Here is a 72089-nt window from a genome sequence, read left to right on the forward strand (position 1 = left end):
GGAAAAAAAGGAGAAAAGAGATTATTAATGTTCTCTGCCAATGTACAAAGTCTGGAGATTTGGGTATGTTAGGGAGAAATGTCCAGAAAAGTCAGAAAAAAAAACAAAGAAACACAAAGTGTGAGTTACTAGCTTGCCCAGTATACAAGATCAATAGGATAGACTATTTTCCATACAGCAAATCTTCCTGTATCTCTTGCAGTTGACTGCAAGATGCCAACTAGCGTCACGGGGAAGGAATTTACAAATTGAAGGCAAACTTGTAGACCCGATATCCAATTAACGAAGAGGAAAGTCTGTTTCATGCAAGGGATGTCCTGTACAAATTTAAGTGTAGATTTCTGTCTGCCAGTAGCTGAAGAGGCCAACCACTAATTAACAATGATCATTATGGACCTTCGGATTTTTTGTTTGGTGACCAAGTTCAGATACAGTTTTGCTCAAGTGAAAAAGGATATTGCCTACAATGAAAATAGCATCTTCTCTGAACACCAGACCATGAGGAATATACGTAGGCATTTTTGTTAAATTTTGCAAGTACAAAAGTATCTTGAATCCTAATTAAAATAAAGCTCTTAAAATAAGAAACATCATCATATTACTATGAAATAAAATTTTAATATTATTTACTCTAGCAAAAATATTATTTACAATATTTATGGCAATTTATAAGCGAATTACATATTCAAAACATGCCTGGGAACTATTTAACATCTTCTTCCTGGAGCTTTCTATAAATAATTTTGTGTAGTACTTTCTGGGAAAAAAAAAAAAAAAATCTGAAAAGACAGTTATTTACTCAGTGTTTTAATGAAGAGGTAAACTGAAATGAAGACTTATGGGAGCAAAAGAGATACATATAATGTTACTTCTACATATATAATATTTTCATTATAAATTTTGTCATTCAATTTAGAAGAGTCACCAAAGAACAAACATTAATACTTCTGGTCTCTATTTTTGGTCACTCTTTCCTTAAAAGCACATTGAGAGCCCTAAAGAGGACAATTATTATTACTATGTGAAGACTGAAGTTCCTGAAGTCCACACTGGAGAAGCTTGTTCTGTTGTCCTTCTACAGGGCCACCAGATCTGCCACTTCTCCTGGCTTATACTTCTGAATTTACCTCTGAATAGGGACAGTGGGGAGGGAGATATACCTAGGCATAGGCATCTTCTTGTAACAGCCCCATGATTGCAACACACAGTGAGACCCAGGAGGTGAGAAATATTCTCAGGTCTTCAGGACAGGTGTTGACACAGCTGTTAATTGGACTGGGTGTTGAGAGACAGGTGAGGATATGTTATTGGAAATAAGGCAAGAATGCAAAGGAACTCTTTCTGAAAGTGACTCACTCAGTAATTCAGTCAAGACAGTAGTCTAACGGAGTACTTTATTTCATTATTAATCTTACTATATGCTTTTTATTATTATTATTTGTTTAATGCTGAAAAAAATATTAGTACATAGTAACGGGTAGTTAAAATAATTCTTACAGATCCCACTTTCTTTACTCTGATAAAATATTCAAAAAGTACTTCATTTGAAATAAAAAATGCAAAATGTTTGTGATTGTAGACACACACACCAGAAGTGTTCTGGTAACAGTCCTGGTAGGAAACCATTAGTACAACAGATAGTGAATACTTTGGCATTTAGAATCTTCAACACTCTGCTGAATTGCTGCTTGTATCGTTGATTGTGCCTCTGAAAATGTTGAAGTTTTCCAAGCCTGGCCATGCTGTCACCCATATAGAGACCACTGTTCTGTCTTCCTAGTTCCTTCAAAGTCTTCCACTTGTTTTGGTTGGTTTGTTTTGGTTGGTTGGTTGGTTTGTTTGTTTGTTTGTTTGTTTTTGTTTTGTTTTGTTTTGTTTTGGGTTGTTTCTGGGTTTGTTGTTGTTGTGGAGTTTTGTTGCTTTTGTTTTTGTTTTTTTTTTGGGAATGGCTCTTGTCAAAATAAACTCTGAATATCTTGTCAGATTTTTTTTTTAAAGTTTTCATTTTACATTAAATTTTTCATAGAAATCATTGTTTACCTAGCTGTCTCAGCAGAATGCTGAGGAGAAAAACCTACAGGGACACAAAACTAGAAGCTGAAATGATGAACGTGTTTGAACTATAGCTTTCTGGTGTTTGCATTGTCTTGAAGTTTGTAGCTCCTGCTACATTTTTATGGCTCTATTTACAACATAAGATTCAATGATTGCCTTGATTCTATTTCAGATTATCATGTGCCCAAAGTTAATAATGCAGTATTTAGGATTAGAAAGCATGATAAGAAAGTAATATATATATATATATGTGTATATATATATATATATTCTGGCAGGCCAAAATTCCATCACAATGGCCCTGAACAGTAACACTGGTCACTAGCTAGCTGTCATAGCTTCCAAACCACAATTATGTCATTCTGAACAGAAGATCTCTAGCATCAGAGACTGGCAAGGAAATATTATTTGCAACTTGGTGGCTTATGCAGCAGGAAGTTACATGGATGGGTTCAGGCCTCAGTAGGAAACAGCTGTCTGCACAGGTGTGGCTATAGCAAGCCAGCTATTTAGCAGTGTCTGAGGCACCACAGGCCTCACACACACAGCAAGTGTGAACTATTATCAGGAATATGTAGACAAAGCTCAAGTTACTGTAAGCGTTCTGTAAGTGGATGGCAAGCACTAACTTTAACATTTGAGGTGATGCTCCAACTCTGTCTTTGGGTTTTGTTAACTCATGCACAAGACTGACTTGAAAGATGAGAGAAAAACAGTGGATATTGCCCACCTGGACTTCTGTAAGGTTTTTTGAAACTGGTTTGTGTAAGATCCTCATAGAGAAGATGGTGAATATGGGCTGGATGAGCAGACAGGTAGATTGAAAATAGCTTTTAGTGGTGTCCAGGGACAAGAGGCAATGGGCACAAACTGCAACACAGGAGGCCCTATCTGAACATCAGGAAACACTGCTTTATTGTGCTGTGATGGAGAACTGGCACAGGTTACCTAGAGAGGTTGTGGAGATCTTCTTCCTTGGAGATCTTCAAAACCTATTTGGACGTGGTCCTAGGCAACCTGCTTGGCATGGCCTTTCTTGGGCAGGGTGGGTTTTGATTCTGTGAAATTTCTACTGGCTTCAAAATCTTGGTTAAAAGGCATAATGTAACAGTTTGTATCTATCTGTTCTCAAAGAAAACCTTATTTTTATCTTTCACAGTTTTAATAATGAGTCTTGGTACAACAACACTGTTTCAGTAGAGAGATAGAATTCTTGTCTGACACTAAATGCAGTCTCACTTCAATGGCTTTCTTCTATGCTTATGTCTATTCCATGACGGAATTACACACGAGCATAGCAAGGTACATTTGAATCATTTCTGTAACGAGCAACCAAATAAACTATGTCATACAGGCTGAATTTATAGGTGAAAAATACACAGAGCCTGTCCTGTTTCATATTCTTTTTCAAGGCTTAATCAAAAAAAAAAAAAAAAAAAAAAAAATCATTGACTTCAAAATAGTTCTTACTGAAAGACAGCAGTAAGACTACTTCTAAAAGTAACCTGGAAAAAGAAATCTTCTAACTACTAACATATGTTCTAAAGAAATGACTCACCACATCATAACCGTCCATCCTCCTTATTTCATTTAAATGAATGCATGCTTCTACATACTAATGCAGTTGTAGTCTAGAAATATGAATCATTTTTTAAAGGAGCAATAAATTTAGTGTGTATAAGTGAGAAACAATCTATTATTACATAGGCTATTTATTATTATGTTAGTTATTAGCATATTATGTTAAATTTCCTTCCTGTTTTCCTCTCCATCTTTCTTTATTACAGACGAAATTAATTACTCCCAATGAGTTAAAATTACTTAGCTATGTGAGTCAGAGTAATGACAGAATTTGAAATAAACCAAAAGATAACTCATTAGTAGATACAATGAATTATGAATCAAATTGTGCCCTCCCAAGAAAAACAGCAACAAAATAATGAAGAGACAGACCCTTCAATGAGACATCATACTGAAAAAATATTGAAAATATTATATTGCTAATCCTATTTCCTTGCTGCTTTGTTCCAGTTACAGCATATGGTAATGACAACTGACATTAACACAAGAGTGAAGGTCACGCAGTGCAACCAAACACATGTAGTCTATTATTACATAGTATCTCTCTCCATGAACTTGGAAATATGTATCAACATACACAGGGTTTATTCAGTCTACCTGGGTCTAGTTAAGCAAAGGAAAAATATAGAAGATGTTCAGGTTATAATTAAAAATAATAAAGATTGCCTTTAAATGGAAAAAGAACTTAATCTGCTGTAAAGGGTGATGGAGGAGGTGTACAGTCCTGGCTCAGTCTTTAGTATTCTTTGTGACCTTGTAGAAAGTTACTTCATCTCACCTAATGTCAGACATCTATAATACAGACATCTACAGCTAAGCTAGTTATCTGGACTCCCTTTACAGTTGTCTGAGAGAAATAGGCACAATTTATTTGATCTATTTTAGACACTTATTTTAGGGTAAAATTAATTGTGCTCTAGAAATGACCCTTTTCTTTCCATTGACTGTATCAGATATATGTGTGCCTATAAAACAGTTACCTAAACATGAACTGATAAATCCCACTTTTCCATCTCTATTTCTTCTTAACCTTTTTTCATGGTTACCTATCCAGCTCCAGGATATCTGAAGCCTCTTCCAAGCTGTCATGGGGTCTTAAATTAGTCAAGAGAGTACTATAATTGCATCTCTAAACAACCAAGGCCCTCTTTCACTTTTTAAATACCAGCATTGTTAACATGTTTAGAAATGTTTTCTCACTCACCCCACACTTACAGTTGGGGTAATTTTGTATTCTCTGGCCCATGAACCAGTAAGAAGTCTTGTGTCTTCGATTATTTTGTGAAGGAGGAGACTGACTTGATATCACGTGTTGTTTGTCCATACAAACTCCTTACAGCTTTCATGGCTATATCACCAGTACTACCAGAATTAACCTGAACAGTTGTACAACTCCTACAAAAATATTTGAATTCATCAGAACCCTACTCATATTTTATTTGTATATTTATTTATTCTTTTTAATCACAGGATCACCCTATGTTATTTTTACTTTATATATAATTTCTTTCTTATTAGGAAAATATAACCAGGAAAAAACTAGTCTTGCTCTTGCTCTTTAAAACTATTTAAACAACAATAGCATACACTTAAGTCAAGCATGTGGCTTCATAGAGTAAGACACCACTCAGAAGGTGAGAGAAATGTTAATGAGCAAATAACTTGGGGGGGGGGGGGGGGGGGGGGGAAAGAAACACTCCTGATTTTCTATTTGACTGTCAATGCTTTCTTTTATTACCTATCACCTCCTCTCACAAGGTGGCATTCAATAGGATAGATTAGAATAGAACAGAACAGAACATTTCCAATAGAACAGACCTTCAGAGATCACCCAGTCCAACTGCCTGACCACTTCAGGGCTGACCAGAAGTCAAAGCACGGTACTGAGGGTACTGTCCAAACACCTCTTGAACAGGCTCGGGGCACCCAGCACCTCTCTAGGAAGCCTGTTGCAGTGTCTGGCCACCCTCAGGGTAAAGAAAGGCTTCCTGATGCCCAGCCAGGCCCTCCCCAACGCAGCTCTGTGCCATTCCCGTGTGCCCTGCCAGCAGCTCCCAGGCAGCAGGGGCCGGCACCTGCCTCTGCGCTTCCCTCCTCAGGGAGCTGCCGGGAGCAGCGAGGCCGCCTCTGGGCCTCCTCTTCTCCAGGCTGGGAAAGTGTCCTCAGCCTCTCCTCACAGCACAGTCGTCCGGCCTTTGGGCCATGCTTGCTACCCTCCTCTGCATGCTTCCAGGGACCTGAACACCCTCTGTAGGTTGGGAGTCCACAGCTGCACACAGTACCACACACAATGGACTTTTATAAACCAAAGGCAATACTTTTTTTCCTACCTGTCTCCCCTGCTTGTTCCTGACTTAATGCCTACGTCCTTGAAATGACTGTACATTGGGAATAAACAGAGTACAACTTCTGTCCTCAGATGAACATGTGTTTTGTGCTGATAGAGTTAATAAATGTGACTCACATCTTCCTTATACCTCTTCAGCTCTTCAGAGAATGCTCAGGAAAAGCAGATGCCATCCTCTTTGCAGAAGTGGTTCTGCCAGGCACGGTGATATTTACTCTTCAAGATGAAAATAATGAAAAATTAATCCTGTTACTATTAGTGGCAAAAGGAAAAAAAATCACACGCATACATGCAACAACAACAACGAAATTTAAAACAGATGGGTCCTGCTACTCTTTAAAAAAATGCACTTGTGTTTTGACAGAAGGAAGCCTACAGGCACTCGAAAATATCATGCAGTGTCAGCCTGGGTTAGGATAAAGTGTTGTTTTCTCCCAGCATTTCTCTTTCCCCTTACCATGGCCCCCTCATCTGTGAAATGGGGGCAATGATATAACCTTTTCCTGTAAATCTCTGGATATCTGTAATTAAAGATGACATACAAGAGGGAGAGATTATTCTCCTAGATGGATCAAAAGGTAATAGATACAATTATAAATATTTGTTAATTGATTGCTTATATTTTTATCTATGTCTACAACACCAAATATCCATAAATATGGGACACAAGGCTTCCATGCCAGGGACTAAAAAGAAACCTATATCCAGCCTCTTTTAAATGCTAAAACAAGAAAGAGTAGATAAATATAAATGAAGGGATGAAACAGGTGATATCTGCCATCTTCACTATTGAATAACCTTGTACAGATATTAGAGAAAAAGAGATTTAAAGAGAAATCAAATGAGACAAAGAAGTAACTCTTCAGAAATTTAGGGAGGGTATTTTCAAACATTATAAACAAACAAAAAAAAAATACAAAGATACAAACAAACAAAATGAGATGCGTATTTTTTTTAAATGTATTAAAAATATGTGATAGAGCATGGCATTATAATCATAGAATGGCTTGTGTTGGAAGGGGCCTTAAAGATCATCTAGTTCCAACCCCTAAATAATAATGTGATCCATTGTAGAAATCATTTTCAATATAAGCAGAGAACTTAATAGTAATGTCCTATGTGAATACAAAGCTGTACAGTTGTTCTACGCTAATGAAAAACAGAAAACAGGCAAACAGCAAAGTGCTAAGCAAACAGCTTTGAATTTCTGTGTTGATTTCCTTCTTTCAACAGTTTTAGGCCTTTCCATGAATGACAAGGTTCACCTACTTTTAATTATTTCTGACACTTTGTAAACTTGCGTATGAATACTAATGTGATCCATTGAGTTGCTTTATAACAGCATAACATGAAATATTATTAGACTTTCTGTGCTTTTTTTTTTCTGTTCAAAATTTGAACTTTGCATTATGAAGTCCTAAGAATATTTAGATGAGTTTTTAAAGCCAGAATTAAATAACTTATTAGAAAATGAAGTTTAATTTTAATTATGACAAGAAATATCTTTGATATCTTTGAAATAGAAATATCTTTGATATCTTTGAAAATTGAGGAATAAGAAATGTTTCACTCAAACAAAATGCTTGATCTCCTTTCTACACATTCTTTGTGGACAGTTTTTGAAAGTAAACAGGTGAAGCTGATTAGAGTATAGCTTGCTACATATATTTCCCTCTTGTGAAATTATTAATATTTTTATGACGACTTTTGTAAAAGGTTAATCTTTTCATCAAATATGCTTGTGATAGACATTCTCCAGCAAGACCAGCCCAGCTAGGAGGATTGAATAAGATTTTACAAACTTACAGCCTCGTGTCATTCTTGAGGTCTTCCAAAGCAGCCAAATCACATACAGTACAGGATCGGTCTTTGATTGCATGGCATTATTATTGGAGGCAATATTAATGGTATCTGTGCTGGCACACCATCCTCAGTGAGTTCAAGGATTTAGTCTTCTTCCTTCTGAGGAAGGTATTTCTGAGATGGAAACAGAAGATAGTTGTAGTTCAGTGAGGGAATTGCGTAATGCCGTAATGCAAATGCAAACTGTTCCTAAGAACAGGTTGAACAGGCTTGTTTTGTGATTATACAAAAAATGCATCAACTCTTATTTTAATAAAGCGTCATGCAGGAAAGCATAAGGGGACTTGTATCAAGATATATTTTATAACATTTCCACCCACCAACACCTCTCATAAAGCATATTTTGCAGTGTTGCTAAGGAAATTTAAGAGGAACTATCTGCACACAATAGCCTGCAAATGGTGATAACGAAAGATTCAATCTGCTCTGAAGGCAGGGGATAGAACACCAACATCTGCTCTTATGTCTCTTTTCATTGTTAACATGTAAAATGCAAACCAGAAGGCTGAAAAATTTCTGTTGTGTTTAGTACAAATGACAAATACTATAAAGAAACAATAGTTCTTATTTTATTATCACATTGGAATCTGTTCAATTTGTGTTTATAAATTAGTATAGTTTATAAGTGAAAACAGACTGCAGGGATGTTTTCAGAAACAACTGAGCAGATGCTTAGTTACACTCCCATATAACAAAAAGAAATTCCTGTCCTAAAAAATGGGTTGCCTTAGACAGATTGAAGAATCTTCATAATGTATTTGTTTTCTGATTAAGCAGGAATAAGCTGACAGTTTCCTGCATTTTCTTTCTTGCTACTTTTTTTTTTTTTTTAGCATCAACATTATTCTCCATAACAGTATGTTTTGCAGGAAAGTTTCCATAAACTCCATGTTTTTTAATGCATTAGTTAAAAAAAAAATAAAAATAAAAAAATAAATAAAATAGGAAAATGAGTAAGGAAATATTTTCCTTTCATAGGGTATGACAAAAGCAATTCTTCACTTCTGAGTAAAATTAGTTGTGGTTCTCTGTTAGCAAGCCTACTCTGTGCAAAGTTATGAGAAAGTCTATCTGAATGCTCAGTCTAGCACTACTGTTTGATGCAGTATTTGTTGTAAACTCCTCTTATCAAGTACTATGATGTAAAATTGAGGAGATAAAAGAAAGCAGGGAGGAAAGGAGGAAGGGAAGGGAAGGGAAGGGAAGGGAAGGGAAGGGAAGGGAAGGGAAGGGAAGGGAAGGGAAGGGAAGGGAAGGGAAGGGAAGGGAAGGGAAGGGAAGGGAAGGGAAGGGAAGGGAAGGGAAGGGAAGGGAAGGGAAGGGAAGGGAAGGGAAGGGAAGGGAAGGGAAGGGAAGGGAAGGGAAGGGAAGGGAAGGGAAGGGAAGGGAAGGGAAGGGAAGGGAAGGGAAGGGAAGGGAAGGGAAGGGAAGGGAAGGGAAGGGAAGGGAAGGGAAGGGAAGGGAAGGGAAGGGAAGGGAAGGGAAGGGAAGGGAAGGGAAGGGAAGGGAAGGGAACTTCTATGTTGTAATATATATCCAGTTGCCATGCACTGAAACCTTTGTTTTCTTTAAATAAACTATGTCATTTATTCAATAAAGAAGTAGAAACATGAACAGCAATGAAACATTTAAGCAAATAGTCATAACAGGTTTGTAGGAACTATTATTAAAAGTTGTAAAAATGGTTTTCATAAAATTGTGCTACTGAACAGAGGATAAATAATACAAAAAAAAAAAAAAAAAAAAAAAAAAAAAGTTCTCATTTTAGAGAGCTTACAGTTAACTTCCACAGCAAAAAAATGCACTTAAAACCTGAGTATGTGATGGATCAGGAACAGCACTGTGGGTTTTCTCTCTGCATTTCTCTTCCATGGGTATTTTTAGCAATAAGGCTTCAGAAGAATGAAACTACCAAAATAAATCTCAGCCTGAGCAGATTGAACTCCAGGGAAAGTATTTCTCCCCCGTCAATTTTGCACCTCCAGAGTGAATGCTAAGTATTTTTAGTGGAAATTAATGAATTTTGCCATATTACCAACCCCTTCCTTTCCTTGGAGTCAGCACAGCAATTCAGTGTACTGTGCTTTCTGCTTCACTGACCCTCTGTGCTCTGTGTTTCAAATGCCGCTTGAGGCATGGTTTAAATTTTTGATGAGGAGTTAGTTCCTGGATCTCAGCAGCACTGACTTTAGGATTAAGGCAGTAATAAAGGGTGTCCAGATGCAAGCATCTGCATTACACTCGGAAATTACTCATCCTTGAGTAGCTGAAAATATCTGCAAGATTCAGAAATATTAATTGTTCAAGGAATGTGTACCATGAGCAAAAAGAAAATTCTTTGTATTATTGTATAGCTCTTTGTGTTATCAGAGGACACTTGTTTATAGAAAAAAAAAAAAAAAAAAAAAAAGATGAGAAATGAATTATTCAACAAAATTGGATATCATTCTACCTTAATCATAGCAAACTGGATGTAGTAGGGAACCATAAATGAAAAGTAAAAAGTTAATGCTATTGCACATCAGATATAAATATGTTGGTAAAGAAGAGGGAATCATGTCATATGGCAATTAGGAGAGAAGCAGTTCCTTACAATCAAGCAGTAGGTGGAAGAAGTTACTTTAAGCAGTTAAAAGTAAATGGGGGATGAAAGAAGACAAACAAACAGAAGCAAAGTAGGTAGAAGAATACTGTCAGCAACAGCAAGTCAGAAGAGTAGATTTCCAGACTTTTGGAAGTAATTGAGCTGTGACTGACATATATTTGGGACAGAAATCATTCTATCTGCCATGGACAAGAACTGGAAGAGATTTGGTGTTATCTTCTACATAGTTGTACTAGGATTCATAGAGTAACACTGCAACTAAAGAAAAGAACTACCAGGAATGAATGTTTACCCAGAGACATTGTTTTTATCCTTTTGTCACCGTGGAATCACACTGCCATGGTATTTTAGGTTGCTTTGGAACTCATTTCCGCTTAGTTTGCCATACCTGTCAGCCATGCAAAGAGGTGTTGTGGTTTAACCCCAGCAGGCAGCCCAGCACACAGACACTTGATCATAATTCTCAGGTGGGATGGGGGAGAGAATCAGAAACATAAAAGTACAAGAACTCATGGGCTGAGATAAAGACAGTTTACCAGGTAAAGCTAAAACTGTGCACACAATTAACACAAAACTTTTGTATTTTGTAACACAAAAAAATTTATTCACTGCTTCCCATCATAAGGCAGATGTTCAGCCACTTCCAGGAAAGACAAATTCTATCAATCTGAATACTCTTCCCTCCTCCCCCCCTCCCAGACTCTCCCCCTTTTTCTGCACCTCAGATTTAATTGGCAAGTTTGATGTTATGGGACATCCCTTTGTCCAGCTGGAGTCAGCTGTCCTGGTTTTTGTCCTCTCCCAGCTCCTGATAGACCCCCAGACTCCTCGCTGGCAGAGCAGTGTAAAAGTTGAAAAAGCCTCAACTCAGTGTAAGCACTGTTCTGCAACAACCAAAACACTGGTGTGTTTTCCACGCTATTTTAATCAAAACTCTCAACGTTCTACGTGTGAGCACGTATGAGGAAAATTAAATCTATCCCAGCCAAAACCATGGCAAGAGGTTATCCTTCACATAGTGGTTCCCAGTGGCCATTTGGAGAAGCCTGGAAAACCACACAGTTGGATGGTTGTTTTGTTATTTGCTACTCTGTACAATATGTAGATGTTTAATGATGATGTTACACTACACATTCACCCATATAGGCAGGATATAACACAAGAAAAATGATCAAATACTTTAAAAACATGAAATAAATATACTTTTTCTTAAATTGTTCATGGCCTAGTAGTGACGATAGCTTATTTAACCAAGACATGACCCTATTAAAAAAAAAAAAAATCCAGATCAAGACATTTATTACAATAAATACATTTTGAACTGCTACACTCTAGCAAATTATATAGGAATAGGTACATTTCACTGAACTCACATTCAATCTGTCCAAAAGCCATATCTACATCTTTTCCTTTTGACCATTACACTTTTCCACAGCAAGGACATTAAATACGACTATTAACTGAAAACTCCTAAATTTGTCTTCGTAAATGGATGCAAAAGTTTTGACAATTCTTGTATTGGGTTTACGTGGCAAGGTTTTGGTAGCAGAGGGCTACAGGGGTGGCCTCTGTGAGAAGAGTCCAGCAGCTTCCCCATGTTAGACAAGGCCTGCTCCAAAGGAACCCACCACTGCTCAGAGCTGAGCCAATAAGCGATATTTGTGCCTCTGTGAGAGCACAAACATCTGACTACTGACTACTGACCTCTGTCAGTAGCAGATGGGAGAGCGAGGAGTGCAAAGCAGCCCTGCAGCCCCCAGGTGAGTGCAGCAGGAGGGCAGAGGCCTGTGCAGGGAGGGAGAGGCCCCTGGTGGAGCAGGCTGTCCCCCTGCAGCCCATGGGTCCCCCATGGAGCAGATCTCCACGCTGCAGCCCCCCCATGGGTGGAGGAGCCCCCGGTGGAGCAGGTGGATGTGGCCTGGAGGAGGCTGCGGCCCATGGAGAGCCCCCGCAGGAGCAGGCCCCGGGCCGGAGCTGCAGCCCGTGGAGAGGAGCCCCCGCAGGAGCAGGGGGTCTGGGGGGAGCTGCCGCCCACCCGTGGCGGACCCGTGCTGGAGCAGTTTGCTACTGGGGGATGGATGGACCCTGTGGGACGGAGCTGTGTGGGAGCAGGTCCTGAAGCCTCCACAGGATCAGTTCAGGAGGGACCCCACAGGGAGCAGGGGCAGAGAGGGACCGTGAAGTAACTGTGGAGACGAAACATCAGGGACTGGCTGCAGCCCCCAGTCCCCATATCCCTGTGCTGCTTGGGGGGAGGTGGAAGAAGAGGGTGGTTGGGGGGGAGGATGGTTTTAGTTCGGTTTTACTTTCTCACTGCTCTAGTCTTGTAAGTTGGCAATAAACTTGATTAATCTTCCTGTTCTGTTTGCCCATGAGGGTATTTGTTGAATGCCCTCCCTGTCCTTATCTCGTTTGGGCTTTTTCCATTGTATTTTCTTCCGTTTTTCTTTTGAGGAGGGGGAGTGAGTGTGGTGAAATTCAGCAGCAGGGAAAACAAACAAACAAACAAACAAACACCTCAGTTTTTAACTTTTCTCAGTCTTTTCCTATGTGTTAATGACTAGATCAAGTCGATTATCTATTTGAAATGTTCCGTCTCAGTGAAGTGTGGAAGTACATTTTTCTTTATTATATTTTTCTCACCAAGGACACTCTAAAAAAAAACAACAGACGCTTTTCTGACAGCCAAGATGCTGGCTTCATGCAAGCTTGATGACTCAACTATTCCTATACCCTCTTGTAATAAAATAAAATAAATAACTAATAAATAATTAAGCAGAAAAGAAAACAACAGAGCTCTTTTTTTTTTTTTTTTTTTTTCTTCCACCCCTCCTGCCCAGCCCTAAGAACAGGAAGCATTTTATCATATACCCGAGTCTGAGAGCACCCACAACTCTGGGCTCAGTTCACTCCTTTTTAAGAAGCTGAAGGACTGCTACTGCTTGAACAAGGTTTACTAGAAGTGTGTAAGCCACCCTTTTTCTGCTAGACACTACTGAAGTTATTTCTCCTAGAGCTCTTTGAATTGCTTAAACATTTTACTGAGAACTCTAAGTCGGCTTTGAAACTCCCTCCCTAAAACAACTAATTTATACAGGGAAGTTTTATTCAAGAAAATTAAAGATAGCACTAACATGAATATCTTACTCTGATTCGTATTTGGAAATGTTTATCATCGGACAGAAACTTTTTCTTCCATCCCACTTCCACAGATGGAATACAGTTTTTTTCTCCATTGCCATGTGGTGTGACAGACAGTACAATTAAAGATAAAAAACAAACGTCCTGGTGTTATTTAACAGATAACTCTGTCATAACAAAATGCGTGTAAAACATATATTTCCCCTGCATTGCCAATAAGCAATTTTGGTCACAGGATTTTAGTCTCTGGACCTCTGACACATCGTTAGACTGAGATCCAATGGACATGAATACACATACTCACTGTGGGTTAGCAGTGCACAAATGTGACAACTATTGTGAGAAGAGGAGGGTAGGTGAGCAGACACTCTTCAGCTACAATTGTCACCTGCATAATTTTGCACAGACAGCATTTTTAATGTTTCACTGAAGCCAGGTCAAATAAAATCATTACTTTTCAGCCTTGTTTGATTTCCTTTCAGCTGCTTCCTTAGCCAAAAGCAAAATATGAATTTCAAAATTCTTCAGATTAAATGTCAATAAAATAGGGCATCAACTCTCTATCAATATATAGACCAAAAAGTAATATTCACTAAATAATTTTTAAAATTAATTATGTGATTTTGTTAATCCAGGACCTCCCTCCAATGCTCAGAAAATGTATATTTCTTTAATACAGAAGTACATATATCTGAATGCATTTTCTATCATCATTTTTTCCTATAATTTCTTGAATAATCTATATGGGAGCTATTAAAATAAAATTAAAAAAAAAAAAAAAGTTATTTGTTTTAAAGGCACTGGGGATCTTTCTTACATGGGGACTGCATGTAGCATTAATTTCTTTTGGGTAGAAATACTAACAGTGTTACTGGCCTTTGGCTTTCTCTTACAGGTATAGCACCACTAATAACCTAAGTCTGTCCCCTTCAGAAATTTCAGCAGAAATATAAAATGTGGAGAAGGGCACAAAAAGCTTCTTTCAGAGAATGGAGAAGGTGAGAAATAAGCTTGTCAGTCACTCTTGTGGTTTCCCCCTTAACTGACATACATCTGCATTAATACATGTTTTTCCTAAGTGCTCGTAATCTATCTGGGGGGAGTTAAAGGCTGAAAGAAAATGCTTAAAAGGTAGACTGCTGTCAATGACTGGAAACAGACTAGTTTATTGCCATATGAACACCAATCTATCACTCAGGGCATAGTATCAGGGGATTACAAGTGCTACTGATATTTGTCAAAATGTGTTTCCTCTTTTTACCTGCAGCTTTACTCTGTCTCTGTCCAAAATAATGATCGTGTTGATCCAAGCCTTTTGCTGTGATGAAATAGTGCTTGGCAGGTATGAGGCTACTGGGGAAAGTGCTGTACACTCAGCAGTGCTTTGATGAAGTCTGCTCCCAAATAGGCTGCTACTGTAGTTGAAAACAGAACCATGACTAGGCCTTCTTTCTTTCCACCTCTGCTTTTATGACAAAAGATAGAAAAGAGGTTTCACAGAGTTAGTGAGATGACAGTACACTTCTTGATGATTCCAACAGAAAAAGCTGGCACGCTTTCATGTGCAAAACCACCAAGGTCTCTCATGCATATCCCCTTTTCCTTGACTTGTGAATACAATAAGCTGCAGAAGCTGCCCTCCCCACTCCAAACAAACAAACAAACAAACAAACAAAACTTGTGAGGGAAAATAAACTGCAAAACTGAGTTCTGCTCATTGATGGCACTAAATAATTCTTTTTTTTTTTTTTTTATTCTCTTATTGCAGAAGGTTTACATAGAGTCTTCAGCTCTAAGGATGGTTGAGCAGGATGGGCTAGATGTAAGAAAGGTAACAATACTGGATTAGGAATATCAGGAATACAAAAAGTTGTATATCTTAAAGTTGTATATCTTTCTCCATCTTTCTTTTTTTTTTTTTTTTTTCAACCTTTTATATTTCTTTTCATATATGAGTTCAGGATTTTAGTTCAGTTAATTTTGCTTTTTGAATTATAATTTTAAAAGATTTATAGAGATAATAATTATAGAGATAATAAATGTTGGAAATCCTAGTAAGCATAATAGTAAAACACTATTTTAGCAATGCATGTTCCTCCATGATTAAGGCATAAAACAAAATAACAATAACAAAAAAATAGATTTCAATACTTCTGGTTCTTTAATAACCACAGCTGGAATCATCAAATCCAAAGACTGGAAATTTTTACAAAAGTTGCCTGGTGGTTTCTGTTAAAAGAAAGTTAAATATGCAATTTAATACAGTTAAATTGTTACTGGAGACTGAAAAAAGAAAAAGAAAAAGAAAAAGAAAAAAAAAAGAAAAAAAAAAAGAAAAGATACGTACATTCCTCTTTGATTTTAAAGAGTGGATATTTTAGTCGATGTGGTTAAAAGAAACAGTAATTCAGTTTAATCTGACTTTGGAAGTAACAATATAGATTTGTTTATCTGAACTGTGGCTCTTTCCTTAGTCAATAGAAAGAAATTAGCATATTCATTTGATCAACTTGTCAGCTTTAGAATGAAATTATATAAATTACAGAAACAGCCCTTTTTTATGTTTACATTTTTTTCTGCCTTAGATTTGGCTAGGCTCAGATGTCGAATGCAGACATCTAGCTTTGGTCAAATTGATCCAGTTTAAATAATATTCCTATATCAGTAAGTAAAACAGGTAGAGGGAGGAGCTTTGACACAATGTCACTTTTAATCCGTGTTCTGTAATTGATAGCATGCACTTTGTCATTGTTTGGTTTCATCCCAGTCAGCACCATCTGAGAAGATGCCTTACAGCATGTTGGAAGACAAAATACATGAGACAAAACTCCTTGCAGGCTGCAAATTATCACTGCTCATCACTGGTCTCCATCTGGACATTAAGCCTCTCTGCAACTCTTTAGATGTGTGTGGCCAACCAGCCAATTCCTTGTCCATCAAATAGTCCTTCCTTCAAAATATTATCTGTTCAATTTAGAGACAATATCTTCATTTTCATGTTATAAAAATATCATCTAGTGGATGCAGTCCTAATTTAATCTCAAACCAGTTTAATAGGGAAAAAATACATTTGCATACTCAGCTACAGAAGAACAACCTGAAGGCCATCAGAACACTAAGACCAAGCTCTGTGTAATACAGGTACAGCAGGCTGTAAGTTGGTCTTACATCAGAAACCATTCTTGATCCTGTTTTATTCAGCAGCATGGCCATAATTTTGGGTGTGTGAGAGTTAATTTTATTTATAGAGGCTCACATGATGTTGTGTTTTTGATTTTTGATGAAAGGACTGTTGATAGCACACCTGTGTTTTAGGTGTTGCTGAGAAATTTTCACACAGAGCCAAGCACTTTCCTGTTTATCACTTTCTCCCGTTTCTCACTTTCTCCTGTTGCCCTGCCAGCAAGGAGTCTGGAGGTGCAATAAGAGCTATGAGGGAACACAGCCAGGCCAGCTGGCCCAAGGGGGACCAAAATGATATCCCATTCCATACTCTGCTATAAAAGCTGGGGTACGAAAGGAGGAAGGAAGTAGGAGGGGATGTTCAGAGTGATGGCATTCGTCTTCCCGAGAAACGTGATGAGCCCTGCATTCCTGGAATTGACTGAGCGTCTGCCTGCTGATGGGAAACAGTGAATGAATACTTTGTTTTGCTTTGCTTGTTTACACAGCTTTTGCTTTACCTAGTAAACTGCCTTTATCTCAGCCCATGAGTTCTCACACTTTTACCTTTCTGATTATGTCCCACATCCCACTGGTAGGGAGAGAACAGGTGGGTATTGCTAAGCTGTGTAACAGGGTTTAACCATGACAAGCATATAGCCTACAAAGCCTACATAATTAATTTGAAAATCAGTCAGAAATCAGAAACAACAAATGCAGACATGGTAAGATGACTGATCTAAGAAAATGTATATAGCTAACTGTCATACTTGCTAAATAAGTGATGTTTTCCCTGGTTGTTTACTCAAAAAGTTTGATCTGTCTCAATCGTATTATTAGTAGCTACATGCAAAATACAAAACCTTGAGGGGTGAGAAGAAGAACCCATTGTGCTACAAGTGCTGCAAAAAGACATGGCATTTTCCTACTCTTTCATAATCCTTGAAAACTGAGGGTGGTAATTGACTTCTGCTGAATACAAGATGTCGTTTTCAAGGAGACAAGAAAGTTTACATGGTTATAAAGTTTAGAAAGAAACCAGAAGTCAATTTTTTTCAAATTGTCAGCAGTGACCTCAGTGTTTGTATGCCACTGATGAATCACTGACCTTCTGCCAAGGCCATTTCCCATACTTACAGCAAGAATCATAAAATAAAGATCCCAGGTTTCTTGCAAATTTGAGAGAGGACATGCAAGACTAGGCTTGTGCTGTAAGAAGCTTAATATTATAAGAGGGGAGAGTAACATGTAACATGAATGGATGTACATAAAAGGAGACTGAAATAAGTAATAAAATTAAGTATTTAGGCAGTACTAGCTGATAGGGATTCTGGAACTAACCTCAGCAGGGATTTGCAGACTTCTACTTAGCATTACAATTTCTCAGCAGGCATCCAGGACGTAGCTTTAGTAGTCAGTAATCTTCCAGGTCAATCTCATGCATCAAGCAGATCTGCTTTTATTTTAAAATCAATTTTATTTTATTTTATTTTTTTAAAGGAATCGTTCTACAAGCTGAAATTCCGATAAAAGAATGAGTTTGTACTACACAGAGAAAAGACAGCAAAATCCAAAATAATGGGCTGGCTTTAGAACTGGTGTACAAATGTCTGTCTGAAAAAGGATATCACCCAACTAATGAACACCTATGTCTATAATTGGTTGTAGTTAGTTACTTATATACATTAAAAGTTCACTTTAAAAAGCATATGTGTTTATAAACAAGCCAAATTCATTATGGTATTTAAAATCTCGATGCTATGAAATCTGATTGTTTCCTGTGAAATTCTTGACACCCTTGAAGTGAATGTACTGTAAAATAAATGGAAGTGTCCCCCATGTTGGCATAAAATTATGTTCAGCAAGAAGGAAAGGATATTTTAAGGAAAGATTTGATGTCAAAAGGAAGGAAGGAAGGAAGGAAGGAAGGAAGGAAGGAAGGAAGGAAGGAAGGAAGGAAGGAAGGAAGGAAGGAAGGAAGGAAGGAAGGAAGGAAGGAAGGAAGGAAGGAAGGAAGGAAGGAAGGAAGAAAAATGCAGTTTCCAGTCATATGTAACCCTGGACATAACTGCTATTTCTGGATTTACTTTATAACCAGCTAACTTCTCTGAAATTTAGAAACTGTAGCTTTTATTAAGCACTTATGAACCGGGATTAAATGAAGAAAAAATGAAAATAATATGTAAATAATTTACATAGCCAACTCAGTTCATGTTTTTGGAAATTCCTCCTCCTACTATACTGTTCAGAGCTTTACTGTAAGTGTTAGCATTGTCAGTGCCTTCCAGAACATTGACAGATCGGAACTGGAAGTCATAGCAGCAGAGAATTTATTTGGATTCATGATAATAATGAGCCAAATATACTGAGAATGTAAGCAAATTCAATTTCATTAGAGATCTACCATTGTGCAAAAGTCTTAATAGTTTTGTAATTAATTATATTCATGTTATTAAACTAAGAATTTAGGCATGCATATGTAAATTAAACACAATAGCAACTATGCTGACATATCCTCTACTACACATTATAAATACCATAGAATACTGATAACTCATCTACTGGGAGAAAAGTTGATCAGCATAACTGCAGGAGTAAATCGCTGAACTTCCCACACAGCTGCTTAAAATTGTTTGCTTGGTCAATTTTTAAAGCATAATATGACTATATAGGAAATCATTCCTGGTTTTCTGTAATTACAATACCACAATTGTCACTTAAAAATTAACAAGGCTATAACAGTCAAGATAAATTGTAATTCATGGTTTGGATTGCAGCCTTCATCCACCCAAACAGGTCAGAGCTGGAGCTGGTCAAAGAAACTGCAGAACTTTTCTCATCAGAATGCACTGTTCTGCAAACATGAAATAAATAAATAAATAAAACATGGAATTAGGTGATTTTACAAGTATTTCAATTTATATTATGTTTAGGAAATGAAATTGGGGCAATATTAAATAATTTCCAGTTAAATATTTTAATATTCTCTTTTTTGAAAGTTTTGTTTTGTTTTTACTTCCATATATTTAAGTCTCGTATATATCAGTGACAAAACACAAAATGGATAAAAAACATTTTGAGTCAAATGCTTTTTGATAAACCTTAGAGTCAACAAAGTAGGAAAGGTGTTTTTTTGTTGTTATTGTTTTGTTTTGTTTTTGTTTTTGTTTTAAGAAAAAGCTGTACAGTATGCACAAACACATTAGTATAAATCTGTCCCCCACATAAATCTCCGCAGGGTCCTCTCTTTGAAAAACAGTTTTCCTTCTGCTACCCCCACCTTTCTACTATTTATCTATCTTAGATTTCCAAAAGACATCCCCACAACACTGTTATTTTGTTCATCTCCTCTTAAGAGGAGACAATAAATGCAGACAAGGTCTGATTCTTGCTGGTCATCTTCATCCTCAAAACTGTAGGAAATAGAAGGACAAGCCCTGCCCAGTCTACCCTTATCTGTATTCCACAGCGATGCTCTGGAGTTTGCACAAGTCTGAAGGAAGTCCATTAGTCTGGAGCTCAGAAAATGTTTCCTGTGCTTAGGAGTATTCTCATACAATAGGAGTACGATTCAGAAAATATAACATTTAGATAGCTCATCCCTAAAGTCATCCTGAGAGAAAGGTTAGAGCAGTGATGATACAACTATTCAGCAACCCACCTCCTATGACTACTGTGATCATGAGGTTTCTCTGAAGCCATCTGTTCACTTTTAATAAATGCAATCGAGTACTAATAAGTGACTAAAGACAGTAACTCTTTATTTTATTGCTACATTAAATTAGCTCTTTATTACAGTAGAATTTTATGGCTGTATTCATGACATACAAATTAATTTTAAATGAGTGCATTGTTATTAGTAGGATTACAGTGCATACCAAGGAGTTAAGAAGGACATGACACTCAGAAAATAAACAATAAAAATAAAAATAAAATAAATAAAGTAGAGAAGTGAATTACATTTCAAAGCTATTTTCTTCTTTGCTGTAGCTTTTAGTTAGTAAATCCAAATCACTTGAATACACGGTTATTTAAAAGATAGCAAGGTCCTTACCATCCACAAATCCTGAACAATGTTTTGACCTGTTTTCTTATTCTTCATTTTTCTTTGTTTCAAGAGCCATTTTAACTTATCTTTACTATGGTCTGTGACATCTTTCTACATTGATCATCCTGTTCAAATTTATAGAGTTTGGACAAAAAATTCCAGTTTACCTGACATGTCTGGCAGGAAAATATTGCCATAATAGGCTGGTGTTCTTGAGCAACTTTTGAATAGAACAGTTTTAGGACCAAGATTTCAGAAGGCTTATACCAGATCTACCACAAACAATTCCTTAAATGCTGCATTTTATAGGTGAAAAGTCCATGCAATACTATTTATTTTATTTTATTTTATTTTATTTTATTTTATTTTATTTTATTTTATTTTATTTTATTTTATTTTATTTTATTTTATTTTATTTTATTTTATTTTATTATTTTATTTTATTTTATTTTATTTTATTCTGTTTTTATTTTAGTAATTACACAGCTACGTGCCCTTACAGCAAAGAAGATAAATGTTATACTGGACTGCATTAGGCAAGGGTTGTGGTTAAATTGTGTTAGGCAGCTCAGCAACATCTAACTGCTTGCTCACTCCCTGCAGGATGGGGACATAATCAGAAAGGTAAAAGCGTGAGAGAACTCATGGGCTGACATAAAAACACTTTACTAGGTAAAGCAAAAGCTGTGTACACAAGCAAAACAATTTGGGGAGGATTGTTTCAGCAGTATTGAAATTTCTTCTTCTTTGTGGACATCTTTCAGTTTAGTTAAAATCTAAAATAAAGCCTTTTACTGAAAACTTAAAAACTACTCATCTCACACCTTATTTAAATATTGTGACATTCAAATTCAGGTTTGTACAGATTGTAGAAACTTCATTTGTAAAATTACTTGTAGAAATTCCAATTTCAAAGACCTGGCTATTCCAGGTGCCTGTGATTCAAAGGTCACAAAGTTATCTAAGCTATTTATGTTCTGACCTGTGTTTTCATACAGATATAGAGGGCTCAATAGATTGGTCAACTAATGCCTCAAACATCACAGGGCATCATTTGAACTAATATTAAAATTTATATTAAGTAAATCCTTTGTTTCAGAAACTGAAGAAATAATCTAGCAGTGGGTCTGGACATTCTTGCCTATTTGCATGTCAGTTCCTCTTTGATACCTCTTAAAATTAAGCTGTAAGCTTCTATGCACTAAATTGCTGCTTTATGAATCCCTGTGCAAATGCAGTACAGTTCTCAACATTTGATACTCTTTCTTTTACAAACTTAAAATGAATTGGGTCACATACACTAAAAAACAAAAATGAGTAAGCCAAGACAAAATAGTCCTTTTCTAACTTGCAATAATTTTATATTGAGAAAAAAAATATATTTTTTTTTTTGCCTTTTTGATAGTATGCAAATCTCTGCCTCCATCGAAAGATAACTTTATTATTATGGAGCTACATTTTGATAGCTAAGCTAGACTCACACAGCTTGTTTATTTCTCTGTCTAGACTTATTTATAAATGTCAATGTAATATGTTACATTATTTCCTTTTCATGAACTGGCAAAACCATGAGATATCCCAGTGGCAACAGCTCACGTTATAATGCTAATAGTGGTGAAAAAGACTTCAGACACTTCTTCTAAGAGTCAAAACCTGAAAGTTGTTGAATGTCTCACAACACATTTTTACTTTCAGAGTGACTCTAAATCTTTAACCTGTATCTTCTATGGTGAAGGGATTACACATTGACATCAGAGGGAAATAAGAATTACTTAACACATTGCAAGAGCAGGATAAAGCAAAGTACTACCAGAAAGCACCTTGCAAGACTAAAATCAAACAGTTATATGTGTGTGTATATATATATATATATATATATATGTATATACACATATAGTCGTCACTCTCAAAGATTTGGGTCTGTAATAAGCCTGTTTCAAGACTATCAGCATCATATGTTCCTAAGTCTGGCAAAGGGACTTAAAAATGTAAAGTAAGTAAGGACTTGATTACTTTTTGCTAGTGTTTTTTTTACTCAAAAAGTTTGATCTGTCTCAATCATATTATTAGTAGTTACATGCAAAATACAAAACCTTGAGGGGTGAGAGGGGTTTCAAACAAAACATCCTGATATGCTGGCTGATACTTTTGTTTGTTTGTTTGTTTGTTTTCTTTGTTATTTATTTTATAAGTGAATGGGATAGCAATTAATAAATAGGAGAGGCCTGTGGGGAGTGTGAAGCTCAAGGGCAGTCTGAGTTGCAGTAACCATGCAATGGTGCAGCTCAGGATCCTGAGGTCAGTGAGGAAGGCACACAAGAAGCTCACTGTCCAGGACTCCAGGAGAGCCGACTTTGACCTCCTCAGGGATCTGCTTAGTAGACTACTGTGGAATAAAACCTTAGAGGGAAGAGGGGCCCAAGAAAGCTGACTAATATTCAAGGATCACCTCCTCTACGCTCAGGAACAATGCATCCCAACGAAGAGGAAGTCAGCCAAAAATGCCAGGAGGCCTGCATAGATGAATAAGTAGCTCCTGGGCAAAGTAAAGCAGAAAAAAAAAAAAAAAAAAAAAAAAAAAAGGAGGTCTACATATGGTGGAAGCAATCACAGGTAGCATTTGGCCAGGGATGTCAAGGGCAACAAGAAAGGCTTCTGTAGGTACATTGGAGACAAAAAGAAGACTAGGGAAGTTGTGGGTCATCTCTGAAAAGAAACAGGAGACCTGGTTACTCAGTATATGGAGAAGCCTGAGGTAGTCAATAACTTTTTTGCCTCAGTCTTCATTGTCAAGAACTCTAGCCACATAGCCCAAGTCCCAGAAGGCAAAGGAAGGGACTGGGAGAATGAAGAACCACCCTCTATTGGAGAAAATCAGGTTTGAAACTGATTAGGAACCTAAAGGTGCACAGGTCTGTGGGACCTCATGAGGTGCATCCACAGGTCCTGAGGGAACTGGCAGATGAAGTTGTTAAGCCACTGTCCATCATATTTGAGAAGTCATGGGAGTCAGGTAACATTCCCATTGTGTGGACAAGAGGAAACATAACACCCATATTTAAAAAGGGGAAAAAGGAAGAGCCAGGGAGCCTTCTAGTATCTAAAGGGGGCCTACAGAAAATCTGGGGAGGGTCTCTTTGTCAGGAGTATAGAGGTAGGAGTTGCAATTTTAAACTGAAAGAGGGTAAATTTTTATTAGATCTTTGGAATAAATTCTATGAGGGTGGTGAGGCACTGGAACAGGTTGTCAAAAGAAGCTGTGGATGCTTCTTCCCTGTTCAAGGCCAGGTCGGGTGGGGCTTTGAGCAACCTGGTCTGGTGGGAGGTGTCCCTGCCCATGGCAGGGGGCTTTGAATTAAATGATCTTTAAGGTGTCTTCCAACCCAAAACATTCTATGTTTCTATGATTCTATGAAACACAGTTTCTAAAATGCTGGGGGAACAACTGAACAGCAGCACTTACCAATTCTGTACTACCTACTGCTATTTTCACATGTAATATCTTTCAATATACACTTATCAAGGCAAACAAGACTTATAGTGGAGAGAGCTTCTTAATTCTGTTTTGAGTATCCAGTAAGTAAAACTGTTTATTCAGCAAGTGGAACTATTGCCTATAATTACTCTGTCTTGTAATCACCTAAAATAATAATCCATACATTGTTGCAGTAGTTAGTGTCTGGTCATAAAATACAGGACTATCAAGGAAAGTTTTCAGTGTCTGGAATATATAAGTGGATTAAAGATAATGCTTTAAAAAAACTAAAAACTATTCATCTTCACAAGATCACTATTAAAAGCAAATGGATGGATTAAAGCAAAATATTGAATAAATCTGATAGACCTTTGATTTTTCTCTATTAAACTGTTTCAACCTTTAAGTACACATGCCAGAGTCTCAGTCTCCAAGTGAGACCAGAAAAGACACAGGATTTCATTTGTTGGATTAGCTATGTGGAATGTTTGTTGTTTACAATCTATCTGTACTGTCATTATTGTGTGATATTTTATTCTCTGACTTTTAAAGGTCTTTTCCTACATCTCTCCAAATCATAAAAAAAAAAAAAAAAAGACAAAGACAAACCAACCACAACTAACCAGCAGACCAAACGTAAAGAACCTGTAAGACTGTAAGAAATGTATGTGTTTACTTTGAAATGCCTGTTATGAATTCTCAAACTCAAAACTATTTCATACCTTTTTTTATTTACACGTTCCCAATACTTTACAATGACATTAAGGAATAAATAGACCTTGCTTTGTTTACTGATTGTGGTTGTTAATTTTTTCATAAACCTATGGGCAATCAAAAATCATTTTAAAATTAAAAAAAAAAAAAAAAAGACTTCAAAGAATTTGGAGGTAAATTGTCACTTCTAAATGAACACTTATGAACAAATTTTTTGGAAAAAAAGTAATTTATTTATTTATTCCTTAAGAGGTGGAGGGGCTTCTTAACACATCCCAGGCCCTTAGATTTATACTACTTTCATTTTCAATTGTAAAAACATTGTTCAAATTCATTGTTTCAAATTGTAAAATCATTGTTCATTGTTCTCAGGTGGAAATACATCATCTGAGATTTCAAGAATTTAGATCATGTTAGAGCTAATGCTTTCAGAGCAAGCACAACTAAAATAGTACCTTCTGTCTCTAATCACCTTCCCGATGCTTATAACTATTCCTTAAACTAATAGAAGTGAATGGGAGAAATGATTTTAAAAGCAGATTAGACACAGTCGTGAAAAGCATTGTTATCAGCAGCTATAAATGTGACTGAGATGCAATTTTTACCTCTGGAAGTTCTTTAACCACCTGGGCAAAGATTGCCATTTATTTTTTTTTTCTACTTACTTTTCTTTGTTCCCTGGGACAGGAATGACCCCTGAAAACAGATTCTGAATTAGATGAATGTTTGATTTGATCTACCAGACATTTTCTCATGTTCTTAAGCTTTGTTTTTCTTACATTTCATGAACAAGACTGGCTAAGAGTGTAAAGAAAGGTAGAGCATCATGATTCAATTCTAAAACTTCAATAAAAATATATAACAATTTTAAATTAATTATAGTGCAGTCTTTTATTTACATCTTTGCTAACAGTCTGCATAAGGAATTATATTTAAAAACAAACAAACATACGAAGAAACAAACAACAAAAAAACAGTAGTTAAAAAACAGTCCCCCCAGTGTTAAAATCCACATTAAATCTTTAGAAACAAGTGAACTGGTCTATGTCTAGGCTTTTGTTTATGACCCCATTTGAATAGATGTGTGTGTCCTACCTTAACTTTTCCTTCCCTAATTCTGATGCTGGGACAGGAGTAAGATTTTCAAGCAGTCAGTGGTATTAAAAGGCATATACTAAAAAGAAAATAAATAATTATGTGATATAACTATTTTCAGTTAATCTGCACAGCGTCTTTATTTCTATTGCATTAATAACATCTGCAATATTATTGTTATATTAAAGGTAATGAATGGAAATCACAGACATTGCCAAAGGCATACGTTTCATTACTGCATATTGAAAATACTAAATTATTCTAATAAAAACAAATTAACACCACTTGAAATAATATACCACTAATCATTCTTTCAGATAAATTATTTTTTTTAACTGTCTTGGAGGAATCTCATTTGCAAACAAAGTCTATGAAAGAATAACAATTAAATTTGCCAGTATCTCCTAAGAAATTTGTCTACAGTTTAAAATAACTTGGCATTTGCTGCCATTGGTTTTATGAATTTTTTCCAAGATAGTCAGGATGAACTTGTAATCTAACTGCCTTTGCAAATCTAAGATTTAATGCTTCTGAGCTTGTTATTATAAGCTTTTTGTTGCCATTAAAACCTACTACTGTTGAAGTTGATCTCAAAGTCTGAATACAGAGTTTCAGCTGGCAACTATTGTCTCTTTAAATCAAGTGGTAAAGCTCATACTTTCAGCACTGGTTATCTCTGATTATATCTGGTCTGTGTCAAGCCAGCAGTAGCACACATTGTAGAATTAAATTTTTAACTTTCATATTCACTTCTTTTGACATACTTATGTGGAAGAATTTCAGTCTTTTGTTTGTTTGTTTGTTTTAGAAAAAAAAAAAAAAAAAAGTTGAAAGTGGCACAGGATCACCTTCCCATGATTAATGTATTTGTTAATACATTAAACAGCATTGAGTCATTAAATGGCCCATGTTGGTAAGGAAACTCCATTCTTGTTTAGTTAGAAAATACTCTCCTTACCTTCTTCAAAACAAACTCTACATATTTATAAAGGATGAATATTTATAAAAAATTCACTTGAGTGAACTTGTTTGTATTCTTTATTTTACACAGAAATTAGGATTGCTTTATCTGATTTTTCATTTTCCCTTCAATTACTGACACATTTGTGTCCTGCTTTCACACAAACTTCTAACTGATACATTATCATTATTTACAGAACTTCACCTTATATGCAAGCTAAATGCAAGCTGTTCAACCCACTATATGAATTAAATGTTTTCTGCAAATTACTTCATATTTCATTTGCAATTTTGTGGTAGTACATTTAAAATCTTGAAACATGAGGGACTGTAATGTTTTATTGATAATTATTATTACACTTCATAAGCTAGATAAATTGTTAATAGCTTAGGTCCTGTTATGGTAATAATAGAGTTCAGCCTTTGCCTCTGATTTTGATTTAATTTTTAGCATTGGATTGTACCTCCATTCCTAGTACAATTTACATTTGCTTCATTAAACGATATTTCAAGTGATGTGTTGTATTTCACCTGTATTTTAAAGAAACATGAAAATTATTTCAAGAATCATCATTGCCATTACCTATATATGTCATGAGACTATTCTCTATTTTTAGATATGATTTTACTGATAATAATAAATGATTCAACATTCAATTGTATCATTATACACAATGACTTTTTAGTGTGTACTGTTGTGTCGGGTATAATATAAACAGCACATGCTGATACCTTTTCTCTTCCCTGCCAAAAATATAATAATGTTCTGCAGAAAGATGAAATATCAAAACTAATATCCAAATTTGTTCTAACCAAGTTAAGAACTTCTTATAGAAGACAGTAATGGCAGATTCATAGAATAATTAAGGTTGAAAAAGATCTTCAAGATGATCTGGTCCAGCCATTACCCTACTACCAATGTCACCCACTAAACCATGTCCCTAAGCACCATGTTCAACCTTTTCTTAAACACCTCCAGGGATGGTGACACCACCACTTCCCTGGGCAACTTGTTTCAATGCCTAACTACTCCTTCTGAGAAGAAATTTCTCCTAATTTCCAACATAAACCTCCCCTGGCACAACTTGAGCCCAATTCCTCTAGTCCTGTTATAGCTATCTTTGAGAAGACGCTGACTCCCAGTTCCCCACAGCTTCCTCTCAGGTAGCTGTAGAGAGCAATCTGAGCCTCCTCTTCTCCAGACTAAACAACCCCAGCTCCCTGAGCTGCTCCTCTTATAACTTGTTCCCTAGAAACTTCACTAGTTTTGTTAGCCTTCTTTGGACATGCTCCAGTCAACTGGGACCCCCCTCGTGGCCAGGACAGCTGATACAGGATGGAAAGTGGCTTGGCAAGCATTTCTGCCAGCTCCCTCAGTACTCTCAGATGGATCCCATCCGGTTCCATAGACATCTGGTCTAAGTTGTCTAGCAGGTCACTATTTCCTCATGGATTATTAAGCCTTCTTTCTCTGCTGTCTCCGTAGATTATTGTCTGTCTAAGTGGTGTAGCAGGTCTCTAATCATTTCTTTATGGATTGCAAGGCCTTCATTCTGCTCCCCATCCCTACCTTCTAGTTCAGAGCTCTCAGTACCTGTCCTGGTTTCAGCTGGGATACAGTTATTTTTCTTCCTACTATCTAGTAGGGTGCTGTGCTTTGGATTTAGGATGAGAATAATGTTGATAACACCCTGCTGTTTGACTGGTTGCAGAGCACTGCTTACACTGAGTCAAGGACTTTTCAGCTTCTCACTCTGTCCTGCCAGACAGAGTGCAGCAGGAGCTGGGAGGGGACAGAAGCAGGACAGCTGACCCCAACTGGACAAAGGGGTGTTCCATACCATCTGGCATCATGCTGGACAAGTACTGTGGGGTGGCTGGCTGGGGGACGGCAGGGCTACCGGCTGCTCGGGGGCAGGCTGGGCATCTCTCAGCGGGTGGTGAGCAACTGCATTGGGCCAAGCCCCAGCGCGCTGCAGTGATTTGAGTCTCTCTGGAATTGCCAGGGTGATGACACACCTCTTCCAAGCCTTCCATTCTGCCATTTTGTTAGGAGTTTACACCTGTTCAGGTGAGCTTCCAAAGTACTGGAGGTGTCCACTAATCTAGATGCCTGCCCATATCCTCCCACACTGCCTGCCACTCCTACCTCTCCTGCCTCAGAACAGACCTCTGGATGGCATTCCTAAGTAGTTGGTTAACCTTGGACAATACCCAAAGAGCATTGTGCATCATTTGTGTTTTAGACATTTATTATTATTATTATTATTATTATTATTATTATTATTATTATTATTATTATTATTATTATTATTATTATTATTATTATTATTATTATTGAAGGTTAAGATTAAGATTATAGATTATAATCTTAATATAGATTATTATTATATATATAATATAATAATATTATATTATTATTTTATTTTATTATTATTATTTTATTATTATCCTGTCTTAATAAACTGTATCTTTCTCAACCCACAGGCTTCATTGTCCTGTTTCTCTCCCACATCCCAGAGAGGGAGGGAGAGGGGGAGTGAATGGCTGTGTGGTGGTAGCTACCCACTGGATTAAACCAAAACAGTACCTGCAGAGCAACTGGTCTTGCTGCTAAAGACTGAGGCAAAGAATGAATTTAATACCTCAGCTTTTTCCTCATCCTTCATCACTGTTTTCCCCCTCACATCCAACACAGAATGGAGATTCTCCTTACTCCTTTTTTTTTTTTTTTCTCCTAATGTATGCAAAGAAGCATTATTTTAATTATCTGTAACAAATGTATCCACCAGGGCTTTGCTGCTTCCAATTTTCTCCCTACACAGGGTTACAACATCTTTTTATTTCTCCTGAGTGTCCTGTCTCTTCTTCCAAAGGTCGTAAACTCTCTGTCTCTTCCAGTCAAGGCTCTCTGCTCTGCAAGGACAGACTTGTACAACAGCTCCTCCTTCCCTCCCTCTCTCCCTTACCCCTTCCCCTTCCCCTCCCTCTCCCCCTTACCTTTCTAAATTATTCTTTCAAGCTATTCTACTTTTAGAAGTCATATGTTATTCTATTGTTACTTTTAGGTGTATGTCAGCAAAGTAGTGCCTTGCGATTATTTTTTTTTCTTTTTTTTGTGGTTATTCTCCCAGATGAAGGGAATGTTAGAAATATTAAAGATAAAGGCAACAACCAGTACTTTCACACTATTTCATCTTCAAACTTGTCCAGTTTGCAAACTTATATGATGACATTCTTAGTGACAAGTAGTATTTGGCCCTGTATTTAGCTTTTCTTAATGAGACATATTCTGTCTTTATGTTTCTCTTGTGTTTATGAAAGAACACTGTCCACATTCTGATTACAGTTTTAGGAGTTCAAGAATAAGAGGTTATCCAATTTACATGTACTTGGATACAGTCAAGGTGAAGGTGCTGAATTTTTCTATGCCCTCTAGCCAGGCGGGATGGTTGCATCTTCTTATTTTAGTTACTTGTTTTGGGACACATGCTAAAGAGAATAAAATTTAATGCACAAAAGCTAGCTTCTCCTTCGTTGCTTCAACATCCATAAAGCGTTCAGCATTTATTCACCAGAGCATTTATAACTAAATCAGCAAACATGAAAGTTGGACTCATTATTCTATTTATTTATGTTCTGGGCCAATGGGCTCTCCATTACTTTGTAAGATCTGGTTCTGATTATTACTCTGCCCTGACAAATCCCACATCTGTGATGTTCATTCGATTACTTGGCTGTATAAGCATTGTCCTGTAACCAAAGGACAAACATTTCTTGCTGTATATTAGTGTTCATTCCCATCTGTGAATATATTACATAGTCATGATTTGAATAGTAAGACACAAATCTGTTCAAGCTCTGCCTAGAGCTATTTTTAACTTTCTTCCACTCTCTATTTTCTACTAGGTATATGTGACTGAAATATTAAAACCTCAGAATTATTTATGTTGCAAATGGCAAGTGTGATTTTGGAATGAAGACCTCATTATTACATTATCACTCTTGGAATCTACAGTCATATAAATTTTTTCACAAGAGCAACAGAAAACATAATGAGAATATGCTTGTCCTAACTACTATGCCATTATAATGTAGGAGAGGAGAATAACTTGTGAAGAGCTATTTTCTTTTATGGAGCTTTCTGGCATCACAAATAAAATAAATCCTTTAGGGCTGATGGAATAAAACCAAACTCACACCAGCAGAATCATTTTTCAGCCTAAATAAGCCTAACATTTTTTTAAAACAAATTAGGTTAGAGCCCCATCCTGGTAGTTGCACCATGAAAAGAAGCTATGTAGATATTCAGAAAATCTACTTGTACACCCAAATTGCATCTTGGACTTTTAGTGAGGAAATCTCGGAGAACCAAGGTTACCAGGTGTGTATGTGTGCTTTGCAGAGCTGCTTGTAAAATGCAGCTGCTGAATTAACGGACATCTTCAGTGCAGAACAGACATGTTGAACTTTGGCATCCCAGGCCTCTGCCTAAGCACATAGGAGGACAGTCATTTCATTACCAAAATGAGAAGACACAGCAGATATGCACCCATTTGAAAACAGTGAGAGAAACTGCCACCACTCCTTTGCATCATAGATCAGCTGCTGAAGAAGCCCTACAAAAGTGGCAAACAAATTCAATACCCTTCTCAAGCCCTTTTCAGGCCTGAAATTCAAGACTATCAAATCCTTGGGAGAAACATTAAGGCACAGCCTTTCATTTATTTTTAACTATGATTCAACCAGGGTGGATGCATTCTCTCCCACTGCTTAGAGCAAAGCCAACCTGAGGCCAAAAATCCAAGTGTTATGAAACCAAGAGGGGACCCACCACCACTCAGTAGGTAAGGAATGGGCTGGATGGTCATCCTTAAAAAGTTGTGGTCAAGAGCTCAATATTCAAGTGGAGATCAGTAACAAATGGTGTTCCTCAGGTACTGGTACTGGAACCAGTGCTGTTTGACATCTTTGTCAGTGACATGGATAGTGGGGTAAAGTGCACCCTCAGCAAGTTTGCTGATGACACCAACTGTGTGGTGCAGCCAACATGCTGGAGGGAAGGGATGCCATCTAGAGGGACCAGGGAAGGCCTGAGAGGTGGGCCTCTGTGAACATCGTGGGGTTTAACAAGGCCATGTGAAATGACCCAAACCTGGGAAAGGGCAATCCTAAACCCAAATACAGGCTGAGTGACGAGTAGTTTGAGAGCAGCCCTGCAGAGAAGTGCCTAGGGGTGTTGGTTGACAAGAAGGTCAACATGAATTGGCAACGTGCGCTTCCAGCCCAGCAAGTCAGCTGTATCATGGACTGCACCAAGAGCAGTGTGGCCAGCAGGGAAAGAGAGGGTATTCTTCCCCTTTGCTCTGCTCTTATGAGACCCCACTTGAGTTCAGCACAAGGACAGGGACCTGTTAGCGTGAGTCCAGAGAAGACCATGAGGATGATTAGAGGGCTGGAGCACCTCTCCTATTGAGACAGTCTGAGGGAGCTGGGATTGTTCAGCCTCTGGAGAGACTTTATAGCTGCCTTCCTAAAGGGGGCTACATAAAAGCTGTAGGGACTCTGTCAGTTAGTGTAGGGATAGGACAAGGAGTTACAATTTTAAAATAAATGAGGGTAGATTGTGATTAGATAGTGAGAAGGTGCCCTTACCACAGAGGGTGGTGAGGCCGAGGCCCAAGCTGCCCAGAGGAGCTGCGGCTGCCCTATCCCTGGCAGTGCCCAAGGCCAGGCTGGATGGGGCTGGGGGCTGCCTGGGCTGGGGGGAGGTGTCCCTGCCCTGGGTGGTCCCTGGGTGGGCTTTAAGGTCCTTTCCAACCCAAACCATTCTGTGATTCAAATAAAAACAAGCTGTACTGCAGCCCTTTAACTCACCTGGAAGAGTGAAGCTCTTTGTCCTGGCCATTGCCCATCATTATGAAATCCCCTTAAATGATTATTATCTCAATACACCTGCATGTCCTCAGCAGGAACTGACTGTGCACAGTCTCTGTCTCTTTTAAGTCTAAACTTAAATAAGTGCACATGTTCACAGCACACATACACAAGAGCGGAAGCTGACATCTGATCATTAGGAGTGTTACTGCCATTTCAGTGACAGCAGCCAACAGGTGTCACAAACTTCTGAGCTGAGGGAATATTACCTAGCACAAAATTACCGAAGTAGTTCTTTGACACCTCTTTCATACACCAAAAGCTGGAGCAATGATTTATTTACGTATTTCTTAATATAGAACATAAGATTTGTTTACTAATGTGTACGGAAGTTTCCTCAAAGATAACCTGCAGCTATTGTTGTCATACAAGGAAAAACACGTAAGTCCTTTTTATTCTTTTCCTTTGTCTCTTGACTTTACAACAGGGGAAAAATGGGAAAGGGGAAAGGAAAGGGAACGGAAAGGGAAGGGAAGGAAAGGGAAAAGGAAAGGGAAAGGGAAAGGGAAAGGGAAAGGGAAAGGGAAAGGGAAAGGGAAAGGGAAAGGGAAAGGGAAAGGGAAAGGGAAAGGGAAAGGGAAAGGGAAAGGGAAAGGGAAAGGGAAAGGGAAAGGGAAAGGGAAAGGGAAAGGGAAAGGGAAAGGGAAAGGGAAAGGGAAAGGGAAAAGAAAACCCATGACCATCCTGTAGCAGACTTTCATTTCATTGTTTCTTTAATATCCAGTGGAGATTATGCATACACAGCTTGGTAATTTTTAGCTTTTGGGAGCATAAACATAAGACAGCTCTATACCCTGTTGCTGATTTATACAGGCAAATGCTATACATTTCTTCAGTACAGATTAAAGCCCCTTTGATAGGCAAATTCAAAAGAAAAATAAGTTTAATATATATTCTTTACTTGATAGATTACTATACATACTTGGGTTAAATGGTTTAAATATACTGATTTGTCAGAAGGTTTAAAATTGAGCAGAAAATTCAGCTATATTATGAGAATATAACCAGGTTTTATATATACTCTACCATGTTAGGCAGTTGTAAACTAATGAATCATCTTTGGTGTCTTAAAAGTAATTAGCAAGCAGCAGGAGCGAGGTTTTTATAAGTCAGGAAGGTCCTTGTGTCAGTTCTCAAGCAAATACATGTATGTAAGTAAACCTTTTAAATCTTTTAGACCTATTTAGATACTATTGATATGTGCATCAAGCTTGCTAGATGTTTGCTTATTTCTTGGATTTAAATCTGTTTTCAACAGTCCTTAAATCACATATCCGAACAAATAAATAAATAAATAAATAAATAAGGTTTAAAAACTTGCCTGATTTATTTCACTGTTATTAAATATATTGTTGCACAACTCATTTAATCAGCAGTCAAATGAGCATGCAAGATGTCTGCTGGCTTTAACAAGACATTTAAAGTCTGTCAGCACCTCTGCTAGGTTACAAATTAGCCCAAGCTTTTCAGTTTCCCAGGATACACTCATTTTGACATTTATTTATAAAGTTAACCTTAAAACCTGTCACCAAAGTGCAGTCCCTATGATTATACTTCACTGCAGAGATCTTCCTGACTATTAAAGAATGAAGTAGCACTCTCCCCAAATGGTGGGACAGTCACACAACACCTGTACCATGGTCAGGACATCTCAGGTAAATAGTCCTGCAACTTCTACAGACTGAAGTAACAGGGCACCTGCGGATGGCCATTGAACTACACTTGAACAGAAGCATTACTGACTTTCCCTGTATTGTACATACCTGTCTCCTGGATGGACTTTAGGTCCATCATGTAACCACATCTCCATTTCTGTCTCTAGGCCTGGTTACTTTTCCTCCTGGCCAGAACCCATGCATGACCTCCAGGCCTGGCTCACCACCTTGCCTCATCTGGGACTGTTGATGGACCTTCTAACTTGCACCTGGCTCTGTGTGCTGTGCTCAGACCCTGCAGATCTGTGCCAATGGCCCCAGCCCGTGGTGCTTCCTAGCTAAAAACTGCAGTCCAAACTGCTGCACAGTGATGTGCCACTATGCCGACAAAGTGCCTGTACTTAACAACACAGCCCAAAGCATTAGATAGGCCAAATAAAAAATGTTATTCAGGGTATGTTTCTTTACTAAAGTCGTAGATGCTGATCATTAGCAATTGTAAATCTTTTCAAATACCTGTTTCAGCCTGCAGCCTGAGAGGTCTGCAATATCAACACCTTTAGGATACCACTCATTTGTTTCACTGACATATACAACAGATGGTAGACCTCACCCTGCAGAAATGCTCAGTGTTCAGAAAGGGAATCCACTGATATCTCAGTTAGGCATCTTCAGAATTCTCACCTTTGGTGCATGTTAACTCAGTGTATGAGATAATCAGTAGGAAATGCCTTGCTGGGCATAAGGTTACACCACAGTTATGAACGTATTGGCTTTCCCAGGCACAGAGGTCACACACAGAAATAATAGAGCAGTCTGTATGTTCTGCTTTGAACATCAAATGAACGTTGTGCCATTGTTCTGATACATTTTAAAGAAACATGAAAGTAGTAATAATGGGACAGATATAATCACAAAGACATGTCTGAGATATTAGAAGCTCGTAATCTATTATGCTTATAAAATAAGTCCAACTGCACATTTTCAAAGTCCTGCTCCTCCATGCCCTCCTGTCTGGAATTTTAAAGTGCTGTGAAAACACAGACAGTTACACAATTCTGTTGATCAAGTAGCACAAACTTCGTTAAATCTTGAACTTTCAATATATTTCAGCCAAACAAATCTCCTTTATAAAAATGACTGAGTTGTGGTTTGTTTTTGTTTTTTTTTTTTTTCTTTTGTCTTTCGTCTCTGTTAATGCATTGGGCAAGTGGTGGCTAGAGAAAAGAATGAACTGAATATTTCAGTGGAGGCTCTGTTCTAATGACTGTAATCACCCAACCAAAATTAATGAAAGCTTTAATACACTGTAAGTTGTATGTGGAAATGTATGCTGTACCTAGTGCTGTGTGCATAGGAATTGCATGCACTGTGATCTATATAGCTCCTATCTTAATCATGACTGAAGCTAATGTACCTAAGAGACATTAAAAAGTGCTTGTCTGGTCAACAGGATGGTTTACAAAATCCTACACTACAGATTCTTCACAGTCTTCTGTTTTCTTTTAAAAAGTCAGCCACTGGGTCATGCTTTGAATGAATATGACAGAAGTAATATTCACCCTTAAAAACATATGACTTGACAATCTATTAGGCTACCATTGTATGCTCTCTTAGAATAAAGTGACAAAAATATAATATTTTACCATAAAACTATATATATATATTTAGAAAGAAACTGTTGACAAAAATAATTATTACATGAATTTGTGTATAGCATGGTTCTAATTCATGAAGACTTATGGAATTTTTACTCAGCTTGAATCACATGCTTTTTTAATGGAAATTAAATGCAAGCATAATGATTCAATTCTGAAAAATAAAATGTTCACCATCAAGACAGCAGGATACACAATGAAACCGTTCTGAAAAATAACCTACTGCAGCACTGTTCTCAATAAGAATCAATAATTGCATATTAATTTTATATGTACTATGGAACTCCATGCACAAAGCACTGGAATTATTGAATTCACTGTATAATTAGACACTTCCTCATTATTGGGTAATTCAATATGCTGTGGAACTAAATAATCTAACATGCTTGTGAAAATGCCTAAGCACAGGAATCAGGACAGATGGATTATTATTATTTTTTTTTTTTTTTTTATCTTACTGTGTTCCATGGCTTTGAAAAGGAAGAGTTTACATTTTCCTTACCTTTGATAACCAATTGCATGTTAATTCTGTAGATAGTGCCTGCAGATAAATCTTTGTATTCAGTGAAATCTGGGAAACTTACAAACAATGAGATAAACAAAATAAGATAAATTAAAATATAAAGCAAAGTAATAAAATAAAATCCCTTATAAAGATATTAGTTTCATTAGGAAAAAAAAAAAAAAAGTGTGTGTATATATATTATATACATATATATATATACACGAGTGTATATAAAAGTTTGTGCATGCTAGGGAGAGCAGGCTGTTAGAATACGGCACTCTTGCAGACTCTCCAGATATCTCTAACATTCAGAATGTTAACGGCGGAAAGATGAAGATGTAAATCCATATAATCCACATATCTGCGCATAACGGCAACATTGTTGTAAAAAGGGTATAAACAAGACTCAGGAGACTGTTTAAAATTTCAAAGCATCAACTCGAACATAAGGATGGTGTTAAACAGTGTTTTTCTTCCTTTTATTCATAGTAGAGGAAGTGAAATAATGTAATAAGATGTACAGTACTGACCATGAAAACTAAGCCATGAGTTTCTTAGCCAAAGTAGACACGACTTTATTTACAAAAATTAATTTATAGCACAATTAAAGAACAAATATATGTATCATGATAGATAAATAAAAGGGCAGCAATATTAAAATGTCTTACATTCCAATTTATTTTTGTTTTGTAAGTCAAGTTTATGAAACAGTTTCAGACTTTCTTGAGTAAATTAAGAACAAATGCTATTAAGCCATTGAATTTGTTTAAAGGTCAGTTTATAAACTGAAATTCTTATTTACATTCAAGTTCTAATATTCAGGCACACAGGAACTTAGTCTCCCAACGGGGAAATGCTACACTATTGTTCTCCTTTGAATTGGACTCAAAAGTATTTGTGCTAAGCACTGCTGTTTCCAAATCCATTTGATGATTTGATGGTCTTACACAACTCTTGATGAAAGGTGAGAGCAGAACAATTTTCATTAAATTAAAGTTTTCAAAGCAATTTGGTTGTATAGCAGAAAGGTAAAGAATGCAAAAAGTCCCTTTTGTATGGAAAAAGCCTGTCTTTCAAAAGCATTAATAGAGACTGGGTGCTGTACAAATCAACACCTAAATCTGGTACTATTCAGGAGGAAAATGTAGGATTTTTTTTTATTTATTTTATTTTCCATAAGACCATTTTGGAAATGTCTGGCTTCATCTTGAAAGAGTACATGCCAAAAGAAACTAAAGAGTAGGCTTAATTTGTGGAGAGGACATCCCTGTTAACAGGTCTGCAAAAGTGCGAAGTATCTCTGTGTGGCCAGGAAGTCCCACTCTGAAGACACTATGAGGTTGTGCTCTGATAACTTGCTAGCTAACAAGAAGGGGTTAGATGTACACCGTTTGCTCAACTTCACATCATGGCATGTATTACTAACAGGAGGAGAGTGCAGACACTGTAGTCACTTCTGACTGGGACACCCATGGCTATGAAACCTGCCCCAGGAGTAATATACATCATGTGATGTATATTGTGTATATTATATATACACATGTATACATAATGTGTATATTATACACACTATACATATGTGTATATGTACATTATATGTACATATGTGTACATATGTGTATATATACATTATATATATGTATACATGATGTATATTGTGTATATTGTATAATGTGATGCAGTGTATAAGCATTGTTTAAAATTGCATTAAATCATCCAACACAAGACTGAGATCTTGTGCTTCCCCTCTACAGAGATGTCCTGCCTCAACATCTGGAGGGCTTTCAGCAGTGGGGGCTTGTCTATTCAGATCCTTCTTCCAGTGCCATTCAGGGATAGCCAACAATCAGAGCAGTGGCATTAACACAACCCCACAAGCAAGCAGGGAAACACAATACTGGGAATTAATTTGTCTTGTATTTACATACTTTTTTTCCACTTCCCTTCCCTTCCCTTCCCTTCCCTTCCCTCTTTCCTTTTTACCCTTTCTCTTTTCCTCTTTCCTTTTCATTTCATTTCATGCCTGTTTTTGCCACTTCTGTATTATCTAGTTATTTTCATCATTGTTTTCATATCCAAATCCTAAACATATGTTCATGAAGCTATACTTTAACCTGAATGGCCAACCTGTAATATTAAGATTTTTTGTTGGTAATACAACATTATGGAAATCTTACAGGAAAAATGTTTGTTCTAGTCAGAGTCCTAGACCACAATAATTCTGCTACATTAAGATAAACATCCATCTAAATGTCACTTCTGAATGGTTTGAAATTATCACCATCCATCATTTTTTGTACACTTACAGCAATTTCAAGCAAGTATTTTCAGATCAAATAATTTCTTGTATCATAAAAAATAAAATAAAATCTGTGTATTATACAGTATTTTAAAATCAAGCTTAGTGTTAAGTTCTGGAAAACATTTAAAAAAATCATTTTCTGGTCACATTCAATTAATACGCTACTTAAAGAATACTTTTGAGGATCCTTCTCTTTTGTCTTTTAATTCCTCCACTGGTCATTACCAGGTCATGAGTTAAACTATAATGAACAGAAAATACTGAATTCACTGATTCTTATGTTCTATGTTTATTTGTTTGGTTTTTTTTGGTTTGGTTTGGTTTGGTTTTGGTTTTGTTTTTTTGTGCAACAGACAACAATAATGTTACATTTGATTGTTGAATAGCAGTAGTATACTCTATTGTTATCAAAGCATAAAGGAAGTGATAGATCACAAAAAATCTTCTAAAAACACTGTTTTTGTCCTGTGGCTGATACACAGCTTTGACTGTGATTTATCAAAGACTGAATATGTAGAGTTTTTTTCTTTCTCTAATGAAGGACTTGTTAATTTTTTTTTAATTAATTTCTTCACCAATCATAACCCACTGGTATCCTTATCATACACAGGCACCTCAAACAGTATACAGCATACTTATATCCCACTAAGTAAGTAAAGATGCTTTTGCATGCTGTACAATACGTTACAGAACATCTGTGTTATAGAATATATGGACATTTAGAAATCCAACACGGGTATTCACTGGTACAAAGGTTGACTGAGTTTTGGGCAAAGCCCTTTTTAAGTCATAAGGCAATCTGATTTGCAACATGTATCCACATCACAAAATGTAAGTTGGCAAGTTGGCAAGGAGAAGTTCATCTGGGCACATGTGAACGTGCATGTGCACATAGCCGTAAAGTTTCTTGAAAATGTGTTGTTCAGAAAATATGCCTGTTAAAAGAATATTATAACTGGAGGTTCTAAGAAAGCAAACATAGCATTCTGTAAAGGAGGTTAATTCAAACCAGTATATTCTTTTTTGTTGTTGTTGTTTAAATATTTTCTGTGTTTTATTATTATTATTTATTTATTTATTATTATTATTTCTTTTCCCCCCAAATATACTATTTGATTAACTATGTCATAAAATCATAAAACACTTAGCTACCACACAGCTGAGATTTCTAGGGACAGTTAAAAGTAGCTGCTCTGTTTACATATATCTATTGATACTACTTACCTTTCCAAGTAGATTTAGCATCACATTCCTCTTATCTATGTTCAGCTATTTTTGCAAAGGTAGCTATACTGCTTCCTGCTTTTAGAAAACAACAGCTTTACTCACTTGAGGTCTGAACTGGAATGTATTTACGCATACTGAGTGGATGCAGGGAATAGGAAGATACCTATTCAGAATCACAGAATCATAGAAAATCCTGAATTAGAAGAGACACCCAGACATCATTAAATCCAGCTCCTAGCTCCACATAGGACCACCCAAAATCAGACCAGGTGTCTGAGACCACTGTCCAAATGTTTCTGGAACTCTGGCAGAACCAGTGATATGTCCCTGGGCAGCCTGTCCCAGTGCCTGACCACCCTCTGGGTGCAGAACCTTTCCCTAACCCCCAGCCTGACCCTCCGCTGTCCCAGCTCCAAGCGATTCCCTCAGGTCCTGTCCCCAGAGAGCAGAGCTTAGCGCCTGCCCCTCTGCTCCCCTCGTGAGGGGGCTGCAGGCCACCATGAGGCCTCCCCTCAGCCTCGTTTTCTCCAGGCTGAAGAAACCCAGGGAGCTTAGCCACTCCTCAGTCCTTGACTTTTAGGCCCTTTACCATTTTGAAGCCCTCCTTTGGAAGCTCTCTAGTAGTTTCATGTCCTTTTTACACTGTGACACCCAGAACTCCCTGCAGTGCTCAAGATAAGGCTTCACCAGCACAGAGCAGCACAGAACAATCCCTTCCCTTGACCAACTAGCATTGCCTTACCTGATGCACCCCAGGGTATAGTTGGCCTTCCAGCCTGTCAGGGAACATGGTTGACTCATGTTAAGCTTGACTAACATCAACCAAAATCCCCAGATCCCTTTCTACTGGGTTGCTCTTCAGCCTCTCAATATATCCAGGTGTTTTGTCCAGGTGAGTAGAGAGTAAAGAATAAAAGGGTTGTGATAGCACTAGACTGCACCACTTGTCTAATGACTCTGCAATAAAAACAGGATTCTTCTATTAAAGGGCATCCATATTCTATATAATGAAAAAAAAATCATGGGGAAAAAAAAAAGTTTAAAGTTTCTCATAAAATTTGGCTTTGAAAATGCAGTTGCACAATTTGCACAAAACCCTGTTAGAATTTCAATGTAAAAGTACAAGGCTATTCGGCTATTCTTAAAAAATCGGAGAAAAAGACCTTTCCAAAACAGGATACCATAATCAAATGTGCTCAGAAGTAATTAGAAATACTTAGAATTAGAAAATTAGAAAAGAATTCCTGCTTTTTCAAACTGCAAACATTAGCAAAATAAGCATAGAACACAACTTAATTCTCCCTCAGTCTCTTTTGAAACTGTTGTCAAAACTTGGAAATCTTTATGTGCTGAAGTGTGGGAATAGCAGCCCCAATTCAAAGCACATACCTGTAATAACATGCTAATTAACCATAATGGGATCTCGATGTACAGGAGTGCAATTAGTCATGCTTGATGTTGAAAAGCCCTTTAGAGCTGCTCTTCACTGAAGTCAGGTGAGGCTGCCTCTGCCATAAAGATAGGCTTTGACTGCAGAATATACTTTTGGGTCCTCACCTGATTAACTGTGAATGTAGGTGGAAAGTTCTGGCAAAGAGAAAAAAAGGGACTGATTTTCCCCAGAATTAAGCCACATACTTTTTATACAAATCTAGTATTGTAGGGAGTGCTCTATACTATCCTTACATGATACTAGAAATAAAACAGAGAATATTTATAGTATTAACAAAAAATATTATTTTGGTGATACTATTAACTGGCATATATATTCCATTTTTTTTTATTTTTTTTTTCCTGTGGATTTTCTATGGTGATAATTTCTAAGTAATCTACAAGACTACATGTTAATTCATATTGATTTATATCAATGTATTGTTTAACATTTAACAATGAAAATTTATTTTTAAAAACTAAATGCTGATTACATAGAAATTATTGCTATCAATTTAATTTGAAATACAAAATATATGAAAAAATGAGATACAAATTGCAAAAAATTTGCAAGCATCTTTATAAAAATTAAATTTTTAAGTACATGTATAAGAATGTAAACATTTCAAGCATTATAGAATTCATAATCCTTAAAAAACAGATTTTGAGTTTATAAATCAAGCATTACAATTTTAGCAATATTTATCTTCTTACAAGTAGTGAAATAAATAATCCTAACCCTCTTTACCTTGATTCTAAGTATATTCATATTATGATGATTTAAAGGATTTACTTTTATTAAATCCTTATTGATTATCTTTCACAAAATCATTTTGTTTCTCAGAACTGCTTTTCACTAGATATTGTTATTTCTATGGCTTTCATACCATTTTAACCTCTATAACTTGTTTACAATTAACTCTTTCTGTTATCACAGAAACATCTAGGTTGGAAGAGACCTCCAAGATCACCTAGTCCAGCCTCTGACCTAACACTAACAAGTCTTCCACTAAAACGTATCACTAAGAGCTACATCTAAATGTCTTTGAAAGACCTCCAGCGACAGTGACTCCACCACTTCTCTGGGCAGCTTGTTCCAATGCCTAACAGCTCTTTGGTAAAGAAGTTCTTCCTAATATCCAACCTAGGCCTCCCCTGGCAAAATATTAGCCTGTTCCCCCTCATCCTAACACTGGGCATGTGGGAGAATAGACCAATCCCCACCTCTCTACAGCCTCCTTTAATGTACTTATAAAGAGCGATAAGGTCACCCCTGAGCCTCCTCTTCTCCAGGTTGAACAACCCTAGCTCCCTCAGTTACTCAGAGTACTCCCTCAGTACTCAGGTAGTCAGAGCTCTCAGTACCTGTCCTGGTTTCAGCTAGGATACAGTTATTTTTCCTCCTAGTATCTAGTAGGGTGCTGTGCTTTGGATTTAGGATGAGAATAATGTTGATAACACCCTGCTGTTTGACTGGTTGCAGAGCAGTGCTTACACGGAGTCAAGGACTTTTCAGCTTCTCACTCTGTCCTGCCAGACAGAGTGCAGCAGGAGCTGGGAGGGGACAGAAGCAGGACAGCTGACCCCAACTGGCCAAAGGGGTGTTCCGTACTATCTGGCGTCATGCTGGACAAGTACTGTGGGGTGGCCGGCTGGGGGACGGCAGGGGTACCGGCTGCTCGGGGGCAGGCTGGGCATCTCTCAGCGGGTGGTGAGCAATTGCACTGGGCCAAGCCCCAGCGCGTTGCAGTGATTTGTGTCTCTCTGGAATTGCCAGGGTGATGACACACCTCTTCCAAGCCTTTCATTCTGCCATTTTGTTAGGATTTTGCACCTGTTCAGGGGTGAGCTTCCAAAGTACTGGAGGTGTCCGCTGCTCTAGATGCCTGCCCATATCCTCCCACACTGCCTGCCACTCACACCTCTCCTGCCTCAGAACAGACCTCTGGATGGCATTTCTAAGTAGTTGGTTAACCTTGGACAATACCCAAAGAGCACTCAGGAGACATCATAATAAGAACATGGTGGTCTGAACATCCCCAGGATATTCGAAGACCTGAAGAGCTGTCGTTACTAGCCTGGAGCAGAAGAGGTGGGTGAAGGAGAAAGGGAGAGCGAACAAGTAGGAAAAACCATCTCCGCCTGTCCCCTCCATAGATTGGATCCCTGAAGAAAAAAGTTCCTTGAAATGTCCTCTCCTGACGTAGCCTACGTGTATGCCAAGGATGCACAGAGCATCTGGGCCAGTCCCAACAGGGTGCTTTTGCCACTCATTCCCAGTTGGGCTCATGCTGGTATAGCCCTCAGGTAGTTCTTGATGCCTTTATGATATCTTCCACTTTGTTTTCCTCTTCCTCTGATGGCCCAGCCACTCTGGAGTAGCCTATCTTGTCTTCTTCCTCCTCCCCAGACTGAGGAGTTCCTCTGTTTTCTTAATGACCTGACTTTCTCATCCCTTTTCAAGAGGGGCATGATATTCCCGTTTTTGCGCTCACCAGGGACATTGTCTGACTGCCAGGACTTTTCAACTAGGAAGGAGAGGTTTCGCAGCTACACCAACCAGTTCCCTCCACACCCTGGGATTCATGTCATCAGCTCCCATAGAGCTGTCCCTGTTGTTTAGATTCATCAGGTGGTCTTGAACATGCTCTTCATTTACAGTGGGTGGGACTTTGCTCCCCCAGCCTCTGTCTACGGGTTCAGGGAAATGAAAGGCTTGGGAAGCCTGCCTACCAGTGCAGATGGAGGCAAAGAAGTTGTTGAGTACCTCAGCTTTCTCCACCTCTGTCGTTACCAAGTACTCAGCTAGAGAAACTCACTCCTAGGATAAGAAATTAGCCACCTCCAATCGCTTACACACTCCTATTTTCACCCCTCAGTCTAGTTGCATAAATGGTAGAGGTGCACGGTGGCCCTCAGGGACTCCTGCTGTCACCCCAGTGCAGCAGCCCAAAGGAAGCTGGGTCCTCTCTTGTGCTCTTCCTCCAGGCTCTGCACAGAAGGGATGCCACCTGTGGCACAAGGGCTGGGGAATGGGAAAGAAGCACTCACACAACCCCTGAGAATCAGCAGCAGAGTGGTTTATTGCCGGGACGTCTTGCAGGTAAACCTGTGGCATGTCCATGGTGTCTGGGAGCACCATCGCAAGCTAATGCTTGCATTAGCAGGCTCTAATGCTTGCGATGGAGCCTGCGCGGCGACGAGTAGGGGGCTGGCCGCGCACTCCTGCGACGCTCTTTGTGCGCTTGGAGAGTAGAGAGCAAGGACGCGCCACAGAAGTCCCAGCTCAGTTCTGGCGGAGGTGGATCCACATCCATTGGTTCCTCCACGTCTCCTGGTGGATCCAGCTCCATGGGCTCCTCGGTCCTGGGCAGAAGGCAAAGCCAGTCCTTGCCTGGGACTGCCCAAATGGGATGCCATCCACTTGGCATGTTTTTAGGCCAGGGTGCCGAACCAGGGGCTCGTCCGGTTCCATGCATTGCTGCCATGCCTCCATTGGCTTGATTTTCCTGCATGAGTCCAATGCTGCCGTCTGGTTTCTGGCCCTGTCTGGGCCCGCACTGTGTTCCCTATGGTAGGCATGCCTGTGCTCCCTGTGTCTGTCTGGCCGATGGTCCTCCTTTTGCCCCGTCCCATGGTGGCGGCTCTGACCCAACACTAACCAGTCTTCCACTAAAGCGTATCACTAAGCACTACATCTAAATATCTTTGAAAGACCTCCAGCAATGGTGACTCAACCACTTCCCTGGGCAGCCCATTCCAATGCCTAACAACTCTTTGGTGAAGAAGTTCTTCCTAATATCCAACCTAAGCCTCCCCTGGTGCATCTTTAGCCCTTTCCCCCTCATCCTATCACTAGGCATGTGGCAGAATAGACCAATCCCCACCTCACTACAGCCTCCTCCTGCACAAGACAGCTCCTGACCACCACATCTCCCACCAGTCCTTCTCTGTTTCCGAACAGAAGGCCTAGTGGGGCACCTCCCTTGGTAGGCTCACTAACCAACTGCATCAGGAAACTAGCTTCCACACTATCCAGAAACCTTTTAGACTGCTTCCTCTGAGCTGTGTTGCCTGTCCAGGATATGTCTGGGAAGTTGAAGTCCCCCACGAGGACAAGAGCCGACAATTTCGCAACTTCTGCCAGCTGTCTGTAGAATTCCTCACTTGTCTTCTCATCCTGGTTTGGCGGACTGTAATAGACCCCCACCAGGATGCTTGCCTTGTTGGCCACCTTGCTGATCCTAACCCACAGGAACTCAGACTTATCATTCCCAGTCTCAGCCTCGAATTCCACAATAATATAAATAACATATATTATCCCTAGTAAAAATGTGCATGTGCTTTTCTTACTATTATTGAGAATTTCATGAATATTTCTTATTTTATTGAAAATTTCTTTAACTCAGCTTCATTTTTCTTTATTCTAAAAAAACAGTTATATAATATGCTGCATATCATCTATTTTAATGAAAATCTGTGAACCATTGCTTTATGTTTTGCATTGCTTAAATCAGGCAGCTGTCACTTTAACGGGGATTAAATTGTTGCTAGTCCTATCAAAACACTGTTTCATGGGAATACCTAAATGGATGTTATTTCTTGAATATATTTCCAGGATATTTTCAACATATCTATTTCTGATCACTTGTTTACATTAAAAGTTTCAAAGGAAAAACTAGATTATATCTTTTCTTCTCTGCCCATTTTTTCCCATGAATCTATTTCAATGAATTTTTACCCTCTGCTTTTGCAGATGTTTGGCGTTCAGAAGGACAAATAACATCCCTTTTTGCATTAGGTGGAAAAAATTAGTAACAGTCAAAGGTTAAAGACTTCAAGATGTTTGAGGCCACAGTAACTAAGCAGATATCCTAAATATTCAGCAACATTAAAAAAAAAAAAAAAAGCCATCCTAACCTGCTTTTTTTCTTTCTTTTTAGAACTGTGGGACTAGATCACATCTTAGTCAATGTGGCTTTCAATCTTTTCTGTTTTAAGAAGTGAAATAATATATTCTCACAGAGGAGGATTAAGAAACTTTTCAATTTTTTATTTATTTTTATTAAACTTTTCTAATCACTGCAAGAATAATAAAGGGAGCTTCAAATTCTCTCTCATTAGGGGAACCTCAATACTTCATAGCACAGAACAGTAATAGTTATGCCCAGTAAGTAAGCAGGCACTTATTGAGTACAAAACAGATAACCAAACACTGAGAGCTGTTTTGCTGTTTCCCAGGGGTAAGTCAGGTTTTATGTTTCAAAAATTTCTCCACATAAAGAAAAACAAAACTTGCATTGATTTTGTATGCTCAAAACTGGACTTTAAAGTAAGCTAGCAGCAAAGTTGGGATCTGAGAGTCTCAACAGCCTTTGTTCAAAAGAATAATGTTCTTAGTGCCAGCAAATAGCAATATTTTAAGTAGAAAGCTGTTATATTTGACATTGCCTATCTACACAAACACATTCTTCTAAAATAATTCTGCAGGCAATCTGGGAAATGCCACCACACTAAAGGTTAATTAAGCAGTAAGACATGACAAATCATGCTGTATTGCAAATCTGTATATACCTGAAGAAGACAATGAGGCAGAAGTTAAAGCAAAATGCTTCTGGTATTCTAGAGGTATCTGTTTATTAAAACAAATACAAGCTGAGTTAAAAAAAACTATATAAAATAAATTAAAAAAAAAAAAAAAGGTGGCAGGGGCTGTGGGGGTGGGGTGTTGAAATATCCATTTGCAGTTTTTAAGTCCATAGGTAAAATGCTGGAGGAAAATTTTACCAAACATATGCAAAAAGTTAGAGTTCAGTTCTGAGCTAAAATACCAAGGGCTATACAAGCAACAGGATGTTAGACAAAAGGACAATATATTATGGTGCAGAAATACTTCTGCTAGTGGATAATGAACTTCAAAGTAATGACAAGTTTCAGTGGTTTTCCTTTCTCTAACAGCAAAGAAAGTTATCAGGTCTACCTATGGTCATATTAACTAGAGGTATTCACTGTAATAAACATTGGTTCAAATCCTGAGGGGCTGAGATGTCATGGTGAAATCTAACTATAGGAAAACAAACAAACAAACAAACAAACAAACAAATCCACTTGCTTTATTTATTTCAGACTGTATGTTCTATCTAGAAAATGTAGAACTACTAACCAGGACATGATGAAGTCTTCTGACACTTTACATCAAAAGTTTGTGTCATATTGATTTCATCCTTTTTTTTTTTTTTTTTTTTTTTTTACAGAGAATTTGTTTGCAATACTCAAAATATGCTTGTCTTTCTCCACTCTAAAAAACTTTATGTGATGTTTTAATTTTAATTATATATTCAGTTACAGCCATAGTCCACCACCTGAGGTTTCACACTAAGAAAAAAAAAAAAAAAAAAAGAAAGAATATATCAGCCAGAAACAGCATGTTTCATCAGAAGTCCTGTGGTGAAGTTGCCACAGTAAAACTTTGCCAGATGCAGTTATTCTTATTTTTAAAGTGAACGTAGCACCAGTCTTCACTGGGAGTTCTGATAGTCAAAGAGTGTCCATTAATATTCATGACGTAGAAATTATCTTTTTGCCTTTCTATATCATCTCTCTCTAATCATCCGCTTCCTTAATCAATTGAATTTAGGCCATCCTGTTTTCTGTGGTTCTCCTTTGGGCTACTCAACCTTCCCTAGGTCTTGTATGGGAAGCCCAGTTGTCCAGGTTGCAGATTCTGGATTCCATATTCCCCAAAATTAGATTCCACAGAGTTCCCCTCTAGGTTCAAGCATCTAATCTCCATTGAAATCAAGAGGAATGGAACGGGGTCATGTACCCTTCCAAGGCATGTCATTTCAGGAGGTCATAGCGACAGAAGCCTGACACATCACCATGCTCCTCTGAACCAAGACAGCAGCATGGACAGCAAAGATGCATGACAACCAGGAGACAGAAGTATTCATTAAACTGCTGTCAGTTTCAGTTTATAAAACCAGAGATGGCTATTTAGAAAAGAGGTTTCTGATTCAAAAATCCTTTCTGTTATTTTTACTGCAGTAGTTGAAGAGTTTACTGGATCAGAGCAAGGTCTGAACCCTATTCAGCTTTCAAAGCCAGGTTAGAAAAATATGAGGTATCAGGTTGCTTATAGTCATTCAGAATAACTAAAAGCTAAGAATCACAGAATCATCCAGGTTGGAAGACACCTCCAAGATCACCTAGTCAAGCCTCTGACCTAACACATAAACCATATCATTAAGCTCTACATCTAAATGTCTTTGAAAGACCTCCAGCAATGGTGACTCCACCACTTCCCTGGGCAGCCTGTTACAATGTCTAACAACCCTTTTGGTGAAGAAGTTCGTCGTAACACCCAACCTAAAACTCCCCTGGTGCAACATTAGCCTGTTCTCCCTTGTCCTATCACTAGGCACATGGGAGAACAGACCAATCCCCACCTCTCTGTAGCCTCCTTTAATGTACCTGTAGAGAGCAATAAGGTCGCCCCTGAGCCTCCTCTTCTCCAGGCTGAACAAACCTAGCTGCTCCCTCAGCCGCTCCTCGTAGGACTTGTTCTCCAGACCCCTCACCAGCTTCATTGCCCTTCTCTGGACTCGCTCAAGCACCTCGATGTCCTTCTTGTAGCGAGGGGCCCAAAACTGAACACAGTACTTGAGGTGCGGCCTCACCAGAGCTGAGTACATAGGGACAATCGCTTCCCTAGACCTGCTGACCACACTGCTTCTTATACAAGCCAGGATGCTGTTGGCCTTCTTGGCCACCTGAGCACACTGCTGGCTCATATTCAGCCAGCTATCAAACAATACTCCCAGGTCCTTCTCCACCAGGCAGCTTTCTAAGCACTCATCTCTCAGCCTGTAGCACTGCCTGGGGTTGTTGTGCCCCAGGTCTAGGACACAGCAGTTGGCCTTGTTGGAGAAATTTAATGAAATGCAAATTTAAAGAAAATTAAATGTATGTATTCTGTAGTATAAATCAGTTTGGCTTGTTTTTGTTTGTCTGCTAGCTTGTTTCCTTTAGTTGTAAATTTCAAAGTGTTTAATCTTCTTCCTATTAAGAAACTGACCAAAATGATAAGAAATCACATTTTCTAACAAAATATTGTATTTTTTTTATGTTCACTGAATCTTTGTGTTTCTGCAATACTTAGTTGCAATTCAATAGTTCTACTTTTTGGAATATTGAAATATGTTTTGAGGAAGAAAAACTGTTCAAAACTAACCACAGATCTCCCATCTAATAATGTCAGCTGGGATGATACAGCTTAATCCAAAAAGATCAGTTACAGGAAGGCCTGGAAGTTATTTTAAACAGAACTTAGAAAATAAATACTTTTTAAAATATATGCAATTGCAAGAATACAATATTTCTTAACACTCTGGAATATTCTTGTTCTGAGAGCACCTCTTCCCATACAGCTTGGATTTCAAGCAGTTTGAAGGCAAACTGATTTGTTGTTTTTTTTAACTGATTTAACAAACTGATTTGTTGTCCTGTTTTACTCTGTAGTCTTATGTGAAGAAAATTTGCACCAGTTTTGTTGGAGTAAAAACTAGAATATGACCAGACATGTTTGACAGAGAAGTAGTCTCTATGCTCTTAAATAAAAAGACAAAAATTAGAAGGCATGTCTATGGAGAAGACCTTGAATGGATAATGCCATGATAACGTGATGAAAGTCCGATGCTGTTGCAGAACAGGGTATTTTCACAGAGTTATATTTTTTGCATAAATGTACCACATACAGAGCAACATTTTTACATGACTGGATAAGCAGAGTATATATGCATTTTAGAGGTATCCTAGAGGATAGTGTTGCCAAATTACCTATGCATTTAGGTGGCTTGTATTCTTATTTATTTATTGCTTACTCATTGTTGTTTCTCTTAGGCTAGTTTCCGCAACATCATATGAATGCATAAAAATGTATGCTGATGAGTTAGTTGATGCAAGGAAATGAAATGGGCTTGTGATCAAGAGAGTGATGAATGGAAATCTGAATCCAACAAAAATGGAAAAACAGGAAAAGTATGTTGTGGCAGTGGCACAAGTACTAAGCAATAACTTCCAGTAGAAAATAGCAGCTGTCTTTATGCCTGCACTTGATTGTTTCCAAGTAATACTCTAAACCCTTAAAATTTTCTAAGTGACTGGAGAGCAGAAGAAATAAAATCTGTGATGACAGGAAAGAGTGAGAAGCCAGTATTCAATGCTGTGATTGTTAGTAAAAGGAAAGACTGAGCTAGTTTTGGATGAACATCCCTGGCAGTTCTAGCCTTTTAAACTTTCCCAGTTCCTACCTGCATTTTTCTGAAAATCTGTGTAACAGTTGTGTTTCCTTAGTCATTCATCTGACAAAAAAAAAAAAAAAAAAAAAAAAAAAAGAGTTTTTTCTACAATACTTCGCTTGAACTTCTTAGAAGTACAAATTTTCAAAGACTGTCTTCTTTAAACAAGTAGCAAGATGCTTGTTGGATTGTGTCTTTGTGCCTTTTATTAGTGCTTCTCACATAGTTAGATTTCTTGCAGATATTATCAGTTAACAAATTCTCATCAGCTAACTTACGCTTTGCAACCAGCAAGACTATTTCTTCTGATTTCAGTATAATCTAACTAGTTGCTGAAGACAGTCACAGATGCATAGCTTATTACAATTTCTTTTCCACCATCTGTCATTTATTGTTTCCAAGTTTTAGTTTCCCTGAAGAGAACCACCTTCTACCTCCTCCTTCACTTTGCAACAATTTTTAGTAATGCTGATCATCTTTAATTTCATCCAAAAAATCTGCATCCTCTTCTACACATGACTGCAGTTTCTGGCCATCACCATTGTGGGATTCCTGATGTCTTTCATGAGGCACAGAGCAAGAATCTTCCTACTTCACAATGGGTCATTAATATGATATCTTCACATACAAAAAAAAGCTATGTATTCAGTAAAAGAAGACATCCTACTACAGTATGATTGAAAACAGTGCAAGAGGATTGTATGCAAACTGTTTAGTTTGCATACATTGTTTTTTGCAGTAAAATCAATTGTTACGTGTACACAAACACACACACAAACACACTTTCTCTGATTCAATTTTCCTTTAATGGTAAACATTCATATTTAAGTTTATAATCTGACACTCACTGGCATTGCTACACAATTTGTTATACCATTAAAATGGCTTCATTTTCAGGGATTGTGTCCTTTACTTTGGAAAAAAAATAAAAATTTTTTTTTAAATAGAGAGAGAAAAGACTGCCCTAAGAAATTATTTGCTAAAATTTGAATACACTTTTGGGGGATGTCAGGCAGGAGATGTCTTAAAAAGTAGTAAGATGTGTTCTCAAAATAAGTGGGGAAAAAGAAATATTTCTTAAACTTTCACTACACAAATATGTGCAATATCTGAGTTGTCTCCTTTGGCTATTGAAAAATATAGAAAATTTCTTCCAGAGAAAGTGATCCAGTCCAATGGAATGAAACATTTTTTGGGAATACTACTTGATATTTTTATAGGTCCCTTGAATCAGAAGTTAGGTGCCCTAGTTGTACGAGTAGAATTAATCTTTATCACACAACCAGCCTGTGTGACAGATGCACATCATTGTCATTCTTACATTTCAGAGCAGGAATTTACACGTACGCAAGTGAGAAAAGGAAGGTTAGAAGAGAAAAAACAGACAAGACAACCAAGAATAACATTTACCACAAGCTCTGATGCAGACACAAACCACTGCCTCTCCACAATGAAGTTTATTGCGCAAGGTTCAGTTTTTATCCATGCTAACAGAACTTGTGCCTATTGATATTTTCTGTGTGCCATTTCCAAACATTTCAGAGACAGAAAGCTCTTGTAAACTAGTTTGATCTGCTTTACAGCATATGTCCTTGGACTTCCTCGTTGTTCTTGTGTCACCTGGAGAATATCTTAGCTCTCGCCCATGCTCCCCGTCTTCTCCCCCCCCCACAAAAAATGAAATCCTTGAGAATATAGGACATAGAAGTGAAAAAGGATTTATACCTCTGATCTCCAGTCCTTTTCATTGCAAGGAATGTATAACATAAATAATTTCCTGAAAATATAAAGATCTATTTTGAACAGCTATTTCTTATTTCACATCAAATTTTAAAAGAACAGTTCCGTTCTTCTACTAATCTTGGTTTTAGACTGAGACAAACCACGATCTGTTAGTCCTTTTCTGTAAAACTCCTTTACTGTTCTGATTGCTCTAATATTTCCTCCCTGTAAGTGTTCGCCTCTGAACTTTTATTTCTGGGGTGCATCATAAAAAGTTTCTAATCTGTTATTTTAAAACACAAACTAAACACATTTTAACATATAAAGTAAATTTTAAAAATTAGGCTATGAAAAATGTGTACCATGATGAAGATGGCACATCTCTATAGCAAGAAAATTATTCAGAAATAACAAGGAAAATAAATTAAAAAAAAAAAAGTTTGTTGTTGTTTTTTTTTTTTTGTGTGTGTGTGTTTTTTTTTAAGGAAAAGAAAAAGTTTGAAGACTTTATGACAAGCATATATGACAAGATGTATATGCCTCACAGGTATTCTGAAAATCAGATTTCACTGTTATCTAGAAACTCATTATAAAAACTGATGTGCAGAAGAAATTGTCAGTTGTCATTATCAACATTATACAAGCTGACTACAAAATTTGCAAAGGGATTTTAAGATTCTGATTGGGTGATAAACAGAAAATTATATTCAATCTTGATAATACAAAATAAATTGCATAGGCAAAATCCAAACTTCATACACATAGTGATGGGATCTGAACTTCTTATTATTAATAATGAAGTTGATCTTGGACTTTAAGTAAATGGTTCCATGAAAAAATCATCTCAATGCTCAAGAGATATTAAACAAGGAAACTGAGCATTAAGAATTAAGAATCAGAGAACAGGACAGAAATCAGAAATCTTTTTCCCATTCCAGATGGGATGTACATAAAATGAAGGCATGAACTTGCCGAATGTCACTGAAGCGTGTTGTGGAATAGGGCAGCAATAAACAGATATATGCAGGTAGTGGTAACACAGTGCAGCACATGGGGTAATTTATCTGCATCTTGTGCCTCAATATGAGCTTTGCTGCTTGAAGTGAGTTAATACTCATTAGCCTAAGGTTTCTTTCCATACAAAACTTTGTCATTTATATTATGCTTCTCAAAAATGCATCATTACCTCTTCAGCTGCAGTATTGTCCTCTTTCCAAACTATTTATGGAAAATTAACACTAACAATCTGGAAGACTTTTTTCCTCTCATCATTAAGAAATATATACCTCCTTTTGAGTGGGAAAAACAAATTCTCCTTTGTGATTAACAAGTCTTATTTCTTTTTATGTGTTTGCATTCTGTCTTGAAAACAGTTATTACAGCTTTTTCTCAGCTATTTTGTCTGTTTGCAGTCAGAAGAAACTGTTGGTCTTCCTGTTAGATCAGGTTACAACCAGAAAGAAAAAAAATAAAAAATGTTTGCATAGATCAAGAGGCATAAAAACATCTTTTTGTCCATGTTCCACATTTGGTGTTGCATGAAACACACACCATTAAATCATTGAAATGTATAAGGACTACAAAGAAAAACATAAAACATATTGTATACTCTTATTAATTGAAAATAAACAGAGTGAACAACTATTTGATGCTTCAGCCAAAATAGGCTAAAATCCTGTTTTCCTTGAGTATACCAGAATGGATTGAAAGATACATGTAAGCCAAAGAATTTGGTGATTTGTCAAAACCAGCCAGTAGCAGAGTCACAAACAAGATCAGGAATCCTGACTCTCTGAAGAAATGTTCTTGGATCACAACAGCTCCACTACCAGCCACAATGTGAGCCAGAGAAACAGTAGATAGATTTAAGCTAACCAAAAAGCAGTGAGGAGGTTGTACTTTCAGTTCGGGGTGCAAAAACCAGCAACAACTGTGGAACTTGTGTCACACCTCCCTAATGTATACATGAGATTACAGGAAGGCCTTCTGTCTCTTCCATATAAGCTATGATGTTTTCTATGGGAAATAATGCTTTCTGAAACTGAGTGTTCAAATAAACTGCCTGCACATTTATAATAAAAATAATTCATATTGCACTTTCTTCACTGTACATTGGACACAAGAGAATTCATTACCCATGAGCAAATATATTTTTTCACTATGTATTCCCTTGCTAATCTTAATGCTTAATCACACAGGATCACAGAATCATAGAATTAGAGGGATTGGAAGGGACCTTGAAAGATCATCTAGTTCAATCCCCAATGTTAATGTTCTTTCAAATTCTATAATAGAATCTTACAATCATGGAATGGTTTGGGTTGGAAGAGACCCAAAAGACCATCTAGTGCCAACCCCCACAGACCAGAACACCTCCCAGCAGCCCAGGCTGCCCCCAGCCCCATCCAGCCTGGCCTTGGGCGCTGCCAGGGATGGAGCAGACACAGCTCCTCTGGGCAGCCTGGGTCAGGGCCTCACCACCCTCTGAGGGAAGAATTTCTTCTGAATACCTAATTTAAACCTACCCTCTTTTAGTTTAAAGCCATTACCCCTTGTCCTATCCTTAGACCCCCTGACACAGAGTCCCTCCCCAGCTGACCTGCAGCCCTCTTTGAGAACTGGCAGGTTGCTGTGAGGTCTCTCATTCCCTTCTTCAGGCTGAACAACCCCAATTCCCTCAGCCTGTCTTCACAGGAGAGGTGCTCCAGCCCCATCATCCTCATGACTCACCTCTTGACTTACTCTGATATTTCCATGTCCTTCCTGTGCTAGGGGCCCCAGAGCTGAGTGCAGGGCTCCAGGTGGGTTCTGATGAGAGCAGAGCAGAGGGGGACAATCCCCTCCCTTACCCTGCTGCCCATGCTGCTGTTGGTGCAGCCCAGGATACGGGTGGCTTTCTGGGCTGCAAGCACACATTGCTGGCTCATATTGAGCTTCTCATCAACCACCACCTCCAAGAGGGATTCTAGAGTGTTTGAGTTTTGAAAGTCAGACAAAACATAAACACAACGGAGAAAGATGTTTCTTACTTCCTTAGCAATTACAGAGTCTTTAGTAATCTTATTTACTAAAGGTAAGGGGTTCAACCCACGTTTCCAGCACTCCAGCAAAAACAAACAAGCAAGCTTGATACTGATATTTTCTTTGATCTGTTATGAAAAGTAAATGTTTGTTCAAGAATAAATTTTAAGTTATGCTTTCTTAATACACTGTGATTTTGTCCTCATGCTGTAGATAAAACTCAGCCAAAGGTTCCCTAAGATTTTTCATAAGATATCTCACAGATCATGGGGAAGATTTACAAGGCAGCTTTTTGCTAAGCAGGGGACTATATTCTGGGCAAAGGAAAGAAAGTCATTTTATTAGTGTTTTACTTTTCTGCTTAAAATAAATCCACTCTGCAAGTTTGCAAGAGAAACTAAAAACCTCTGTGATAATCTAAATTGAATTGCTTTTCAAGATTAAGCTCTTAGGTGCCTATATGAACAGCAGAATTCTGCCACTTGCAGGGCTAATGTGCTAAGCAAAGTGTAATATTTTATTTTAATGCAGCTATTTTTAGCTTCACCCTACTGTAGAGTGACTCAAATAAACAAACGAACAAAAAAAACAACCTCTACTCTCAAAATCCTATTTTTGATGTGAACATCTTTGTCTAATCATTGTAAATGTATTTTACTTTTCAAAGATACCTGAACTGTATCTTCACATTTAAATCTATTATACTGTCTACAAAACACTGTGACAGTGTATTTATGGAATCACTGTGGGAAAGCCAATGACAGGACAAGGAGGAATGGTTTTAAACTGAAAGACGGGAGATTTAGGTTAGAGTTTAGGAGGAAATTCTTCACTCAGAGGGTGGTGAGGCACTGGAACAGGTTGCACAGAAAGGTTGTGGATGCCCCATCCCTGGAGGTGTTCAAGGCCAGGCTGGATGAGGCCTTGAGCAACCTGGTCTGGTGAGTGGCATCCCTGCCTATGGCAGGGAGATTGGAACTAAGTGATCTTTAAGGTCCCTTCCACAGAATCACAGGATCACAGTCTGCTTTTGTTGGCCTTTAGGTATGACAGAGTTAAATTAACTTTAAGACTTTTGATCTGATACATTTCAAAATTCTTACTTGAGTTTTATTTCTCTGAAGTCAGGTTGTAGTTCTCAGATTTTCATAGATAAACTTGAATTTATTTACTTAAAAAAATAAAAAGCGTTCAAAATCAACATTTTTAAAAATATTATAATTTATAATCTGTATCTTATAAAAAATACAAGTAAAAAGAAAAAAGAAATTAAAACAGAGTTAGAAGAATTGAAACTGCAAGCTAAATACAATATAGTAATCTGTCCAAGGTTTCCTTTCAAGGTAACCTGTCAAGGTTACTTGCTGCACAAAATCAAATCTATCTTCAGTGTGGTGAGAAATGAGAATGGCTTCCTCAGGCACCATGGAAATCCTACTGCAATACCTATACAAGGTATAAAGGAATGGAAAGGAAAAAAAATCCTGGTTATGAAATGGTCCTGCAGTCCTTTCAAGACCTAATGCAGCACAGAAATCACAGTGATACTGTAAATTAGATCAGTAATACTAGATGAGATGACTGCCAATACCCATGGTTAAGATTTCCCAGACCAGCCTCTCTTCTACTGCTTCTCTGCTACCTTAGAGTGATAAAACAGATGATTAAACAGCAACAGGTGTCATAAACAACATATGGGGTGAATTCACAATGAGAGTTTTGAGGGAGCTTTTAGAGTCCTCATTGTTGTCTCTAACTAGGCCAGAGCAGAAGGTGCTGCACCACACAAAATATTGTTAGCCTTATAATTATGACCTATGCGATAGTGTTGGTAAAAAGCTCAAACCTTTCATTAGAATAGGTAACTGCTCACCATTGAAGATAAGCACAGGGAAGACAGAGCAGCCAAATGATTTATTAAAAAATAAATAAATAAATAAATAAAATAAAAATACAGCCTTGCCTTTCAGTTCTTCAATTTCTACACTTTTGCCACCTGTAAAAGAGTGAACAATGGAATGGTTTATCCTGGTTCTCTAAGCCTGATAGACTGAGATCTGGATGAAGAACAAAACAATAACGCACACAACTTACCACCATACAAAATTATTCTGTTAACTCATTAACTGTGGGAGTGTAGCCACGGGGGTCGACAAGCCCATGGTTGATGATAACATCAGACTCTTAACAATGAGACCATCAGGAATGTAAAGAGTTTAGAGGGAACCAAGAAGGGTAATTCAGAAGACACCATGCTATCTCGGGTTGCTTGTTCTCCAGCCGTTAAGGCATGGAAGTTGCTGGGGCTTTGCAGGTTGCTGGACAAAGTTGTTGACCAATGTTAGTGGAAAAGGACTGCTGAGGGGTGAATAGTATAAGAAGGGAGCCTGTCCTCAAGATGGGAGGCAACAAGGAAGAATGAAGACATGCCTTCAATATGAGAGATGAAGTTAGGCCTCAGTAAGAGAGAGCTGATGTTATGTCATCATTAAAAAAAATAGCAGTTACTAATCCTAAAAGAACTCTGGCGTCCGTGTGGTCATTACGCCACAATTAACAATGTGTTGGATGTTTTTAGACATAAATAATATAGGCTTGGTACTAATGAAGATGCCAGATATGAAAATACAAATATGTATCTTACATAATCATTTATCCAACTGTCATAAAAATTAAAAATTTACTTTATTTTCTCTTGTTGGTAAGGAAAATCTAACTGCTCTGTTCACATAGTATCAAACAGCTTCAAACTCCGAATCTTCATTGATTCTTTTTTGACTTCTATTGTTTTCTTTGGAGTGTAGTCCCTCACACTGATATAAACATGCAGAGTATTTTGGCTATGTTATAAATGAAGATACAACTCAATCTGAATTTAGTAATATTTATAAAAGGCAAGTAAACAGTGCTGGGTGTGCGGGGACTCTATGTCCTACCAACATGCACACGCTAACATCGAACTTTCAAAATACATATAGAGCATTGCTTGTACATATTCATAAGAAACCCAAGTACACCTATATATATGTACAATCAGAAAAGGTATCAATTATAACATAAACATGGCAATGTTTTCCAAATTCTGGCAAGTGTTTAACAAACAATCCTTTAAGTGTGTTACTATTAATGACCATGCCCACATGGCTCTTTAAAGCCTCAGAGACTGCTCGCCAGGTGCAGAGCAATCCCACCACAACCTTGTCGTTTTTAGTAGCAGAGTCCCACACCTTGATCTCAGTTTGGTCCCATATTTCAGGATCATAAACTGTCTGATTGTTAATAAAGGGAATAAGCTGTAAGGTTACCAGGACAGTCTTTGTTTCTAAGGACGTATGATTGCCCGTAATGTGCAACTGCTTACCATGCGAGGAGCAGTTGTGTGCGCGGGTCTGCTTCGCTCAGCGTGAGCTTCTTTCCAGCTCCAGTGAATTTCCAGCCTATTTCCAGCAACTTTCTATACAAGCTTCTCTGAGCAGTTTGCTGAGTTTGGCTGAACCTATCTTCATGAGGCAATCAATGTCCCTGTTCCTGTCCTGGTCCCTGTTACGCTAGCCTGTCCCTATTCATTCCTTTTTCCTGCTTCTTTATTGATGACATAACTTCATTATATCGTGTTGCATTTTCATCTTGAGGACAGGCTCCCCTCCTATACCCTTCACTCCACAGCAGTCCTTTTCCATTAACTATTCAGTGGTCAACAGCTTTTCCCTGTAACCAGTAAACCCCCAGCAACTTCCATGCCTTAACAGCTGGAGAACAAGCAACCCGAGATAGCATGGCATCTCCTGAATCTCCCTTCTTGGTTCCCTCTAAACTCTTTACGTTCCTGATAGCCTCATTGTTAAGAGTCTGATGTTATCACAAACCATGGGGCTTGTCGACCCCCATGGCCACACTCCCACATCTCCTCCTTCTTTATTAAAATCAAACATCTTCTTGACATGAATTATTACTCCATATATCAGTTAGATTCACAATGGTACCATGTGTTAGATTCAGCTTCCGACTTCTGACTTTTCTCTACTCTTGAACAATCACATACTCTTTTGACCATAAACTAAGTACGAAAATGCAAAATGAACTTCAAAACCTAAACTGGATCTGAGTGGATATGGGATACCCATAACTAAATATATGATTTTTAAAAGCCCGATTCAGCTCTAATGCTAGACATCTTTATTTTTTTTGGCATGCAATTCTGTAAGCAAGCAAATGTACAAATAAGCCACCTTTAAGCTACACCTTGCATATATCCAGAAAGCAGGCAGCACCAGAGCACCCTGTTGCCTGAAGGCTTAGCCTACAAAGCCTGATATGCATATCAACAATGCCTGATATGCAGTCAACAATGAATTAAAAAAAAAAAAAAAGTGCAGAATTGGTGACCTCTATTGTTAAAAATCTGTGGAGATGACTCTTTGATAGACTCATGAACAGAATGTTTTCCTATATAATACACTTTGATTCTGGGCATGTAGCAGCCTGGCATTATCTACGCTCCTATCATTTAGAAAAGTCTTTAACCATTAAGTTACAGGCTCTGTTTCCTTTATACGTTAGGCACAGCCCTGTTGCCTGGGTGAATTAACACTGCCCCATGTCCTGGTTTCAGTTACAACAGAGTTAATTCAGTCCCTTAAATTCGGTCCCATAAAAAAAATGGGGAATACATGTATTATTTTAATTTTAGAAAAAGAAGATTGAATACCAGAGAAATTACTGACTTGCCTAAATCAAACAGAAAATCTATAAATGGTGGTGAAATTAAGCCATGTTTCTGGGGCTGCAGTCATAAGAATATCCCTCATATTCATTCAGTGAGCCTAGGCTGGGACAACTCATAAAATGAAAAGTCAGAAACTATCAGTGCACAATGGAAGGCAAGCAAACAAGCAAATATTGTCTGTTGGCATGGTTAATATTAAGACATTATCACATGTCTAAAAAGAAGCATGAGTCTAAAATTAAACCATGTTTTCTTACAGCTTAGAAGAAACCCACTGAAATTTTCCTATCCTTTCATTTTAACTAAAGCAGTCACAGGAGATTTTGTGCTAGGATATAAGAAACTAACAAACATTTCCTTGTATACTGGGTCTATAAATATTCCCTGAAGACCAATTTCTAAATGCTCGATAAATAGGTCCTGCATTTAGAAATACAGAAAATACTTCAAGTTTAAAAATATAAATTAACAAGCTTGTTATAGTCAACAGACAGAGGTACAAAGTACAGTAGTGAAAATTAATTTTATCTTTGCCTTATCACATTTCAAAATTAATTACTTGTCCAAAAATGTGTCCAAGATAGCTACTGTGTTATGGAGATCAGTGTAACCACAGACAATCTGAAAGAGACAACTGGGTTAATGTACAATTCTTCAGTGTATGCCAACACTAAAAGCAGAGACAATATGATTTCTGATATTATTTTGTTTTTAAATAGTTATAAAGTTTTCATTGTTGGGCCTCCTAGAAACAGTTTCCCATGTATAGAGACTGCACATGCTGGTCACCTGGACCATAGGATCTACAGGAACATATCATGGCTTCCAGTCCTTCCAGAAGAACTGAGACATGCAGGAAACAGTTCCACACCCATATCTCCTCCAGGACACACCCTGTAGATGTCAAGATCAAGACTGTGATGGCCTTCGTCCCATTGTATAGTCGCTGAGGACCCAGAATATTGATTTCAGTCCTGTCTAAATGTCACAGAACAACCAATGTCCCATAATAAAGGAATTATGAATACCAAAATCTTCAACAATTATAGTGTACTATATATTGTCAGTTGCTTCTGTGTCTGTTGTAACATATAATTTGTTAGTGTTTTAGTATGATCATTTGATATTAAGTTCAAGAAGCCTTGAACATTCTGGTGTCATCTTATTAATTGCAAAATATGTACTGATCATTTACCATTCATATCAATGATATGTTTCTCAATTATTTCAGCAACAACAAAGGTTACAGTGAGTCTGTTCAGTGTTTTCAAAATCATCCTAACAATTGAGATGTATTTTATTTACATATGGCTTACTTACATACTGTCTTTCACATCCCAAGCATCCTGAAATATGATAAAAACAGGAGAAAAAAAAATGGACTGCAAATTATAGAGAATCTAGCATGATACTCATACTCAAAAGAAAACAGCAAATGAAACAGAAATTCAGGGGTGTAAGTGTTACTTCTTGTAGTTAAGGCCTATGTGTCAAAGTGGGGGGAGACGGGGGGGAGATACACACTAACTAGAAAACTGATGTGAATTTGAAAAGAGAAATCATGTTTAATGAGTAGGATGAAAAAAATCAAGAATAATGAAAGTTGACAGCAGTGACACTGACAAGTTTACTTAAGCTTCAGGAAGGTTCTGGGTGCATATTCTCCTAGAAAACTATTTCACATGGTTAACAAATACTGTGTGACTGGTGATATATCCCACTGATCAATAAAAAGATAAATAAAAATGATGTGCTACAATCAGAGTCAAGCTGACAGTGAAAAGAAGAACCAACTCTGAGGTATGCTGCAAGAAGGGATGCTAAGGGTATCCAGTTTGCATGTTTTTCACAAGGCTTTATGTTGCAAAAGCATGTAGCAGGTTTCTCCTAAAACATGTCTCTGTGTGGCTCCAAATCATGCCAGTGAGTGAACTCAGATAAAAAAAAATACTATTTTCAATTGTGTGATAGAGTTGAACAAAGAGATATACTTAAACAGCCCTACTGACCTTTCCTTTTATATTAGCACCTACATATACCATTCCTTGGCCACAGCTGAGAATGTTGGTCGTGAATATTTGAGTTTGAAGCACTAATTTGGAAGTCTAATGTTTGTTTTGAAACCAGGATTACTACAGCTTGTTTGAGTCAAAATTGCCTTGGATTGCTCAAAGGAAGATGTAGGTGTTCAAAAACAGGAAAGAAAACAAAGCCCGGGGAAGAGTGTTCTTTAGGGAAGTAGCCTATTTCACATGAATCTGTCCTAAACTAATTTCCCAAGCTGTGCATGGTTCAGTCTTTACAATTTTATATATAGTATAGGTCTTGAATTCTTAAATATTCCACGAGACAATTTCTTATTAAACATGTTAGCTTAATTCTTCTGGTCAGATATCTTTGCCCTGAGGTTTTGGTGAAATGATCACTATATTCCACCCAAAATATCACATAATGTTTATATGTGGCATTAAAATAAAATATTTTGGAGACAAAACTTTCCATTTTGGTTGCACTGATCTCTGCATTCAGTTTATAAAGCTCTGGAGGCACTTTCTTGATGTAGAAGCTATATAAATGTAAATCACTTTAATCAATTCTGTTACAATATGAGCATTTCACAATGCTCATAATACACATTTTGGAATTACTTAGGTCTTACTTCCAACTTTATTCAGCAAAAGAATTTCCTAGCTTAACCTCAGGGTCAGAGTCTATCAGACAAACATGATGCAAATAACTGATAAATTCTACAATGTTATTTGCAAGACATTTTTCACTCATATTAAAGTTGGAAAATGTTTTCATTTTCCAAGCATTTATTCATTTCATAATATCACATACAAATTCATTCTTTGGTTTCCATTTGCCAGAAGAAAGTCGTATTTTAATCTACAACATTTCATTTGTAAAAATCATGCACTCATGTTAAGACAAATGGCCTAGAGACTGAATCTCCATTTCAAATGGAAATACAAATGCTTTTTTTTCAAAGAACAGCATTTTCCACCAGATTCTTTGTTTCTTTATCTATACAACTCGTAGAAAATCCATTTCCGAACAGTATATATGGTGCTGAAAAAAAAGTCATCAGCCTCATTTAAGAATGCAGAGACATATCCTGAAATCTGCTTGCTATTTGTATGTACAACTTAACATCTGAAAGAGTTAAGAAAAATTTAAATTGCTCTTGTATCAAAGTAAGCATTACAAACAAGACTTGCATGCAAGATTAGGTTGCTTCATGAGTACAGCACTGAATTTATATATGGCACGTATACATTATTACCAATTTGTAAGCTTTCAGACAGGTCTAACTATGTTTTTAACGAACTTCTCCTTAGAAGTAACCAATAAGAAGATCACAGATAAAGCAATGTTTTCTTATGCAGAACAGAGGAAACTGGGGATGCCAGGAGTCTAGTAAGTAAAAGAATAACAGCAAAGTGGGAAAGGGGAATCCTATGGGAAGAACTACCACAGTGGAGAAATTATTATTTTCCTTCTTCTAAAGTAAGTCATCCCCTCCAATAATCTTGCAAGTCCCAGCCACTGTACTCCAAAGTAAACTTTGTATCTGTACTCACCATTGCACTCAAAAGCAAACCTTCTCAACTCCTTCAGTTCAGGAAACATGATGGATCTTTTATTCCTCTGCTGAGCCCTTTATGCTGACCATTAACAACACTGTTAGCTAATTAGCACAGTCAAATACACCTGATTGTACTCAGCCCAACATCTCCTGCTAAGCTTGTGGTTGATGTCTTAGAAACAGCAGATCAGGAAGAGCTATAGTTATAGCTATGGAAGAGCTGTTCTGCTTGAAAGAAATGTTAACACATATGAGACACCAGGGATAAAGTTGTTACTAGCACAAACACTTCAGGGAAAAGTGACATTACTTACAGCTGTTTACTAAATCATTCTAATAATGCAAAAAATGTGCAACCCTGAAGACTAAGCAGGGCTTGAAATAGAGTATTTAACTGTAAATTCAACAAACTATTGCCAATTTGATTAAGAAAATAACATCTCCATAAGTCTCTTACATACACTAGTGAATTCCGATTCACTGTTTTGTGGGCTTTTCTGTTTTCTTTTGTTTTTTAAGATCACATATATTTAACCAAATGTACTGGGTCTGGCTGGAATGTTACCTTTCCCTGCAGCAGCCCATACAGTGCCGTACTCTGTACTTGTAGCTGGAACAGCAGTGGTATCACACCAGTGTTGTGTCTACTGCTGAGCAGCACTGGCACAGCATTGGGCCTCTCTCTAACCCTCCTAGGGGCTGGGCAAAAAGTGAGAAGAGAAACATCACTAGGGCAGCTGACCTAAACCAACCAAAGGGATATTCCATACCATGTGATGTCACACTCAGCAATAAAAGGTGGAAACAGGAAGAAGAGGGGAGGGGTGGGCTCTCGTTGTGAAAACGTCGGTCCTCCTCCCGAACACCGGCTACGTGCGTTGAGGCCCTGCTTCAAGGACGTGCTCAAGCATCGCTCATTTGTGGGAAGTAGAGAGTAATTTCTTTCCTCTGCACTTCCACATAGCCTTCATTTATTTTATTTGCTTGTTTTCCTCCCTTCTTTTTATTTTCTATTTCCCCCTCCCTTTTCCTCTTTCCCTTTTTAGTTTCCTTTAGTTAAATTGTTTAGTTCATAATAATCTTTATTTAATTATTATTATTATTTCCCTTTAATTAAATTATCCTTATCTCAAGCCGTGAGTTGTTCTTTGCTTTACTTCTCCCCCTCCTCACCTAAAAAGAGGGGGAGTGAGAGAGCAGTTGTAGGGTTTAGCTGCCCAGCACGGTAAAACCACCACAAACCCCCTGTAAGGGAAGAGTGGGTTCGAGACAAGCTGATGAGTCTAAACAACAGGGACAGGTCTATGGGACCTGATGACATGAATCGCAGGGACAAGATTAGGAAGGCCAAAGCTCGTCTGGAGCTCAATCTGGCTACTGCCGTTAAAGATAATAAAAAACGCTTTTATAAATACATCAACACAAAAAGGAGGACTAGGGAGAATCTCCATCCTTTACTGGATGCGGGGGGAAACTTAGTTACAAGAGATGAGGAAAAGGCGGAGGTGCTCAATGCCTTCTTTGCCTCAGTCTTTAGCGGCAAAACCGGTTGCTCTCTGGATACCCAGTACCCAGAACTGGTGGAAGGGGACGGGGAGCAGGATGTGGCCCTCACCATCCACGAAGAACTGGTTGGTGACCTGCTACGGCACTTGGATGTCCACAAATCGATGGGGCCGGATGGGATCCACCCAAGGGTACTGAGAGAACTGGGAGATGAGCTGCCCAAGCCCCTATCCATCATTTATCAGCAGTCCTGGCTATCGGGGGAGGTCCCAGCTGACTGGCGGCTAGCAAATGTGACGCCCATCTACAAGAAGGGCCGGAGGGCAGACCCGGGGAACTACAGGCCGGTCAGTTTGACCTCAGTACCAGGGAAGCTCATGGAGCAGATCCTCTTGGGAGTCATCATGCGGCACTTGAAGGGCAAGCAGGCGATCAGGCCCAGCCAGCATGGGTTTATGGAAGGCAGGTCCTGCTTGACGAACCTGATCTCCTTCTACGACAAAGTGACGCGCTGGGTGGACGAGGGAAAGGCTGTGGATGTGGTCTACCTTGACTTCAGCAAGGCTTTTGACACCGTCTCCCACAGCATTCTCCTCAAGAAACTGGCTGCTCTTGGCTTGGACTGGCGCACGCTTCGTTGGGTTAGAAACTGGCTGGATAGCCGGGCCCAAAGAGTTGTGGTGAATGGAGCCAAGTCCAGTTGGAGGCCAGTCACTAGTGGCGTCCCCCAGGGCTCGGTGCTGGGGCCGGTCCTCTTTAACATCTTCATCAATGATCTGGATGACGGCATTGAGTGCACCCTCAGTAAGTTTGCAGATGACACCAAGCTAGGTGCGTGTGTCGATCTGCTCGAGGGTAGGAAGGCTCTGCAGGAGGATCTGGATAGGCTGCACCGATGGGCTGAGGTCAACTGCATGAAGTTCAACAAGGCCAAGTGCCGGGTCCTGCACCTGGGGCGCAATAACCCCAAGCAGAGCTACAGGCTGGGAGAGGAATGGTTGGAGAGCTGCCAGGCAGAGAAGGACCTGGGAGTGATGGTGGACAGTCGGCTGAATATGAGCCAGCAGTGTGCTCAGGTGGCCAAGAAGGCCAACGGCATCCTGGCTTGTATCAGAAACACTGTGACCAGCAGGGCTAGGGAGGTGATCGTCCCCCTGTACTCGGCTCTGGTGAGGCCGCACCTCGAGTACTGTGTTCAGTTTTGGGCCCCTCGCTACAAGAAGGACATGGAGGTGCTTGAGCGGGTCCAAAGAAGGGCGACGAAGCTGGTGAGGGGCCTGGAGAGCAAGTCCTACGAGGAGCGGCTGAAGGAGCTGGGCTTGTTCAGCCTAGAGAAGAGGAGGCTCAGGGGTGACCTTATTGCTCTGTATAAGTACATTAAAGGAGGCTGTAGCGAGGTGGGGGTTGGCCTGTTCTCCCATGTGCCTGGTGACAGGACGAGGGGGAATGGGCTAAAGTTATGCCAGGGGAGTTTTAGGTTAGATGTTAGGAAGAATTTCTTTACTGAAAGGGTTGTGAGGCATTGGAACGGGCTGCCCAGGGAGGTGGTGGATTCACCATCCCTGGAAGTCTTCAAAAGACGTTTAGATGTAGAGCTTAGGGATACGGTTTAGTGGGGACTGTTAGTTTTAGGTCAGAGGTTGGACTCGATGATCTTGAGGTCTCTTCCAACCTAGAAAATTCTGTGATTCTGTGATTCTGTGATTCTGTACGCAGGGAACTGGCTGAAAGCCTCTCTCCATCCAAGTCCTGGCACTCCAGCGATGTCCCTGGTGAGTGGAAAAAGGGAAACATCACGCCCCTTGTTCAAAAGGGCTGAGAAAGCCAGGTCGTTTAGAAAGCAGAGGAACTCCTACTCAGTCTGGGGAGGGAGAAGAAGAAGACGAGACAGGCTACTCCAAAGTGGCTGCGCCATCCAAGGAACAGGAAGACAAAGGGGAAGATATCGTAAGGGCATCAAGAACTACCCGAGGCCTATACCAGCATAAGCCAAACTGGGAATGAGTGGTAAAAGCACCCTATTGGGACTGGCCTGGATGCTCCGTGCATCCTTGGCATAGGCTACCTCAGGAGAGGATATTTCAAGGGCCTTTTTTCTTCAGGGAACCAATCTATGCAGGTGGCAGGCGGAGATGGTTTTTCCCACTTGTTTGTTCCCCGCTTTCTCCTCCACCTGCCTCTTCTCCTCCAGACTAGTTAAGGCAGCTCTTCAGGTCTTTGAATATCCTGGGGGTGTTCAGGCCAGCATGTTCTTCTTGTAACGTCTCCCGAGTAAGCTTCAGCTATTGTCCAAGGTTAACCGACTGCTTAGGATTGCCATCCAAAGGTCTGTTCTGAGGCAGGAGAGGTGTGAGTGGCAGGCAGTGTGGGAGGATATGGGCAGGCATCTAGAGCAGCGGACACCTCCAGTGCTTTGGAAGTTCACCCCTGAACAGGTGCAAAATCCTAACAAAATGGCAGAATGGAAGGCTTGGAAGAGGTGTGTCATCGTCCTGGCAATTCCAGAGAGACTCAAATCACTGCAACGCGCTGGGGCTTGGCCCAATGCAGTTGCTCACCACTCGCTGAGAGATGCCCAGCCTGCCCCCGAGCAGCCGGTAGCCCTGCTGTCCCCCAGACAGCCACCCCACAGTACTTGTCCAGCATGACGCCAGATGGTATGGAATAGCCCTTTGGCTAGCTGGGGTCAGCTGTCCTGCTTCTGTCCCCTCCCAGCTCCTCCTGCATGCCCAGCCTCCTCGCTGGCAGGACAGAGTGGGAAGCTGACAAGTCCTTGACTCCGTGTAAGCACTGCTCTGCAACTAGTCAAACACGTAGAAGACTTTTCTTCTCAGAAAGAGCGGACAGGCGTTGGAACAGGTTGCCCAGGGAAGTGGTGGCATCACCGTCCCTGGGAGTGTTCAAGGCAAGGTTGGACCTGGTGCATAGGGACATGGTTTAGTGGGTGACATTGGAAGCAGGGTGATAGTTGGACCGGATGATCTTGGAGGTTGGTCTTTTCCAAACTTAATGTTTCTATGACTCTGTATTCCACTGCTCAGAGGCTAGAGCCAGAGCTGGAAAAGAACATGGGGAACATGCGGACCAAGGCAGATAAGGCTGCGATTTGCTAGGTCCTGCACTTTTGCCACCTAATCCAAGCCATAAAAGTGGCTTAAAAGAGAGCCGGAGAGGGACTCTCAGGGAGTGTAGCCATGGAACAAGGGATAACGGCTTTGAACAAATGGAGGGGAGATTTAGGTTAGATGTGATGTGGGGAAGAAATTCTTCACTCAGACCACAAGCGCACCTGGGAATTAGGGCTGAAGATGCACCTTGCTTCTCTTCTTGTGCATAAGGAATAGAACTAATTACCTAAACAGCATTGTTAAAAATAAACGCAGGGCACAAGATGGGAGGTGCAGGGCACAAGATGGGAGGTGCAGGGCAGTCGCCGTGGCCAAGGCGCAGCCTTTCACTCTGGCAAGCCAAATGGCCCGGGGGAGCCAGCCCCACACAAGGGGCCCTCAGCCCCGCCATCCCTCCTCCTTCCTCCACATGAGGGCATCTTCCAGAACACTCCCAACGCAGCCGCCCAAACTTGGCCACGCATGGGCCACTGCATCACTGAGGCTTGCTGAGGTCACAGTGGCCACCACTGCCCCGCTCTTGCCTATAAAAAGGCCCCCCTGCCGCTGGCCCGCCACTCGCTGAGCTTCTAGGCCCTCTGAGAGCCGGCATTGGCGGCAGAAGGAAGACCAGAAGCAGCAAGGTGAGAGGCGGTCCTCGTTGGTGCGAGCGGGCAGCGATGCAGTCCCAGCAAGCACCAGCAAGGAAAGCAACTGAGAAGAAGCGTCACGGGCAGAGGCAGAGCACCAGCGGCACAACAGACACCAGTGCCCAAGGCAGCTCTGGCATGCAGCCCATTGACCACTATAAGCGGTACCATTGGCACCGCAACGATGCTGGGAACAGGCCAGCCCCTCAGCCATCCAGCAACAGGGGGCCCGGGCCTTCCCAGTGGCGCAACGGCGGCGTGGGAAGACAGTGGCAGCATCAGATGGACACCCATGTGAAGCACAGGCGTGCCCCCAGTCCACAGCAGAGCGCGGGACCCAGCCACGGCCGCTACACAGATGGCAGCGTCGGCCCCACAAAGGGCAAGGAAGCACACCGTGGCATGGGACAGCAGCGTGGAAGCGGACAACCCTCTCGTTGCGCACCCCAGCCTGGAACCGTCCCAGATGGAAGGCATCCCATGCGGCCTGTCCCAAGAAGGGACGGACTTGATCATCAGCCATCCCAGGCCACGCGCAGTCCTTCCTGGCAACGATACAGCGACTGCAGGCCTCGGCCCTACAACTGGCACAACAGCGTCGTGGGGAGAAGGCGGGAGGATCTGGCAGACAGCCGTGGGGGGCACAGGCATGCCGATCGTCTGGAGCACGGCGCAGGACCCAGCCGTGGCCGTGGCCTCTTGGATGGAAGGCATCCCGTGCAACAAGTCGCAAGCAAGGATGGGCATGGTCATCAGACATCCCGGGCCACACGCAGTCCTTCCTGGCATCCATCCAGAGACTACAGGCCTCGGTCCTACGATTGGCGCAACAGCGGCGTGGGGCAAAGGCAGCAGGATCAGTCAGACAGGCGCAGGGAGCACAGGCGTGCCTATCAGCCCTACCATGGTGTGGGACCCAGCCAGGGCCATAAACGAGATGGCAACGTCGGATCCACGCATGGCAATCCAGCTGACAGTGGACGTCGTCATGGAACGGAACGATCGCGTGGTTCAGCACCCCGGCCTGGAAAGCTCTCGTCTGGAAGGCATCCTGTTTGGGCAGTCCCGGGCAAGGACTGGCTCAGCCTTTTGCCCAACACCGAGGAGCCCATGGAGGTGGAACCTCCACAAAACCTGGACGAACCAATGCAAGTAGATCCACCTCGGCCAGAACAGGCATGGGACTTCCGCAGCGCGTCTTTGCTGTCTGCTCTGCAAGCACAAAAACAGCGTCGCAGGAGTGCGCGGCCAGCCCCCTACTCGTTGTTGCACAGGCTCCATCGCAAGCATTAGCTTGCGATGGAGCCCCCAAACACCATGGACGTCCTGCAGGCTTACCTGCATGACGTCCCGGCAATAAACCACTCCGTTGCCAATTCTCAGGGGTTGTGTGAGTGCTTCTTTCCCATCCCCCAGCCCTTGTGCCAGAGGTGGCATCCCTTCTGCAGAGAGCCTCAAGGAAGAGCACAAGAGAGGAGCCAGCTTCCTTGGGGCTGCTGCACTGGGGTGACAGCAGGAGTCCGCAAGGGCCACCATGCACCTCTACCATTTGTGTAAATAGGAGACCGAGGGGTGAAAATGGGAGTGTGTAAGCAATTAGAGGTGTCTAATTTCTTATCCTAGGAGTGAGTTCCTCTACCTGAGTACTTGTTAACGAGAGACGTGGAGAAAGCTGAGGTACTCAACAACTTCTTTGCCTCCGTCTGCACTGGTAGGCAGGCTTCCTCAGTCTTTCATTTCCGTGAACCCCTAGATGGAGGCTGGGGGAGCAAAATCCCACCCTGTACTGGCTCTGGCTGGAATGTTACCTTTCCCTGCAGCAGCCCATACAGTGCTGTACTCTGCACTTGTAGCTGGAACAGCAGTGTTATCACACCAGTGTTGTGTCTACTGCTGAGCAGCACTGGCACAGCATTGGGCCTCTCTCTAACCCTCCTAGGGGTGGGCAAAAAGTGAGAAGAGAAACATCACTAGGGCAGCTGACCTAAACCAATCAAAGGGATATTCCATACCATGTGATGTCACACTCAGCAATAAAAGGTGGAAACAGGAAGAAGAGGGGAGGGGTGGGCTCTCGTTGTGAAAACGTCGGTCCTCCTCCCGAACACCGGCTACGTGCGTTGAGGCCCTGCTTCAAGGACGTGCTCAAGCATCGCTCATTTGTGGGAAGTAGAGAGTAATTTCTTTCCTCTGCACTTCCACATAGCCTTCATTTATTTTATTTGCTTGTTTTCCTCCCTTCTTTTTATTTTCTCTTTCCCCCTCCCTTTTCCTCTTTCCCTTTTTAGTTTCCTTTAGTTAAATTGTTTAGTTCATAATAATCTTTATTTAATTATTATTATTATTTCCCTTTAATTAAATTATCCTTATCTCAAGCCGTGAGTTGTTCTTTGCTTTACTTCTCCCCCTCCTCACCTAAAAAGAGGGGGAGTGAGAGAGCGGTTGTAGGGTTTAGCTGCCCAGCACGGTAAAACCACCACAAACCCCCTGTAAGGGAAGAGTGGGTTCGAGACAAGCTGATGAGTCTAAACAACAGGGACAGGTCTATGGGACCTGATGACATGAATCGCAGGGTACGCAGGGAACTGGCTGAAAGCCTCTCTCCATCCAAGTCCTGGCACTCCAGCGATGTCCCTGGTGAGTGGAAAAAGGGAAACATCACGCCCCTTGTTCAAAAGGGCTGAGAAAGCCAGGTCGTTTAGAAAGCA

Source organism: Anas acuta, chromosome Z, assembly GCF_963932015.1.
Source record: "Anas acuta chromosome Z, bAnaAcu1.1, whole genome shotgun sequence".
NCBI lineage: Eukaryota > Metazoa > Chordata > Aves > Anseriformes > Anatidae > Anas > Anas acuta.